This window comes from Rhinolophus ferrumequinum, chromosome 14 (assembly GCF_004115265.2).
Source record: "Rhinolophus ferrumequinum isolate MPI-CBG mRhiFer1 chromosome 14, mRhiFer1_v1.p, whole genome shotgun sequence".
Taxonomy (NCBI): Eukaryota; Metazoa; Chordata; class Mammalia; order Chiroptera; family Rhinolophidae; genus Rhinolophus; species Rhinolophus ferrumequinum.
The window spans coordinates 9,199,667-9,270,575 of NC_046297.1; the positions used below are offsets into that span (position 1 = coordinate 9,199,667).

Genomic DNA, 70,909 nt, shown 5'->3' on the forward strand with positions numbered 1-70,909 from the left:
GAGAACTGGGGTGGCGAAAGGAGAACAGATTTCTCGGGGTGTTGAGTGTGCTGGGTCGGTGGCGGGTGGGGAGTGGGGCTCACGCAGAGGTGACCTGAATCCCCTCTGAAATGTCTGCGCCCACATCGGGACGATTCTACTTCCAAGTACTTCTTTAAATCCCAAATGGAAAAAGAAGAGGCAGCCAGTGCCTCAGTTGTTTTCATGGCCTCAGGCTTGGTTCCCATCTACAAAGAGACGTGCACACATAGCATGAAGCTGTTCCTTATAACGGCCAGCGATGGGGACGCTGGCAGCGAGCCAGGACTCCAGTGGACGTGGATACAGTGCAGATTCGATCTGTGGTGCAAACACACAGGTCACGGAAGCCTTTCTATTTTCCCACTTTTAGTATAAACAAGCCCCTGATAAAGGATCTCATCTCAGCAGATGGAAACATTGGACATTTGAGTGAGTGGCACCCTACGCCTGTTAATGTCTGTTCCTGAACATTGTCCCATTCGGATACTTCGCTTTAACTACGGTGTGATATGGCACAGAGAAAACAACAACAACAACAACAAAAAACACGATGCTTTCCCCTACAACGCTGCTGCTAACTAATTAGCACACACTCCGTTGTATGTAAGTTAATTCTTTAAATTTAATCAGTCCTTTATAAAACTTCCCAATTAATTAGTAAAAGATGGCTGATCTTAATAGCCTTAAACATTGGTCGCTGTTTAAACAAGACATTCTAAAAAAAAAAAAAAAAAGGCAGTCACATAATAGTTTATAGTAATTTACAAGTGGATGGTATACATTTAGATACAGAGGTAGAAGTTCACTTTTACAATGTTTCACTAAATACACATTTACCAAATTCAAGGCACAAAATAGTTTGCTTTACAAAAAAATACTGTAAAAATGTCATCTGCTGTTCTACAATGTGAATAAAACTTTTAAAAGAATCTTTACACCCTTCCATACGTACTCCATAGGATAAGATTTTCCCCCTCACTAATCATAGTTGGCACAAAAATGGGGACTTTTTTAAATGCCGAAGTTCCCATTTTTAGAAACTCTTTCTTTTGCAGAGCTGCTATGTATTCTAGATTAAAGTCCATCCAAAGAAATGAAACACAGCAGCTTCCTGAGGACAGGGCACTTTCTGATGCAGCAAAATTCATAGGTAGAAAATGTATGATTTTTTTTTTTTTTTTGATAATTAGGTCTCCAGAGTAATAGATACTTAAGAACAGATTCAGAGATACAATTTAAAATTCGGCTAACAACCTCAGTCACTATGACTTTAAGAAAGGACCTGATCACCGTTACTGTAACAATCAAATATCATTTAATTCCAACTGATGGAGATTTCAAAATTCCTTTTGAAAAGCGCTGTACACACAACACCATGAAAAAGCCACACAGGCTTTGCAAAGCCGAAACTCAGAAACATGAGAAAATAAGAGTGCTATCAGTCCTTGAAGTTGCAAGGGTGTCAACTGACTACAGAGTCTAATGACAAGAATTAATAAACACTATGGGATTAAAAGAAACCACACACATGAAACACACTGTCGTCATCATCTCTAGACTTTTTGCTCATTAAAAAAAAAAATAATGGTAGCCTGGAGATGACACACAGTGCTTGTCTAAAAGATTAGACTGGTTTTGGGGGTTCTGCCTAAAAGGGACCCTGTTGGCAACAACTTGAGCTCACATTTGCAGATCACATTTTCCAAGTCCTCTAGTCAGTGAATTTACCCTTTATTTTTTTAAAAAAAAAGTTGATTAAAAAAAAAAGAAAAAAGTCGACATGATTTAGAATCCAGAGAAGGTCGCTAACGTGGATGTGGACCAGACTGAAACAGCTTCATCGTCTCCGGAGAGAAGTGATATTCCGCACAAAAGAAGATTCTCAGATGCCGTTTTTTGCTTCGTTATTGTTTGTGGCTTGTTTTCTTTGAGCAATAAAGGGGTACATACACTTGTCTGCTCCTAGGAACCGGTACATGCACACGACGGCTTCAAAGGGAGGATGCTGCAAAGGAGAGCCACAGGCGTTAGCGAACGTGGGGGGTTAGTGCAGTGCTGGGGCGGATATGGGGAGACCCAGCGCGAGGGGCCCGTTACCTCTTCATGAATGTCACCATGTACATGAGGCGCGGGGTGCAGATCATGGGCTGGTCGGTGAGGATGGCCTTCATGGCCTGCTTCACGCAGTAGTCGGGCTTCAGCGGGGGCAGGAAAGGCTCGATTTCTTTCCTGCAAGTCATATATGTCAACAGTGCAATTAGGCAAGAACGCGAAATAGGGAAGACCAGCAAGACATATCAAAACATTAACAGTGATGTTATCCGAGCGACAAGATTTGGGATCCATTTTGTTTACTCCATCGTGCTGTTCTGTGCTTCCAAATTTCCCTATGAACACATTTTATGTGCATCGTCTGGAAAACAAAGTGAAAAGCAAAACAAAAAAGGCAAAAACTCAAGTCTGCTTTTCTGTAAAGTGAGTCATGTTTAAAAATGCCTTGAAAGGTATTTCAAATTAGGTTCCATTCTTTTCTTTCAACAGAAAAAGGAGAGGGTGTTTGGCACCGCAAACACTAAACCCAAACAAGATGCCAACTTTTAGTATGAAGTCTAGTTCAAACGACGGTGTGTAAACACTGGCAGAGTCTTCCTGAGTGAAATAAAAGTTGGTGGTGTACTTTCCCAGATGCCTGCATAGGGAAAGCCAAGGTATTTTTCTCGAGGGGGTCTCTGAGGTGAAGTGCATTGAGACATCCCACCTTCAGCTGAATTCAATAAGTTCCCCGTTGAAATATCCTAATAATATAATTTATTTCTTTCACTTTTTCATTGTCCCACCACAGCGTTGGACACCTGCTGTGATGCTAAATAGGAAACAGCTCCTCAGACCCTCAGGAACTGGTCCCTAAGTACCTAAGAGGAAAACACACACACACACACACACACTCTCTCTCTCTCTCTCTCTCTCTCTCTCTCTGGGAAGGAGGCAGAGCTGGAGTCCACTCCCAGCCAGACGGACGGAGTGAGCCCGAGACTGCAATGACTCAAAGCGCCCTCCACCTCCGTGGTAGCTTGGTCAGGTTCAGGATGTGACCAGAGGAAACTTGAGGAACTCGGGAACTCAGTGGTTATCTGCCTTTGCCTTTCAAACTCATCCAAGCAAAGATCTTAAAGTAAGCATGTCTTCACAAGTACCCTCTTAATGACTCACGGTTTTGTTTATTCTGCTTAGCTCGAGTCAGATGTGAGCTGACATTTATATTCCCATATGCCTCCTTTCAAAGTGGGTGGGTATTTCGTTTCATTTCTAGTAAATCTAATCGTGTCTTCTCATCCTGTCAGAGTGACTCTAGCTACATACACTCTCGGCAGAAAAGAGGCTCCCAAATCTGGACTGTAACAGTCCAAGGTCTTTTTAGAAGGAAGGCCATGACTCTTCTGTGGCAGTGACACTGTCTCCCGTCTACACCGAAGTCACCTTTATTTTTACCAACACTAATGTTTACAAAGAAACGAACTCCCAAAGAAATGGCTTCTGAGGAAAACACCAGGTATTTCTGTTTTCTCCCTGAACGTGGACAGAAGCCATGCTTTCGCTGACACCTCTGCAGGCTGACACGAGTGTGGCACCGAAGCTCGCTTGTTAATCAATCTCACGCATGTTGACCAATGAAAAAACTACAGGTTCCCTGGCAAGCGACAGTGAAAGTACGAGGCTGACCACGTTGAAGACCTCATTCCACGGATTCTCCTGCTATGCAATGATGACTTTTAAAACAACTTTTTCTCAGTAGTAAGATAGGTTTCACGGACCTGATCCGACAGCCTCTGAACATGCCAGTGTCCACCAGGTAAGGGCAAACCAACGTTGTTTTAATTCCATCCTTCTCAGCAGCCTTTAACTCGTGGCTCAGGGATTCATGGAAACCCACGACTCCAAATTTACTGGCACAGTAATCCTGAGTGAGACGGAGAGAGGAGGGAAACGGTCGTAGGTACGTGCACAGAGCCCGACCAAACCCAAGCTTCTTCCCTAGTCTAACTCTGGTTACGTGTTTGCTACAAAAGGTTACAGGTGACTAAGCAAAGAAAAGGAAAGCATTTTAAAAGACAGATATCTGATGTGGTTCAGTGCAGAAATAATATTTTCAAAGCAACAGCAGAAACAGATGAACACTTTTTGCCACATCAACGAAGTATCGTATTACTCCGGGGAAGTTACCACAAAGGACTCTATGAAAGCTAACAAGCTGGAGTTAAAAATGGAGACAGCTTCCCTTTGAAGTGTCTGGAAATTTACAAATGGTCTCTTGTTCAGTAACGGAGACTGAAAAGCCAGTTTGTTTAAATTAATGCTAGGAGAACAAAGACAAGCCTAGCTTAGGTTATAAGTTGTTATGATCTGATTCTCATTTTAGGGGGAAGAACAAATGAAAATGATAACTATACCTTGTGAACTTAAACTAGAATGTAACTTAAGGACACGTGGTATAAAAGGAAGTTCTTCTCCATTACCTAACTTTAAATTTAGGAATGGCAACGTGGGGCTATGGAAGTCATCTATTCTGTGTCCTCTGGTGTACGCACGCGGCCATGCTTTCAATCTTACGCTACAGGACAAACAGCACAGGGCCATACACATACATACGCATGTTTTATAATCTGAATATGGTGAAGAACGTACAATGCAGGACACCTCCCATCTGCCATAACCGTCTCATCTGAGGAGCTCACACAAGCGAGCTCGCTTTTGGCAAGTTGACCAAAACAGAAGGTCCACCTTTGGCCTCATTTATCTGTCCCCGTGGCATTGCCACCGCTCTCCATGGCTTTATTTTTGACCCTGTCCCTCCCCACTGTCATCAAGCAAAACTGCTAATGAAAACGGGGCATCCCAAGGAGCAGCCGCTGCCTCCTGACTGCATGCACAAGCCCGTGTAAGGGATTTCATGGCGGAAGACACAGAGCTGCATTTCAACAGCTGGCCCTGGGTTACTGGAGCGCTCCACCAGGCACACAGGTAGAGGGCTTTCGTGAATGGACAGGCGGCAGGGACTCTTTAGGGTTTTAGCGTATTTGTCATGAGATAAAGCGATTGAATGCAGGAAATGCTTTCCGTCCAACAAACCTCTACTCCAGCGGTACTGAACAATCCCAAGGAACTTGCAACTGTCACTATGTGACCGTGATTAATCTCCAGCATGGTCGGAAGAAAAGCCTTCGTGGTCTGCAAGAAAAGGGAGACACGACCTTCAGAACTGACATGATGTGCTTCATCTAAAACCCAACCCAAGATCACAAAACCAGGTTTTACCCCCACGATATTACACTTCCCAATTCATTTATTTGTAAATGAATTTATCAAAAAGAGAAGATCCTTTAAGTGTCTGGCTAACGTCCCACTGTGTCACTGGCATGGCAGGCCTGTTAGAAGCGGTGACCAACAAGATAGTAATACAAGACCCTTTGGGGACAATGTCCAGATGAAAAGAAAGCATCAGTAGAAGGCTCTTTATCACCTTTCAAGTGATACTTATCTGCTAATCTAAATGACTCCCAGGTCAGAGATCTTTTTAGGCTCCTAACACGTTAGCGCAGGCATTTCCCGCTCCGTGAGGCACCTCCTGCCTACAGGTGACTTGTGCTAATGTTTACCTGACAGCTGTATCTACACAGCGATAAACCCGTGAAAAGATGTTCCAGCATCATCATCCAGCATCCGAAGCCTTATGACCAAAGTGTACTAACAGAAGGTAAAGTAGTTTAGGATGCAAAACAAAACAGGGTCAAAGTACAGAAGCATTTTAGTGAACACTGTGTTATGCCAACTTTGCACTAAGGAAAACTTCTGCATGACCACGCTCCACGGTGGAGTATGCTGGGGAGTGAGTGACTTTCCCACAGAGGCAGGTGACCGGCCACGCCATGTAGCAGGGCACGTGACACAAGTTCCAGGGCCGTGAGCCCAGAGGCGGCATGGATCTTATTCACTAAATTCTTTTCTCCCTCTGTCTAGCTCTCTTGCCTTCAAGAGGCAAGGCTGTATTTAAAAAAAAAAAAAAAAAAAAAAAAAAAAAAAGTTACTTCAAATTGCTTAAGATGATCTATGAACTACTCTGCCAGGCTCCCAACAGTTTTATAACCTGCTTCTTAAAAGAAAGCAGCAAAGAGCAATCTGTCTACTGTTGAGTTATAGCCCACTGCCAACACAGCTTCCCATGATTTATGAAGTTAAAAAAACCCAAACACTACACAATGGACTTCAGGAAGAGTTGCATTCCCTTCTCAGAGGATTTCCTGGCCAAGGGATCATTGAAGTTTTACATAAATATCTAATTTGCTATGATAACTTTTGCATGCACAAGATCAAAAACAGTCATTCCATCAACTTTGAAGTTTTTCCATGTTGCGATCCATCACGCATCCAGTTGCCAGCTGGATCTTGGTGACGCGTCCCGAGGTCTTCTCCAATCTGACTCTTGACCATGGAGAAACGCCCCTCGCCCCCAACTCAGACCCCATTTGTCGGGGCCTGAGTGTGGTCACCCACGTGCATGCTTATTCTCACCTGGAAGCTTCACCCACGAGCTCTTCTCTGACAATCTACCCCCCTACGCCCTCCTATGTCATTCTGAGTGTAATATTCATCACCTATTTACAGAGCCTCTTCCGCTTTTCAAAGTGCTTCCGTCCCTGTGCTTCTCTATCAAAGGTAGGTAGGGTATTAAGCCTTTATCTAATCTTATTCTATTCACCATGACTTCGTCCGAATTTCTTTAAGACACATATGGCTGGTACCATTCATCACAACATATAATGATACGTGGTATGGTATTTTGATTTTGTTTGTTTTCCTTTGTCTGGCTGCCCCAGACTAAGCTGGAAGATACAGATTCTTTCAACCATTAGGGGAGGATGTGCTGTGACAGGTGCTGCGGAAGAAAGCGATCAGTACTTCTCACGTACTTTATAGACTTTATAGGCACACTGCAGTATGTGCGACAGACACACGTTTCAGCTTGGTGTTATTTCTTTGTAGTGGTGAGTGGGAATGGGTGGGAATGGGTGGGAATGGGTGGGAATGGGTGGGGTAATTATCATAGCAAGTGATGCCGGCCTGCTTGGTAGCCGAAAAAGGGCAAGCTGTGGTACCGTACGTCCTTACAAGTTCCCCGTTAGGATCTCGAGCTTATTGGTGGCGATTATATTACAGAACCACAATACACGAACGTCACAAAGCAGCTTATATGTTCCGATCCAAACTAGAAGATCCTACCCTTAAATAATCAAGTCTACAAGTCTTAAGTATCTGTTAGGAAGAACTGTTCCCAGATGAGCTAAAAAGCCTAACGTTTACTCTTGATGTTACCCAGAGATCATTTCTAAGCATTGAAAGTTTGCCTCGTGCTGGGAGACAGGGACAGATGGAGCATAAAGGGCCGTGTTTGTAAGTTCTTAAGGATAAGAACTCAGTATGAAATCCCAAGAAATCACACACAGTATAAAACCCCAGAAAGAATTGGCTACTTGGTGACCCGACGAATCCGAGTGACTGACAGTGATGGCTCACGTGGCTAGTGTCCCCTCTCACTCAAGCCGGCGGCTGGCCCTGACTAGAAACACAGACACCGAGTGGGCTGGCTGAAATGACTTCCTGGTATTCACGGGCCACAGTGTCGCCTGCAGGTGTTAAATGACTAATCCAGAGCCCGGCACCACATAAAAGTAGGTGATAGAAGATTAACAAGTTCCTAACGGTTTTTTAAGTTTAATGTGTTGCAAGGGGACAAACCAATGAATGTCCCCTCCTCTGAAATCAGTCGGGTGGTATTCACTTATTCATTCAGAAGTGTTTCTCACACATCTGTTACGTGCAGGTCCTGTATTCCGATCTAGCCAAACAGGGATGGGTAAAATGGTCACGGCTCCGATTCCTGTCTCGAGGCAGAATTTAGCACTTAACACTCTTAAATCCGACATCAGTTCTAGAAGCTGGGTTTGGTGGCTCCCAGCTTCTACAACAAACGAGATTTGGGCTTCTTCCTCCTGTACGCCCTCCCAGTAGTTAACTTACTGGGTTTGTATTTAAAGAAAAAAAAGAGAAAAGAGAAAACAAAAGAATCCATCCAAATAGGGCTAAGTGACTAAACTCTTTTCCAATTGTGGGCTGTAAATGTATTTTTTCAGGGAAAAATACTTCCCTTTAAGTAGCTTGTAAAGTGTGACGTAGGTTTGTTTGTTTTAATATGAAGGTTTTTTTTTTGGGGGGGGCGGTTAGTTAAAAGATAAAAAAGTAGTGTCAGGTCAACGGTTTGTTTAAAATATGTAATTTGTTGCCTGATCAGGAACAAATGTGGCCCCTGTATGAATGAAATCCAATGTGTCACTGCATTTGCTCCATTTCAAGACAAGTCTTAACGTCCTTTATTTAGAAAAGCTGTGCAATGACAGGTCTAACAGTCCAGGGAAAAAGAAGGTGCTGAGGAAACTGGGAGGGGTTGGCTTCGGTACCCAGACTGCTGGGCTTCCAAAGCTGCTGTCAAACACTTGCTCAGCTCCTACTGTGTGCCAGGCGAAGGCCAGCCCGGGATGAGAGCCTGCACATCGGGACCACTCGAGGCTTCTTTGCAAACCCGAGTGTTCAGGGTTCACACTGGTGCCCGAGCCACGTGACTGAGGCCCCCGGCTGTTAATCATTTCCTTTGCTGCCTGAGTGGAGGTGAGCAATTATTGCTCGGGCGTTATTTCCACAAGCAAACTCCTGCCTGACGTCTGGAGCACATTACCAAATAAACTTTGATCAACACTAATTCTACCCCTTACTTTACAAGAAAAATGCCATAAATGGGTGGCTAGAAAGCATCGCCCTTTCAGGAATTTTCCCAAGTAACGTGACTGGTTTTCTTTCCTAATTACTCTTGCCCTCAACAGTCTGGTAGATGACATGTGAGATAGCACAGCATATTCCGGCCTTGACGCAGTTTGACAGCACAAAGAAATCTGGCACTCTGCAATGAATTATTAATGTGCACAAATATTGGAGCATGTACGCGATGGGGACAAGCAGTGAAAGGGGAAGTGCTAGTTGCCATGACACCAGTCAGTTCAAGCTAAGGTTCGTGATCTTTAATTTTATCTCCAAGAGTCGTTAGAAGAACACAAAGGGCAAACCTGAAGCCCACGCCCAAATTCACGTGTGGGCTGCCCTCAGTGAATCTGAGAGTGGCCTCTCAGGTAACTCTCTGAAGGCCAGGGCAGCCATGAGTTCTCCCCTCTAAGGATGGATTACCTGGACCAGCAGTTAGCACCTGGGAAAGGGATCGCTACAGGAAGTACAGGAGCCCATGGTGGTTACCTGGATCCTGAACCTATGTCAGAGAACTGTGCCCCACTGCTGTGTCCTCTCACTGAAATGTCCAAGAAACAAGGGAGGACACCCAGTCCTCACCAAGAAAATACGTAGGGTTCACTCTTGATCGTGGGGGTCTCAAAGTCAGTAACCGACATACACTAATTGGTCTGTGTAGTGAGAGCATTTAGAGTTGGAATGGACCTGAGGATTACCTTATCTGCAAAAGAGAAAACTCTTTAATAATGGACCCTGGCTAAAAAGTGTGGAGATGGACCTGTGATTCCCCATGATTAATTTTTATCACAAGACCCCAATATCATAATCTGCCACCAGCTGACAGGGTTGCTACGTGACTGAAAAAAAAAAGGAAAAAGGACATTCACAAGGAAACTGGCAATTCTTCCTAAACACACTAACAGGTCTAATGTCTCCCGAGCTCCTCGGGGGTCCTCTTCAAAGCACCAGACACTTTGAAAGGTAACTGTAAAGGTCCTATTTAGAATGTAAACGAGAACTTCTTAAACAGGAGTGTGACGTCACATAGAAAAGCCATGTCATATCTTGAGAAATCTCTGAATGTCAGGTTTAGGCCAAATTAACTTCCCACAGTTCCGACGCTCCAGATCCCTCTTGGTTCTCTTAACGACAGATGGCAACGCAGAGCGTGCAGCTGCACTGTCGGGGCAAATGAGCCCGAAGTTAAACAAAAGAGAACGTGAAGAAAAGTGGTATCCGGCAAAGTCTGACTTTTGAAATTCCGAGATTGATGACATTTTAAAGGTGTAGGTAAAACACCCAGAATGTGTTCTCCATACTTGTAAGCAATTCCAGGTTCACGGATACGAACGGGAAAGCAAAGTTAGCTTCTCCCAGGACGAAAGGGGCCTCACACGGAATTGTTTTGCATTTGTGCATTTTCACAACCATCCTGTGGTCAAGTCAAGAAAAGGCATCTTTTCAAAGAACTGTTTTGAAGTGTTTATCTCTGATTTGAACGTCCAAGAAACAGAGTAGGCTTTCTAAAGAGGCCCATAAGTCATATTACGATAAGAGGATCAACACCATCTGCACATATACAGCACAGTTTTCTGACATACGTTTAAGGGTTTTCAGAATCTCCAAATAACGACAATACATACAATTTGAAAAAGATATAATCAAAACTCCACTGAACAAAGAACTGCTAAGTGGACAGTCTCGTGGTGCCCACCCCTTCAGGTGGTCCAACACTTCTCCTTGGGGTCTTGCTCCTTCTGTCTCAATCTCTGTCAGCATCACAACGGAACATACTGCATCTTTACAAGGATAACATGACACCTGGTGGCACCCTTCTCTGAAAATTCAGTCATTGCTCCTGGAAAATTATTGATTCAACAGTACAAACTACTGAAAGCGCTGAAAAAAAATAGTGAACTGTGTTACAAAGGTTAATAGGATAAATCATTAGTGTGTTCAAAGATTAAAAAGTGGCGACATACCTCCAAGCGAACATGGGAAAGGAACACACGGCTAAATATTGACTTTTCATTCTGTAGATTTACAGGTATCTGCTTCATAAATATATTGACCACCAAACTTTAGACATTTCACTTTGACCATAGAAAGGGTTACCTGAACAGTTTTCATCCTAAAATTATCCTCATTTAGGAAGTCAAACCCAAATCTATATTTGCTAGTAATGGACTGGCTTTGAATATTTTACTTGCAGTCGACAGCACAAATTCTGAAATTCATGTAACTGGATCTCAGCTTTGGTTTTTCCCCTTTCCTATCTGGGTGTGTTTGTAGAGACAGAAAGGGACACATTGAGCAACAGAGCCCCAAGATACTGAAGCCTGGAACTACTCTCTCAGACTGAACATGTTCACCAAAATCTCGATCAGACCCACCCCGAATGTCCTCTCTCAGCTAGCAACGAGACTGAAGATGTCAAGTATCAGATTCGTACCAACGTTAGTCGACCATCCTTTTTATTATTCTGTGGAGGCTACAGGGGTCAGTTTGACATTTGCAGGCATCAGCAGTTAATACTTAACACACGCGCACCAGTCTATTCCTACAGTTGCCTGCGACCAAGAAGCTCATAAAAGAGCGAGGCTTTTCAAACGAACACCTATGATGACACCACGGGTTATTCGGCAAAATTAATGCTTCATGAACTGCCTCCCCAATGTGGGAGCGTGGGTTGAACCTACCGAGGCAGAAACTCAGATATCAACATTCCCGTACATTTTGGAGTTTGCTGTGTAGAAATACCCGAAAGGAGTGACTCAAAACTCAATCTGGAAAGTACAACGGCTTTGGGAGTCCAGAAACCACATGGCCCCAACTGCCAATCACCTAACCTCCTGTCACTTGACCTCTCTTAACTTGTTTGTGAGAGGAAAAGGAGATCTCCAAGTTACGACTTCTATCCAGTAGTTTTCTTCTTCGATTCCTACCACACTTTCAAAATACAAGTCGTGACGCTGACGTATCACTTGCCTGAGACTCTCGTAAATGATTCAATAAAGCATCAAGTCCATCGGGGCACTTGCCAGCAGCTGCTGGCCAGTAAAACCATTCATTAAACATTTACATGGTGTCATGGTGGTGCCTTTGAAAATAATGTAACTTGAATTCAGGCCTCTTATGTATTACAAACATTACAAATTATCGGTGAAACAACCATCTCTTTTCTGTGTTTGACTTGAGCCCACGGAAGCTCAGTGCGTTAAAAGAAGCTGTGAACGCCGAGCACTGTTTCTGCTCCACCCCCTGGCTGAGTCCTGGATGATCAAAGGAGTGTTCCAGGTCTCCCTCAAGCTCAGGCCCCTTCCCCCATTTAATAACTCTTTATAGAATAATGAAAATAACCCACAAAGTTGCAGCCACATAGTCTGCTGCTGCACAACAGGTTGTCATTAATCCATTTGCTTTGCCTCAAACTCAAATCACATCTCAGACATTGTAATGAAGACAGCTCTGGCAAAGGGCAGAGGCTTCGTTCTGCTCTAGTGACTGCTAACCACTTCCATGAGGCGTGAGGCGAGCACGCAGGCTCGGCCAGGTGGCAGGACGCCGTCCCCACCCCCACCCCCAGCTTAGCTATGTCCGCACGATCACCTGCCATCACCCCCCGCATTTCCTACTGTAAACCGTTCAAATTCTTCTCCGCTTTCTAGTTTGCTTACTGTGGAGTCTTTACAAGAAATTAAAATCTTTACCGAAATGAACGATAATCAAGAGGTTACTCCTGAACACGTTTCCTTCCCAGGCACGCACAATCACAACTTAGAGTTTACTCACTATGCACGAGGGTCCATGAAGTACCTATACAGTCTTACGCATTGTTTAATTAAAAAAAAAAAAATCTTTGGGAAACTCTTAAAGGAATGGAAGGATTGCAGAAGCCACCTTTTCTATAAATCAGTGGTTCTCAAACTTTGCTACACCTGGGAATCACGTACGGGGTTTTCACTTGCTGTCCAGGCCACAACCCCAGGCTAATTACTCCAGGGAGGGATCAGGCATCAGGAGACAACCTTCCCTGGAGCCAAGAGGAGCTGTGTGTGAGAACCCAGTGTTTTAGAAGAGTATCTCAACCCCAGCACCACCGACGTTTGGGGCCGGGCAGTTTTATGCTGTGCGAGGCGCTGTCCTGTGCTTTGCAGGGTGTTTAGCAGCGTCCGTGGCCTCTACCTACTAGATGCCAGTAACAACCCGACCAGCACTGACAAGCGAAACTGTCTTTAGATGCTGCCAAGTGCCCCGAGGGGGGAGGAGTCCCCCTGAGAGCCACTCTCTGGAAGGAACGTGCACGTTAGCAAGTCAAGTTCCACAGAGCCCAGCAATGATGTGTTCTCACATTGTAGTGACATTTTTCTAGGTTTGGAGGACATTCTGGGCTTTAAAAAAATTTTTAAAATCACAACTTAAAATTGGGCTCAAAAGCCCATCACTTTTCATCTGTATGCCAATATCTTCAAACCACCACTGCATTACTAAGGTAAGAAAGGTCTCTGAAGGACAAGAATGTTGACAACGTATCAGGGGCCAAAAGTGGGGGCGGGGGTCCTGGCCCCCCAGGAACGTCCCTCCAGGCAGCCATCGGGTCCTGGGCAGGAAGAACAGAGCTCTTCAGTGCAGGGCCTCCACTCTGTGCCGAGGGACCTCTGCTTTGGAAACACCACCCGGGCACAGCCACCAAGAACAGTGACAAGAGAGCACCAGGGCTCTTCCTTTTAACACTGGACTGGAACCCAAATCAAAGAATTGAAGCTAGGCCAGGGTGGACCCCAGAGGGCACGGACTGGCATTTTCCTGGTTGACAAGATCTCTAACGGGCTGATTAGCTCGGGGGGGGGGGGAAAAGGTAGGGGGAAGACTAATGAGAAAGCGGGAAGGGAATAAGTATCCAAGAGCCGTTCGTCCTCAAACCTGATGTGCGTAAGGGTCACCTGATGCAGGTTCCGACCCAGCAGGTCTGGGAGCAGCCTGAGGTGGCTTTGCCAGCGTGCGGGTGGCTGTTTTTGGACCAGCGGCTGAGCGTCAGGCTGTACTGCGAGCGGGGGAAACTTGTCTATGCCAAACCTCAAGTGGCTTCAGATCAATTTCTCCTAGAAATTCAGCCAAATAGGCAGACTGATTTCTCCGCCCTCTATTCCACCCGTGTTCTTCGGGACAGGATTTTAGGGGTTAGGAAGCCCCATTCTCCCTTCCCCACACTCTAGCCCCAACAATGTTTATCAGATAAAGGACAGTTCACGTCAACGTCAAGAGCCCGCTGAGCTTTATGACCGACTCTGGGAGTTTACAGACTGACTCCACGCACGATGGCCCTGGGTCGATATTTAGCATTAGCCAGCCCCTCTGCTGTGGTCTCAGTGGTGTGTCCCCCTTAAATTCAGATATTGAAATCCCAACCCCCAAAGTGACGGTATTCAGAGGTGAGGCCTTGGGGGTGATTAGGTCACGAGGGTGGAGGCCTCATGAATGGGATCAGTGCCCCCATCACAGATGCCCCAGAGGGCTCCCTCACCCCTTCCACCACATGAGGTTACAGTAAGGACAGCTGTCTACACACCAGGAAGTGGGTCCTCACCAGGCACCGAATCTGCCGGAGGCTTCATCTTGGACAAACCTCCCAGACTGCGAGAAACACATTTCTGTTGTTTATAAGTCACCCAGACTTCGGTCTTCTGTGATAACAGCCCAAATGCACTCAGACGTCCTCGTCCACATGAACATAAGCTCTCAAAACGAGACCTAGAAAACTTCAAAATCCTTTCCCCTCATCCACAGAGGCTTTGAAAGCTTAGCTTTCAAGACAGGAAATTCAGACCCTTTTTTAGCCTCAGCATGTATCTTTCTTATCTTCCACATTTACCTTTCTGAAGCTTTCATGCTTTGGTAAGCCTGTGAGAAAACCCTACCCAGGAAAAAAATTCCCCCTTTAAAAATCAGATGCTTGGGCCCTAAGTTTGGGTGCCATGATCTGGTCCAAAGTGCACACTTTTGAAAATCCATGATTAGCATGTCCAAAGGCATATGGAGTTATCTGGAATTCTGATCCCATAGATTGTTAGGGAACAGAATGAAGGCTTTACATATCCCAGAAGATAAGTTTAAAACAACAACAACAACAGCAAGACCCTAAAAGGAAAGCACCCTATTACTGACAGTTTGGTACCGAGTATTTATAGAACTTTGTTCAGCCTGCACTTGGAGAAGGGTCCTTTGATTCCCCACTTTTCGTGTCCAGTTTGTCAATGTTGACATGCACACTAGGAAGAGAAGGAAGGAAGCTGAGTGACCAAGGATGTATTACACTACTCTCGATGAAGTAACCACCTTAGAAGAGGACCATGGAAAATTCCCGAAAAAGCACAGATTAAAACACTTGACTTGGGCTTAGGTAATAAAACTCTAGTGTGCTGATGGCTCTTTAGTCTAGACGTTTACATGCTTGTCTAATTTATGGAGCAAACTTTCTGGGGATATTAAGCTAGAGTTAATGAGTCATTGCTAACCTAACCATGCTAATAAAAAAAAAAATCAACATTTGAAGGTAGACTCTTACATTATATCACAGGGCACAGACATAAGTGACTCCCAGGAAGGTCTAGGTGCTTTGAACATGTAGCCCAGATAAGTACAGCAGGTTCTGGAATAACGTCGTTTCATTCATTTCATTATAACGTTGATGAGATGCCCTAGGAACTTCACTCTTGGTTATATCAATTGGTCTATGGCAAAATTGGTTTCGTTACGTCATTTTGCGTAAAGTCGCAGAATCTATCCACCGTGTCAAGTGAGGGCTGGCTGGGTTTGTTGAGGTTCTAACTAAAGCCTAGGACGGGGTCTGGGTCCTAGCTTCTTCCTCCCCCAGCAGTGACCTCAGGCAAGTGCCGTAACCTCTCTGGGTGTGTTTCCTCATCCATAAAAATGGGGATGATGGCTCTACTTAATTCAGAAGAGTGTGAATGAAAGAGCTTTGTGAAATTTAAGTGCTGTGTTGAAGCACAGGAAGTACACACAAGACTCATTAAGCATATATGCACAGGCTATTTTGGTTGTTAAAAGTGCTATCTATTTTTGTTTCTGTTGCTTCTTCAAGTTCCTGCAGTTCCTGGTTCTTACTATGTATGGCTCCCAGGCCTCCTGCCCTCCACTTAGTGCCAGACCACACTTCCTGCAAAAACCCAGCACCTAACCACTAGGAGAGACCTCAGAAACATTGCTGAGCAGCTGCTTCCGCTGTCCAGCCCTCTCCTCCAGAATCCTAGATGGTGCTGGGAAACCCCAAAATGCTTTCCAATAACGGCCCTTTCCAACCCTTTTCTTTAGTCCTGTTTTACTAGGAGCAGAGAGCAACTGTTTTAAAAATATAATACATGACAATGCCTGCCGGAGAAGTGCCCAGCAAATGGAAAAACACAAACAGCACAGAACTACTTGAGAACAGCTTAGTACACCTGATGTTTCCCTGTTTCCCAAGAGATTGTAGAACTAGCTTGTTTTTAAAGAAATCCTCGGGAAATCAGTAGGGGGCAGTATGTTAATTACAATTTGCAGGTGGGAAAATTCAGGCTTTGAATTTTAAGTTTCACTTGTCCTCACAACACCCATGTGCTTACGTAAGTTACACCACAAATATTTTCCCAGTTACACTGATTTGGGAAGTGTTATTTTGAGCCCCATTGTTTAGAATAACACTAAGAAGCTGAACTATGTTAATATTCAAAAATCCCAGGACTAAGCTATTTGAAGGAAAGGCACGAAATTCACATTTTATGCAAGCGGCAAATGAGAGAGAAAACACTGTGGCTTCCCCAAACCCAAACTGCCCGTGTTCTGTGTTAACACGGGCGCCACCTTTCACACCGCTCTGTGTGATCTCTGCGAGTTTCACAGACCAAGTAATGTTTTGTTTCCAAATGTGAATTCGTCGTAAGTGGCTTGTCAGTCGGGCTGACTTGACAGCACTCAAGGTTGCAGCAGTCATTGCCCTTACTTGTTAAATATTCTAGCAGCATTTGCTGAAGTGTTGAAAGTTTTATGATCATTATGAGAGGATATTCAATTTTCCCCCCTCCCGTGGTTCACTTAATTTTACTTTCAGAGCATTTAGGAAAATGGTCCCTGACAGGTGTGAACTTGAGTTTTAAGAGAATCGACAAATAAAGTGAAAAAGAAAAAGGAATTCAAGCATGGGCCATGCTGGGTAAAGCTATTAGCATTCCTGCTATTGAAAGGCATCCCCTCGAGGGCTGCGATGGAGCCTGATGGAGCCTCCTATACCCAGAGATGTAGGTGACCGGAGCTGGCCGGCCAGTGCGGCGGGGGTGGGGATATGAGGGAGTCCCCACGCCACGCTCCCACAAACCTCTGCTCTGGACAGCGTAGTCACAGCACAGGCCATTCTCACAGGCTGCCCTATGGGACTAGCTGTTGGCTTTAACTACTATACATTCTCAAGAAAGAATGAAAAGACTCCATCCTCTGAGTTATTTTCCAGTTATGCTTATGACGGGTTCTCGGCCTAAAAGGAGTTTTTAGGTCAGTTAATAGAAACCTTAAGAAGGGGTTAGTTCTTTGAATAGCTAACTATTACAGTAACTTGAGATAAGACATCGCTAATTAAGCCAAGAGAGATTTAACACATTTTAATCTGATCCCTGGAGTTACAGGCTCAACACATTGGATTTAACCCGTTCAGTGGAGGCCGGGAATGGTCCCCTATTTCTTAAGGACTCTCAGCGTTTGTCATACTCCAAAGATTAGCTACAGAAGGCCCTTCATCTTGGGAACATTACTGGTTGTGTGTGTAGAAGGAAATAAGATAGAAATCCACCCTGCCAGGACACCCCCTAGTGGAATTTCAGCATAGTACAACTTGGGGGTCCAAAAACACCTGGGTATGGAGGACTCTACCACAGGCTGGAAGGGACTTTTCCCAGTGCAGTGGTTATAACTGCACCCCAGACCCGCACCTTCTCCCTGTCATTCACTAAGCATCCCCTAACAAGCCAACTACGCCAACTACACATCTGTGGACACAGGCAGATATCTGGATTAGACAGAAGCAATGTGGCTACTTATCACAATCAAAACAGGCTTAATTGTAGTTTCTGAAAGACCGAGAACAAAAATTTTAGACGAATCTACTATTAATATTCCTTAGCTCCAGAAAAAAAAAACCTTAAATAAAATGGGGCTTCCTGTTTTAAAAATGTATTGTAATTCCCAAGTGAGGTTAGCACTGCTCGAAAGGAATTTTCTGATTGCCACATCTTAGATATAATCAAGTGACTAAAGTCAGTTCACCAGAATTTGCCAAAGATCTTGGAAATCTGAAAAATGATTCTGGTAAAAACCAATTTAAAGGAAGAGAATAAACTGAGCGAGTGGGTGGGAGCAGTTAAGCAGTTAGCCTTGGGGTTTGTAGTTCCTCTCCGGGCCCCCAGGACCCAATCCTGCAATGAATGGCTAAGGATGCCACCAAGGTCACCATTCAGTCCCTCTGAAGCACCTACTCAATCAGTGTTAGCAGTAGCACAGGTAAAAGAATGCTTCCATGTCCTATAGATTAATTTCTACTCGGGCACGTAACTGATAAAGCCCTGGATAGAGACATAACCAGGGGAACACGTGCCAACTTTGTTTCCAGGAACTGAGATAAATAGCACATAATCCAACAAGAGGGCCATGCCCTGAACCACGGATTTGCCACGATTCTACAAGGACAGCCCTTTATACTAAAGACACTATTTAGTCAACATGAAAATATTTTGATGGTGCTGGTTTTTCTCTCTCGGGAGCAGTGATACATTTTGTCTGAACTATTTCACTTTGTCTCCCAGTAAGGCAGTACTCAGTAGTAGAGCAGCTGAGTGTGCGGGGTTCCTTTAGGGCACTGAGGTGTCCAGACCGAGTGGAGTTTAGGGTACACCAGGGGACATACAGGTGATGACCGTGGAAGGCAGGTGGAGATCTGCTTTGGAAGGCCTAAGCTGCCGGGCTAATGAACCTGGACTTCATGCTGAGACAGTATAGTCACGCGAGTGTTTGGGGTAGTTTCTGGTCAGCATAATCTGGGAGCAGGCAGGCACACCACACACGCAAGTCGGCTTAGATAAGCCTAGGTTGGAGAGCAACGGCTGGAAACAGGGTAAGACATTCAGAGACTCCTTCCAGAGTCCCGGCAAGAGGTGATGGAAGCACACAGGTGGAGGCAGGAGTGGAAAGATCTGGATCAAAGTACATGGCAGCAACAGAACAGTCTGGATTTGGTGACCCATGAAGGTGTGCAGGATGGACAGTTACAGATACTGCTACTGTCTCCAAACCTGGTAGTGGTTACACCTGGGAATTCAAGAAGGGTCAAAAGTAGTTCAATTTTGAGACTTGCTGATGTTACGTGCGGGATGAGTAGAACAGATAAGACAGTTGTGTGAACTTGGGAACTGTCACAGAAGTCACAGTTGAAGCCACGGAAATAAAGAGATAACCCAGCTAGAGGTCCACAGCGAGAAGAGGTGTGAGTATGCAATGCTAAGGACTCATTGTATTTCGGAGGGTAGGGAGGTTAAGAGGTTTGACAGGAAGATGGGAAGAGAAGCAGGAAAAAGTGGGTTTATGGAAGCTAAAGTGCGGAGTCTCAGAGATGGCTGACAGGGTCACACTCTGAAAAAAACATCAAGCAGCACATTGGACGTGGTGTGACTTTTTCATGACGTTGGTTACTTAGTAATATCTTCTAAACAACTGAGATAACCAGACCCCAATGAGAACGTGTATCAAAGATGTTGGGAAAGTTTTTATAGGATTGTTTCCTGCTCACACCAGTCATGTAAAGTGCATTTTATCATGCTGATTTCCAATAGCAATCGATGTGGACCCAGCATGGAATCTATCTAATATAGACACTCCACGTTCAATGAGTATGTGACCTTATTTTATGTTAGGAAAGAGGCTATGAAATGACCCTGTTAGGTACCTAGTCTCAGGTGTCCAAGCGCTTGCCATCTAAAGGATGTTTTACTCAGTTGTTCACTGTGACCACAAGAATTAATAAGACCAAGGGTGTCTACCCCACGTCAATTTACAGTTCAAGACATAAAATGTCTTCATTTCTAAGCTCAAACATTTGATTTTTATGCATACGATATTTATTGAATAACAGAAGCCAGATCTGGTATGGACTTAAAAATAGGCCTGAAATTGCAAGTTTTTAGGGGCTATCCTAAGAGAGGCAAACAATGCTCTATAAAATACGCAGTCGAACAATTCTTAATATTCTGGTTTGGAGGAAGAAATATTGGCTATATAGTTTTACATGAATACTTTAGAAATTAAAAAAAAAAACACCTAAATCTAAGAGGCCTTGAACAAAACTAGATTTCTTTAACCAGAGAACAGAAGATTACAGTATTTGAGATTAAAAACTAGTAAATCACAAAAGAACTTGAACAGTAATGATTAGGGACCATTCGTGAGATATTAGGTTCTAATGTCTTTAAGTGCTACATTACTCAGATCTAAGCTGGTGGGCTTTTACTTCTCCTGGATGGATTTTAACTAAATAGACCTTAGACATTTGGATATAGATAAATGCCTAATTCAGTAATTAGTATTTTAAAACTGTGAAACCTTTTAAGTTAAGTGGTCTATTAATTAACTAGCAATTATCTTGTCTGACTACCATATCAATAGAAGTAAATTACCGACTAGCTACTTGACAGATTTAGTCCTTTGCCATGCAAAATCTCTTCAGAACATAAAAGGCCTGCAGTTAAATGCTTTTGCTTCCCCCTTTTGGTTAATCAGGGATCAATTTGTTGCTCAAGTATTAAGGCCAAATGCACAGAAATAGCTCTTTGGTCAGAAAGGATCTTACAGATAAACCTGGTGTTTTAGAAATGGCAAGCTAAGGTCCGACGCCTCCTAAAAAATAACAAGTGTTAATGTTTTGGGGAAAACACGGGTTTGCAGTTCCTGTATGGAGGCCCACTTTCCATATTTCAAAGCAGACCAGAGAGGTATTTTCAAGCTTTTGCATCCCACAAAGATACAGAGAGCCTAAGTGAATGGTTTCTATGATGATGGCAAACTTGAGGTGCATCGCCTTGTATGTACATTCTCCATGGTCTTGTCCTAACCACGACTGTGGCACAGCAGGTTACCTGACGGGGACCTACCCCAAATCTATCACTTCTTTGACTGGGCACCAAGAGAAAGTTCCTCTAAGAGCTGCTGGTGATGGGAGGGGACCGGAAGATGCAGTATCAGAGCAGCACAGGGGGAGGGGGTGAGGGGTGGTGGTGGTGCAGAATACTGCCAAGGAGGGCAGAACCTTCCAGCGTGCACAGAAATAGTAAGAATCCTCTCCTTGAGGCCCCGTCATTGGGAAATAGGAATGGCTGCCAGGCACTCCATTGGAGCTTGATTCACACTGGTGTATCCACGCCAGCCTTCTCAAAGTCACTAGCCTCGTATCGCTGAGCACAGTTAATATGCTACAGTAAAAATGAGCACACAGGCGGGGCAGGGAGAATGGAAAAATTGAGTGGGAAAACAAAAGGAGATACATACAATAACGACTGTGAGCCAGCCCCATTTTGAAATCGCACCAATCTTACCCTGCTTGAACAAGTCCAGCATAATGCTTACCTTCTGAAACCTCAGAAGACAGATACATGCGAGCGGTCTCTGAATAGGTTATCTTCTAAATATTTAAGCAGAAGCCTAGCCTGTATTATCAAACATTTACTGAGTGGCTTACGAGTAGAGTTCTGTGCCAGGCAGGGGAAAACCAACAGATGCATATAATAAACTGCCTTCAGAGAGCTTGCCATCGACTTTGGGATTTCAGGGCACAAAGTCTAAAAAGCGACACCAGAGAGCACATACTATCCACCTAGGGATGGCAATGACAGTAATGGCTGCTAGAGATTCATGGCAGGAAGAGGAGAAGCCTTAGACAAGTCATTCACCTGCAGCTTCATCGGAAAACAAGGGGTTGGGCAAGATGGTCCCCATGGACCCTTGCAGTTCAAATATGCAAAAATGCCAGAAAAGGGCTGGCGTGGGGAGGGAGGGTTCCAGTAAGCACTTGAGCTCGGCCTTTGAAAGTAGTTGGAGTGGAGGAAGATGGCCTTGCCGGCAGGGGGACGAGGATGGGGAAAGCTTTGGAAGTGGCAGCATCCACAGCTTGGCGGCGGATGTCCACATGGTTTTTCATCTCACTTTAACTCTGGGTCAGGACCACCACACTAGTGAGTAGTTCATGAAAACAGACAACAACTGCTACTTAAAAGTCTGGCTCATGACGATCTGTCCAAATGACTGAACAAGTTTTTGCTCTGCTGATCTACTTTTTTTTTTAAAGGTTATGGGGGCAACTTCTTTTCCCTACCTGGATACAGTGAAAAGACCCCCTGGCTATTTTTTTCTGGAAGGAAAGCAGCACGTGCCGATACTGTGCGTCTTCGAACAGTTACCACACACATTTTCACCTCAGAGCATGACTGGGAGGGCAGCTGCATTCTGAGACCATGTAAACCACCCCTACCCCCCACCCCATCACTCCCTGCAAATGATGTGGGTCGTCTTTTACATCTTAATTGCTAGATCTCAACTTCTTAAAAGGTTTTTAAGTCTCGGCACCAAGTCAGAAATTCCAACTCGAAAATGAATTTTCTGACTCAATATTGAAAATAAATTCTTAAGTTTAGATGCTTGGGGGAAAAACAGCTGGAGAATTCAGGAGCCTCCCCTATTTTAATATGAAGTGACGTCATCACTGGCAGGGCTTCCAAGAACTTCCTAAATTGTGTACTTAAGCAACATCTCAAAGCAAAGAAAGGAGTCGGGGAAGGTGGTTTGTTCCTTCTCTCTCTATAGATTCAGCTTCATAATATTTCTACTGGAGATTTGATTTACTTTTCTGCTTAGGTTAGAAAGTAGCCTACTGTTTAAGGCACAAACATCAACTCGCGCATCTTCAAAGCTGAAGCTCTGGCTTGTCTGCACTTAAAATACTCTAAACTGGCTCTCATTTTATACGAGGGCCAGTGAAGAGAAGCTGCTTTCGTCTTCTAAGCATTTAACTGCAGACTGCATGGGATTTCTTTAAAAATCTGGTTGCATTTGAAATTTTACAACCTAGCAAAATCACCATGCAGAGAAAGCAGGCAAGATGGTCAAAGTCCAGAGTATTTTGTGTATGTAAACGTTATGGTCTGGAAAGCAAGCATCATCTCCGTCCAGGTTATCGGAAAAATCCAGTCCTGATGCCTGCGGTTCATAGTAGCCTACTGATGGCTGGACACATGTTTAAGGATGACGAGTTGGCTGGAATCAGCTCGAGTTTCTATGGCACCTTCATCCTTACCATTCTTCAAATGGGAAGACTACAGTCCACCTGGAATTTATGTGTGTCCTCTGTTTTACAGGGTGATTGTTTTACTCATGAACACACAAGATTCTTGATAAACTGTACTGCCCAGTTCATTCAGCGGTACTGGCCTTTATTCATTTGATCTATCCTGTTGTCACTTGCCACCTGTTCTTGTGGACCCTGTGGCAGCAGGATCTTTCATCCACCCCCCACCCTCATTGCACACCACACACACACACACACACACACACACACACACTTAAATTCCCCCACACTGTATCTGGTAATCTTCATTTAAAACATGATATGAGTTAGCTTATGTCATTTATAAGCTCATTTCTAGAGGTTTGGAAATGAATTAAATAAAGTTCAGGTTTGAAAATAGTAATAAAACATTAAAATAAGCTTCTTCCAGGAGCAGAGAAATGGTTTGATAGTCAAGGGGCAACATTATACTAAGTATTTCTAAAGCCAGATTAAGTTTTTAAGCAGTTGCTAAAAAATTAATGAGGTTTAATGTGACCTATTTAGGAGAAACAGTTCTTTGTTGTGTTTGATTAGAAGGCTAATCTGCCTATGGGGGGAAACAAAACAAAACACACCACCCTATCTCCTTACTCTGTCTACAAAACTAAAGGGGGACATACAATGGAGGAAGAAAAGCATCACGTGGATCAACAGCGTGCAGTTCTAGGGCAGAGTTTCACACCCACAATTACTGAGTCAGTTCAGCTGAAAAGCTGGGCTTGGTTTAGTGTTGTCCCCAGAGCGGGAGGAAGCGCTCACCTCTTCATCCTTAGACACTGTAGTGGCTCTGAGGTCCTAACCGTCATCTAGAAGCGGATATGGTGGAAGCCCCTGGTTCACCAGGTCTTACAGCCCCACCGGCTCCCTACGTAGTAACTGCGGTCCTATAAGGGTGACTTCTGTTCTCCTAAGAGAATCACCTTCTCAGCTGAGACGTACTCCCACAGGACCATGCCACAGACACTGCAGATGGTCAGTGGACGTTCAGTGACTGCCAGGGTGGCCTGACCGCTCCCAGGGGACCACAGATGCTGATCTCAGAATCTCTGGCACTTTCCAAAATGTGGCTGAGCAGTAATTTGGAAGCGTAAACTCTGACTTTAGGAATTCATAAGAACAACCAATGTTTTACAAACTCAACAGAAAGTAAAATAAACAAACCCAGGGTTTTATGCTTCCTCTTCTTATTTTTATGGCAATCTTTCAAACTAGTTCAAAACGTTCAGTCCTCTACCCGCTCAAGAAATACTGAATTGGGGGTCGGGGGGTGGGGAGCAAACAGCTATTTGATAGGAACTGGCATACGTTGTAATTCACCAAGGGGAATAGTGAACTGGAAGGAAGCTTTGTGGTGAAAGTGTGCAGGTGGCTTTTAGGCTGGCATTGAAAGGTATACCCTCCTTCCCAACCTTCTCACTGAGTAGGGCCCCACAAGGAAAATAAGGGTGTTTATATTTACCCAGAAGTGTGCGTGGCAATTGACCATCATGGTTCTCTCAATGAGCTCGTCAGGACATTCCAGGAGGTGATGCCCCGAAACCACACCGGCATTATTCACCAAGACTGAGACCTCGCCAACCTCTTTGCGGACCCTTTCGGCCGTCAGGTAGACATTCTCCCTCTTTCCCACATCACAGGTGTAGGTAAAAACCTGCAGGTTACAGTGGGGCAGAATTTCTTCCTCACCATTCCCAGCTGTCCTCAGAAGTCCAGATGAGGGGGGAAAAAATGGAACAAAGAAGGGGGGGGTGGGTTGCAAAACGTGAGTCACAACGGCAATCGGTAGGACAAAGATCACACAAAACAAAAATTCTACAGTGAGCTTCAAGTTTCTCACACTGGAAGGCTTGCCAATGACTGAACTTCCAGCTGCCTTCCTCCCCTAAAAGTCTTGGGGAATTAGAGCAATTTGCTGGAGAACTTTGCTTAGGGGGAAATCATGTAATTGTGACAAGCCCAATACAAGTCAGACCTCATGGGATCGGCTTCCTGGAGCAAAAGACACCTGGAAAGAACTGATCTCAGCCCAGAGAGTAACACCTCCCCCCCAAACACACACATTGTACACTCCTCTTTTTGGGGGGAACAGTGACCAGAAGCAGCTCTTCGGCTTTAGTATGAGAACCCTCAAAACGGAAACTCACCTCAAGGCTCACAAATCAAAATTGTAATTAATAATCTGAATTCATCCAAAGCCAAGAAATGAACCTCAGGTTTCTCATGAAATGTGGAGGTCACATAGGTTTGTTCTAACTGGAGTAGCTGAACCTCCTCTAAGAAAAGCACCCTTACATAAATCAAGTTCATAGGTAAACATGCAATTTTATCACACACGAACTCAATTTAAAAACCAAAATCTGTCCCCTGGAAAACAAATAACTATCTCGTAAGTTTTGGCAGGGGGAACAACAATCTGTATTAGCTACCCTCCATACCAGCGTCGAAAATCCCATGATTTTATTAACCTTTGATGTTCTGACCTAAAAGGCAGGTGCCAATAAGTTTGGTGACAAATGACCAATATGGGGGAGGGGTGGTGCCCAAGTTAATCTTCTCCTTATAGTTCAATGTTTTCCCTGGAAACAAAAAATGTTGTCGAAAAGCAATTGCCACTATCAAATTTCCTGGACCAATACTTATGGTTGGTTATGGTCTCTGCTTTGGTTTTTTTTTTAAAAAAATCTCAGATTCAGGGTAATTGATAAATACACAGAAATGCAGACTTCTTGAGGTTACCAAAAACATGGAATAAATTTACAAAAAAGGCTAAATCCTTCAAGCGCTTCGCCTTGAGAGGCACGGTATCCTTTCAATGGGGCTGAGTATGTAACTAAAGTACTTAACTTATCTCTGGTGAAACAATGTAATTATTTTCTCGTGGATAAAGTTATAGTGAAATCATCAGTGCGGCCCCAGTTTAAGAGGTTCACAGCACAGTAACAGACAGAGGGAGCCAAAAAAAAAAAAGTATACACATTTTAAGATAACACTTCTTAAAACGTGTCTACATTTTTTGGCACCCCCGGGATATTCGTGCATCAATCGGCTCTGAGAACTTCCCAAAGACACTTTAGTTTCCCATCCCAAGGGCGACAGAGGCATTTCTTTAGGATTCAAACTCGTGGTAACAAGTTCCCTCTGCCTTCCCTGTCTTCAGAGGGCTTAGAAACCCCTGTCGGAGAAACCCCCACAGAGAAACCCCTGTCGTCCCCAAAGAGACAGGACCTCGGTGAAGACCAGGGGTTGGCACTTTCCCCCCTCCGAATCCAGGGGTGACCAGGTTCCTTTATCAGGGGCCAAATCCAATCGCAGAAGACCGTGGCGGGGGGTGTTCTCTTCCTCGAGAGCGGGGCTGACCGTGACAGTGGGGTTTCGGGGCCCGACCGGGTGGGGAGCGGGGGCGGGGAGGGGCTTGACCCAACAATGCTCGGGCGCAGGTCCCGGTTACCTTGCAGCGCCGCGGCGTCCGCCGCCTCCAGATCGCGGTAGATGTGGCGCACCATGCCCGCCGTCTCCTCGTTGCTCTGAGTGTTGATGTCCCAGAGCACCAGCAGCGCCCGGCGCCGGGCGAACTCCAGCGCGAAGAGGCGGCCCAGGCCGCTGCCGGCGCCCGTGATCAGGCACACCTGGCCCGCCACGCTCTTCTCCTTGGGCCGCACCAGCCAGCGCGCGGCGGCCAGCACGAACGCCCAGAGCACTTTGAAAGTGACCACGAAGAACTCCACCACGATGTTCATCGCGACGCCCGGGGCCCCGCACGAGCCCAGCGCCCGCGTCCGCGCCCACCCCGCGCCGGGCAGCCCGGCTCCCCGCCCTGGGGCGCTTGTCAGAGCCGCTGAGACCAGACGGCTGCGCCCCGCGCCCGCCCCCGCCCCCGAGGTGCCTGCCTGGCTGGAGTGCGCGGCGCCGCTCCCTGCGTGCGCGGGGCCACTCCCGCTCCGGCTCCGCGCGGTGGCCCCGGGTTGTGCCCGCTGCGGCGGTCGCCCGGCTCGGCGCCTCCTGCCGGCGGCCGCCCGCCCGTCCCGGAGCGCCCGCCTGGCCGGCCGGTCCCGCTGCAGCGGCGGTGACAGCCGCGAGTTAGGCGGCGCGCGCTGCCCTCATGGCCAAGCCGCCGCTGCCCGAGCGTCCCTGGAGCCGGCCCGGTGGCTCCCTCTCACCCCGGGGGAGGGGCGCGCGGCGGCGGGAGTTGTCAACTTGAGCCAAGTTGCGAGAAGGTGGGAGAGTGGGGTGCGGGGCAGCGGGAGCGCCAGCACAGGCGACTCGCTCCGCGCAGGCGAGCGCTGCCCCACAGCTTGTAGCTGCCCCCGCGGTCTCGGGTCCCCCTGCCCTGCACTCCCCGCGGCTGTCACTCGGGCACCGGGCTGCGCAGCGAAGCACCACTTGCAGGTCGGGGCGCTCCTGGCCGCTTCTGAGCGGGATCCACGCTCCTCGCTATATAACCCGCGACCGGGAAGAGCCAGCGGCGGCATCGGCCCTCCCTCCGCTCGGCCCTCCCCGCCCCCGGGCGCACCCCGCCCCCGGCCCAGCCCCCAGCCCGCCCGCCGTCCGCGGAACCGCGGCCGGGCAGCCCCTCTCACATGGCCGTGGCCGCATCCCTCGTTGCACCTCCCTTCGCGGCTCACGCCCCCTGCCGTGGGGTGTCCCGACCTCCGCCTGCCAGGCCCGGAGGTCGGGAGTGTCCCGACCATCCTCCTCCCGCCGTCCGATCCTCGCTAGTCCCTGTCTCTCCACTTTGATTAACCAGGGGACTCTGGACGGCCCGCTCTGTAGTCAGGCGCTGCGAAAGACAGCCCTTTAGGGTGGAGGAACGAAAGGACCTCGGCAGCGCGGCAATGGGGGTGCCGGAGTCGGTGACTGGAGTTGGCAGAGAGCCGAAAAAGTGGTCAAAGCCGCACCTCGGGAGCGACTTAGAATCGCAGAAAGCTCTTTGTAACGTGGGCCAAAAGGCTCTCCTTTTTCCTGGCTGGAATCACCACCGCGTTGTTTGCTTACAGTCCCAGGCAAGTGTTGCCCTCCCGCCGGGCGGGCAATGAAGCTGATGCATGCCGGGATTTGTAGTTCGCACCCCCATGGCGTGTCATTTGCCTACATAACTGGGTGGAATTCGATCCGTACCGGGTGTGCTCAACCTAAGCACTAGGACCCCGAGTAGTCGAGCTGTCAGCACTCTTTGCTCTCGTCATATTGATTAAAGTTTAATCAGTGCACGCATTTTTCCCATACATATTTTACCAGAAACTTGATCCCAAGAGGCTGAATCAGGCACTTCTTAATTTTGAGTCTGCAAGGAGAGTTCTCAGTTCTGAGTTCTTTTCTGGCTTATCCTGGGACACCTATGAATCGTGGGGCTTCCCTCTCGCCGTCTTTAAGTGAACAGTGCGCATGCGCCGACTTCCTCTTTTTTTTCTCCGGCCGGAGCCATGGAGGGTGCAGAGTAAGTTGCTCCTCGTTCTCTTGAGAATCCTCTTCCATCCCCTAAACCAGAGACCTTTAGCCTCACGCTCTTTGGATCTGACTGTGGCCTGTACCTTTTCCCACTTGTCTGTGTGTGTATGGTGCCCTGCGGCACTGCTGGGGGCCGCAGGCTAACCTGGGATGCAGGCGGCCTTGGGGCGGAGGTTTCGGCGTTGCTGGGGACGGGGAGAGGTGGGAGAGCTTAACGTGTGCGGGGCCGGTCGGTTGTCCAGTCCGCTGTCTTTGGAGGGAGGCGAAGAGCCTCTGAATTGGGTTCGTTTCTTGGCTGGTACCTGGCTCGAGAGTAAGTGTCGTCAGTCCTTTGCTTTTAGCAGGTGGAGCTTGAGGCCTGAAGCGGGGTGGTTGGGAGTTGTTGGAGTTGGGTTTTTTGGGGGGCGTGATGGGGGGTCCTGAGCCCTTGTTTAAGAGTCTAGGGTTCCGTGTCTCGTAGCGGCCTCAGTCTGTACGTTTTGTTCACTTCGCTGTGGATGTATTTGGGGGAGGCCGGGACTGGTCGTGGATTAGACGTGCATTTGTCAACGTGGTGACCGACTGCTGTTTAAAGGGTCGAAGGGGATTGTTGGCACCGAGATTCCCTAAACTCTGCAGCTTAACGCCGTCGCACGTCCGAGCAGTGCGAGATACGAGTGTTGAGAATCGACGGCAGTCGTGCCGTTCCGTGACCCAGTGGGCTCAGTACGGGGCGGGAGACACGTAGGGCTGTGAGCCTGATGCACTCTTAATGTTTGCTGATGCCAGAGAGAAGAAGAAGGTTCCTGCCGTGCCAGAAACCCTTAAGAAAAAGCGGAGGAATTTCGCCGAGCTGAAGATCAAGCGCCTGAGAAAGAAGTTTGCCCAGAAGATGGTAAGGAAGCTTTTTTTTTTTTAAGGCCCTCACCATGTCAGGAGAGGCTTTGGGATGGAAGACGAGGAGGTGGTTCTCCGGAGGCCTTGGTTACTTCCCCTGTTGTACCGGTGAGGCTGTTAGCTCGGGACAGTGGCGTCTCCGATGAAGGTGGCCCCTGCCTTCTGGGATGTAAATGCACGCCAGGCAAGAAAGATTCCGGGGAAGGTTATTTTTCTGTTCATGAACTGACCGTGCTGGTGGTGTTGGGGAGCTACAGATCAGATGAGTCACTGAACAGTTGTTTTTCAGCTTCGAAAGGCGAGAAGGAAGCTCATCTATGAAAAAGCGAAGCACTACCACAAAGAATATAGGCAGATGTACAGGACTGAGATTCGCATGGCGAGGATGGCGAGGAAAGCCGGCAACTTCTATGTTCCTGCGGAACCCAAACTGGCATTTGTCATCAGGATCAGAGGGTAAGTCCAGTTTTTTCTGGTTTTAAAGGGAAAGCTGTGTGGTCCCAGCCAAGCTAAACGTCACTTGGGTTCCTAAACATGGGAATAAAAATACTGTGGGGATAGTCTGAGCAAGAGAGGGGGTTATTTTTTAATACTTTAGTTGCACGCCTCATGCCCAGAGCTGCTCTCCGTTCTCTCCCTGAGCACGAGTGTAGTGTCCTGGGGTTGAACCTCACAAGTAGGTAAAAGGTAGCCGCAAACCTGCCGTAGCAAAGATGGGTACAAAACGAGGAAGTGGTAAAAGGCTCAGGGGAAGTTTTAAATGTCTACAGTATGTGTCCAAAGACAGTTTACTGGAGGAGGTGGCAAGTTGGGACAGGTGACGGAAAAGGTTAGCCGCCTACAGGAAAGCCACCAGTGGTCTTCGTAACGAGAGAGGGTCCCTGTCTATTTCAGTGGGGCTTGTGTTGTCCGAAGTTACAAAGCTGAGTTTCCTGTCCTCTGTTAATGACAGTTCTGACGAAAGTCCAGTAAATGTGTTGGTCTTTTCCCGGCAGCATCAACGGCGTGAGCCCAAAGGTCCGGAAGGTGCTGCAGCTTCTTCGCCTTCGCCAGATCTTCAATGGCACCTTTGTCAAGCTCAACAAGGCTTCCATTAACATGCTGAGGATTGTGGAGCCGTACATCGCTTGGGGGTCAGTCTGTCCCTTCGATTTTTCTTTTGGGAAATTGACTACGTTAGCAAGGTGAATTTTAGGTGTTTTGACAGCTGTAGGTCTTTGTTCGCTTACATTTCTCTTTCATATTTCAGGTACCCAAACCTGAAATCAGTAAATGAATTGATCTACAAGCGTGGTTATGGCAAAATCAACAAGCAGCGAATTGCCCTGACAGATAACACATTGATTGCTCGATCCCTTGGTAGGTTGCTTATTTGGGGAAAAGTTGGACATTAGGCAAAGTTGGTATTTTCTGACCTCTTGTGGCCCTACGTTTCTTAACTTGTGAACCGTCACACATTCCCTGCAATGCTTAAGTCTGGAAAATGTACGGTGAGATTTTATTGGCTTGAACCTAACCTTAACCGTGCACTTCCCTCTTTACACTCTTTACTTCTGTGTCCATCCTATAATTGTGCTCGTGGAATGCCTTAAAATGTAGTAATCTTTAAAAAAGTTAACCACAACAAATTCACAATTCTAATCAAATAACCTTCAAATGTTCAGGTAAATATGGCATCATCTGCATGGAGGATCTGATTCATGAGATCTACACTGTTGGAAAACGCTTCAAAGAAGCGAACAACTTCCTGTGGCCGTTCAAATTGTCTTCTCCACGAGGTGGAATGAAGAAAAAGACCACCCACTTTGTGGAAGGGGGAGATGCTGGCAACAGGGAAGACCAGATCAACAGGCTGATTAGGAGGATGAACTAAGGTGAGCAGCTGTGCCTGGGGAGTGCTTTACTACTCAGTAATACTAGGGTGTAAGTCGTAATCGCGAATACTTCTCCCACCACATATTAGTGAGGGTTTGGTTGAGTTCTAATCGATATTTTTAGTGTGGAAAAAATCAGCCATCTTACATCACTATGGTTGGTTTGGTTACTCCTTTTGAAGACTTTTATGGAGGGAGGAAGGGCTGGGTTTTTTCCTACTTAAAAATGGAAACAGTTGGTATTTTTCTCATAATCCTGATGTATGTTAATTCTTAGCTATTAAGGTGGTTTCTTTAATGGGTTTGTTTTTTTCTTTTCAGGTATCTACCATGGGTATTTTTGTAATCTGGACAGTTAATAAAATAAACGGCGACTGTTTTCAAATTGAAATGTGTTGTCTTGGTGACTTCTGTTAGCCTGCCGCTGCTGTCCCTTAACTCTTACGGAAAATCTCAGTGTGTTCTAAAATTAAGCCAAGTCCACAGCTACTGAATGCAAAACTAGGGTTTAGTTGTATCTTGGAAAAACATTTCTTGGGTTTATTAAGGACCTTTCCGTACAAAAGAGAAATCTCTCCTTTTTCTTTCTTCTGATTAGATTAGTTCATTTATTCTTTTCTTTAGATTCCATTTATTTTTCACTTTTGAATTGTGCCTTTGAGTTAGCCCAAATGGGTGTATTCTAAGAAAGGCTATTTCACAGCCTTTGTGCATGCTTTATAGGTAACATGGTTAAAAGCAGTTTACAAATAAAAATTCTGTTGCTGAAATGCCGTTTTCACAGGCTTTGGCTTGCCTATAAAATACCACATAAACGTTGTTTTTGCATTCCATTTTTATGTTCTTTTTCTTGTATCTTATGTCCTTACTTAGGTAAGTTTTAATAATTGCATATTATGCAGGAAGGAATGAAATTTGTACCCATTGATGCAAGTCATTTTGGAGTACCCGGAGCACTCCTAATGAAACTAGTGGGCAAAAACTTTAAATAGAAAATTTGAGTATTTTATAAGTAACATTCCTGTATGTTTTATGTATCGCCTCACCTAGACTAGGGAACTGAAAGCTTAAGTGTAGGGTATAACATGCAGTACGAATAATAAAAGGGGAAACATTTGTAGTCCTCACTGATGTGTATGAAAAGGATGCCCTGTTTAATTCTTTTGAGACTGTTGCACCAGAATCAGTACTTTTCAGTATTTGGAAGTTGCTAGACAAATATATTTGAGAAATTTCTTTAAATTCTTTGGTCTTTGGTCTCTGGATTAGTGAGTTTAGGGTCAGTGAATTCTGGAGAGAAATTAATGTCCTTTCCTTTATAAACTCAGGGTATCAACCCTGTTTTACAAGAAATTTAATGTCTTAGTAAACAAACAGTTTGATCAATGTACAAAAAATTGTACATTAATCTCTCGGTGGAGTCTAAGAGTGCAAGTTTTGAAATTACCTATGTTTTACTGCTTCAGTAGATGGAGCAGTAAACCTTTGCTCATCCAGTTTTCTGAAAGGTAGAAGTGGCTCCGAAGAAGGAAAACACCATTGCAACCAAGTACAGGTGGCATATTGCTGCTGACTACCCAGGTATGGGTGGATGGGGGAGAAAGGAACGGGGGTAGTAATAAAAGTGGTACTCTATGTGTGTGAAGTGAGGCGTTTAACCAAGCTTTTTTTAAAAAAAATTTTTTAAAGCGGTTTTAGGTTCACAGCGAAATTGAGGGGAAAGTACAGTAGCCCCCCGCCCCCCCCATCCATGGGGTAAATGTTCCAAGACCCTCGGTGGAGGCCTGGAAGCTGTGGATAGTGCCAAACCCTAGATATACTGTTTTTTCCTGTATTTACATACCTACGATAAAGTTTAATTTACAAGTGAGGCACAGAGATTAACAGGAATTAAAACTTATTAGTGTAACAAGTGATGTGAATATGGCATTAAAAATAAGGGTTACTTGAACACAAGCACTGTGAGGCTGGACCTAGAAGTCAATTAAGTGACTAATGAGCAGGGAGTGTATACAGCATGGAGACACTGGACAAAGGGACAGTCGCCTCCCAGGCCAGCCGTGGGAGTTCACGTTATTCAGAGAGCTGTGCATTTGAAAACTTACGAATGTTTATTTCTGGAATTTTCATAAAATATTTTTGGACTGTGGTTGACCGGGTAACTGAAATTAAGGAAAACAAACCCATGGCTAATGGGGTTCTACCACACACGACTTCCCATGTGCCCCTACCCCCAAACACCCATTATTGATAGCGATAAACTAGGGTCCATGAACATTGACATGTCACCAAAGGAGCGCAGCGTTTAAAGCTGGTAGGGGTAGGAAATTCTGCCGGTGTTTATCTAGGATAAAGAAATGGATAGTATATTGACTGTATCTGTCCTGTGCAGACACATTCCTGTTTTCAGTCCTGGAAATTCAACTGTTCATGTAAATGACTTTCCAAGGGGGGCTAGAGAACCAGATGGTGACATGTATGAGAGTTGGGGAGAGGGAAGGAATTGCAGACATCTAGGATTGCCATAGAGAAGTCGGAGGCACTTGCTTCAGAATTTGCAGAGGGGGGATAAATAGAAAACATGCGTTCAGGTGACAATTTCAGCTGTCAGTTTCCTGGTACCTAAAGTGGGATCGCCTGCCTTCACCCAGAATTGTAAAGACTAAATAGGTACGAAAATGATTTTGTGAACTGTTACAACCTATTTCAATGCAGGTTAATACCCAATTTTACTTAGAAAGCCAACCTCTTAAAGGTCCCTTCTACAAGGGACCGTCTACTGGAAGGCTAACCCACCTACCTTCCTGAAAGTGGGCCACTCAGTAAGTTGTACTTGTGCAAAGTCACCTCACGTGTACGTTTCCATTAGTACCCTTCATAGTATGCCAGCTTTCTCAGTCTTCTGTCTGCGTGTCTGCCTACGTGTCTGTCTGCGTAAAGGGACCTGTTGCACCTACGGGACTTCAGCGATATGACCTCGTAAACGTTTGTATATCTTCAAAGTTTCCTCTGGTAGGCTGGATCAAGAGTGCCAGCTCTGGAGCCGAACTGCTTGGGGTCACGTACCGCCTCCGTCCAGTAGCTTAATACATTATTTAAACTTCCCTTATCAGGAAACGGGGGGGGGGGGGGGAACGGTCATACCTAACTTCACAGGATTTTAAAGCGCTGCAGCGACGTCTGGGATGTGACAGGCCCTTGCAGAAGAGTGACAACATTCTGATCCCGCATTCTTCACAGATTTGGTACCAAACCAGCCTAAACACCGCTCTCATACGTGTTTCCCTTCTCTTGGGCAGTAAGCCTTCTAAGGCCGGCCTTTTATCATGCCCCGTTCCTGACATGTACCACACACAGCCATACCTTGTTTTATTGCGCTTCACTGTACTGTGCTTCACAGATGTTACTTTTTTTTTACAAATTGAAGGCAAGACCCTCCACCAGCAAAAAGGTTAGGACTTGCTTTACTGTGGTACTGGCTGTTGCAGTGGTCTGGACTTGATCCTACAGTATGGAGGTATGTTATGGCAGGCCTTAGGTATGTTTCTTATTGCTGTAACAAATCACAGCAAACTTAGGTGACTTAAAACACATTTATGGTTAACAGTTTTGGAGGTCAGAAGGTCAAAATCGGCTTCCCTGGGCTAAATCAAGGTGTCAACAGGCCTACCTGCCTTCTGAAGGATCTGGGGGAGACTCCGTTTCCTCGCTTTTTCCAGTTTCTAGAAGCTGCTTGCATTTCTTGGCTTGCCCCTTCATTTTCAATGCGCAGTCTCTGCTTCCATCTTTCCATCATCTGTCTGGCTCTGACCCTCCCTCTTCCCTCTTACAAGGACCCTGTGATTACACTGCACCAGGATAAATCTCCCCATCTCAAATTTCGTAAGTACATCTGCAGAGTCCTTACGTAAGGTAGGATATTCACAGGTTCCAGGAATTAGGACAGGGAAATATTTGGGAGGGAGGGTCATTCTTTGATCTTTTAACTTGTGGCTCCCAGCAGTCATTTTTTCTTGTTCCTCAATAATGACAAGCCTCTAATGTAGGGTCTTGGTGCTTGTGATCTTGCATCTGGAACACTCAGCCCGCAGGTGTGTGTACATGGGCTGTATCATTCTGGAAAAAGGGGTCTCTGACACATCACATAACCTTGTTTGTTTCCATGGCATCTCTCACTGTCCGAAATGCTTTTTCGTTTACTTGTCTGTTGCTTTTCCCAACCACTCAAGAATTGAGTGTATGTACTCAAACCCCCCGTAAGGTTTGAGTCTTTGCCTTTGCTATTCCAGCAGTTAGGACAGCGCCTGCTGCATCGCACGCCCTTTGCTGCTTTGAATCCAGCCTGTTAAAAGGGCAGTAGCCACTTAAAATTTTACATCTCCAGTTGTTGATTCATATGCAGTCCTTGAGTGTTGGGGTGGGAAATGGTGAGAGGAGTGGGGCTGGAATGTGGGTTTATGGAGATATGTATATATATACACTTCGGAGGAGTCAGAAAGACTTTTATGTAGGGATAAGTAGTACGTGAAAATAGAACAGCATATTAGGGAAATACAGGAGAAGGTTCCTGCTCTGAGGGTTGGGAGGTTCACAAAGGAGAGAGAACAGCAGGAGCTGTCAGTGGGGCTGTGCTGGCCTGGAGGACCTGATAGCCAGACTCCAAAGCAGACCGAGGAGCAAACGTTGGGCCTGTGGTGCTTTGAGCGCAGTGCACACTTCACATCGTCCTAGGTCAGTGGTTCCTCACTGAGAGCAGCCCCAGAACTGAATTCCTCCTTGGTTTTGGGAGGGTCCTAGACTTTCCCCTTGAAGTTGTCCATGTGGTTCTAATGCTCAGCCCATTCATTCAGGTAAGTGGACCACTATCCCAATTTTTAGATGAGTTAACTTGCCTTCCCCAGGGTCACACAACTCAGTACGTGGGAGGCCTAGTATTAGCTTCCAAGTTTAACTTGAAGCTGGTTTTCTTAACCAAAGGAGCTAGGTAGGAAAGGTTAGCATCCAGCTTAATGAAAACAGAAGTGAACTTGAGTGTGGTTTCAGGAGTTTTGTGGGATCTGAAACCATACTCCCCGGGCTTAAATTGGCAGCCCTGCCGTGGGGTCAAATGAAGGAAGAGGGTTTAGGATACAAGTCAGCAAGAGGACAGACAGATGCTGAGGTACTGCCGTGCAAGGCGTCCCAGCTCCGGAGGGGACACATCCAACCTTTCACCAGAGAACCTAGACAAAGGAGGCCTAGAACACGGAATCCCTTCCGACGTGGGAGGGGTTGGGGTGACTGCCCCTTACCCAAGACTGGACTAGTCAGGTATTGCTGGGCTGTTGGAAAGGTCCAGACTCCTCAGTACTCAGGAGACTTTGAATCTTAAAAATGCAACCCAGAGAACTGCACGTCGCCAGCCTTGTCCAACTACCCACCCTGTGACCTCTCCGGTCCCGCAGATCTTACGTCACCACTGACTCCTGTTCACGGGCCTTGTTCCCGCACCCTCTTCCCGTCGCACCCCCTGTCCCCCTCCCTGTGCTGTGAGCCCGGAGGCGGCGGCACCTAGAGCTGTTGCTGACTTAGCCCTGCAGAGTGGGGGTACCTCCGAGCCGCTCGAGCAGCATCCCGGCTCTGCCCCCTAACCGTCGGCGCTCTCCTGGCGCTACGGCGGCCGGCGACAGCGCGGAGGGCAGCCGGAAGCTCCAGGCTCCTGGCAACCGGCGCGCGTCGGCCGGGTGGGCCCGGCCCCGCGGGCTCACGGAGCCCCCGAGGGTCGCCGGGCTGCTGGCTGCCGAGCATGTTCACCCCGAGAGCGGCGCTGGCACGAGCGCGCGGCCGCCCGCCCGGCCCCGCCGCGGCCGCGGACCGCCCTGCCCCACGGCCGGCCTGGGGCGGGGGCTGCGCTCGGCGCCCGGCCGCCCCGGGTTCCCGTGCCGCTCGCTGCCCCCGCTGCCCCTGCCGCCCGACGCGCAGACCTGGGCGCCACCGCCCCGGCCCGGGCACACGAGGAAGCCCCTCCCTTCCAGCGCGGAGCTGCGGGGACAGTGAGTGCGGGCAGCGGCCTCGGGGCGGGGCTGAAAGGGAGGCCAGGCCCCTCCCAAGAAGGGGAACCGCCTGGCTGGGCACATGGATCTCTCCAAGGGTTCTCGTGCACTTGGAGGGGACCTGGCGGGAGGCCGGGAATGACGACCGGACTCAGGCTGCGGGTTTGGATCGGGGCAGGAACCGACAGATGGTGGTGAACCCAGGGGGAGGACCCCTCGCCAGGTCTCCACCTTCCCGCACTCCTGCCGTTCAGGTACAGGCCAGCACCCACGTCCATCCCTCCAGTGGACGCACCCCTACAGGTGCGCCCTGCAGCCCTCCAGGTTTCAACTGAAGAGAGGAAAACGTGTTGACTTTCTCCCTTTCTCCCACACTTGCACCCAGCCATGTGGTTGGAGCGGGACGTCAGCCGCTGACCCTGTTACTTAGATAGGTCTGGCCCCGTTTTCATTGCCAATTTTGCTTTGCTCCATTGATGATTTGCCTATGATTTGCCTATGTGTGTTTATTACTGTTTTCACGAGAGGTTAAAAATAACCAGAAAAGATTTGTGTCGTGCAGGCAATCTGTTCTACTGTACCCGTCACTCCCCCCACAAACTTTGTAGGGTCGTAGACATGAAAAGTGGAGCCTTTCTCTATCCAAATACACTTTTGCAACCATTTTCAGGGTATTGCCCTCTGAATCACAAGAACCCCCGTTCTTCATCTTTATTGACTTTTTATCTGCATTGCTAAGGGTGAGTTCAACCTCCAGTTACAATGGCCTTTCTTCAAAAGTATTTCTGACATTTCCTATTTTAAGTTCTTACATTTTGGAAATTACATGATAATACATGAGCATTTCTCATTCAAACAGCCCAGAAGTAGAGCTTGAGGTGAAAGCCTTCTTTCTACTCTACTTTCCAACGCTTCTTAGAGTTGATTTAGTGTTTATCCTCCCATTCTTTTTTTCATTTTTGTTTTTTAATCATCAATGGAATCATATGTGGATTCCTTTGAGAAATTGCCTTTTTCATGTAAGCTATGGCAAATACCTTTCATATCAGTTTACTTAGGTCTGCATTGAATATTTCATGGATGTATCATACAGATGTATGATGTGCTATACATGTGTCATAATTTATGTAACCATTCTGTATTAGGATTGGTTCCAGTGTTGGCTTATTACAAACAACACAACAGTGAACATTCTTACACATGGAACAGTTCAACAAAATGAATTCCTTGAAGCAGAATTGCTGGGTCAGGAGTATGTACATTAAAAATTTGGTGGACTCTTGCCTTCCAAATAGTCTTTACTGACTTACATTTCCTTTAACAGGCTGTGTTGAGAAAAACCTATGTTTACTCGTTATGTAAAAACTAAACAATAGCTTCCACTTACCTGGGGCTTATTACATGCCCGGCACTGCGCTGAACCTTTTACCTGCATTTTAAAATTTAATCCTCACTAACCCAATGAGAATCATAGGCACTATTATTTTCTTCGTGGTTATTATTTCCCTATGGTTATGCAGTTATTGAAGGGCAGAGCCTAGATTAGAATCTAAGTCCATTTTATTCCTTATGTTCTTTGTCGGGTCTGAATTCCTGGTCAGTAACTGAGAATTGTGTTTCATTGGCTTGTTTGACGGTGCAATGAGATCGTGTATTTGTTGTTTCAGTAGTCCTACCAGTAGTTCCTTTCTCTACTAACTCCTGTAGAATTGGACATGGTCCAATGCTTCCTGCCGTTCCAGTTCCTTTGGATCTCTCCCTCTCCAGTCAATTCTCTGCCTTTTCTTTATCTTCCTACCTTGCGTATATTTTAAGGGTATCTAGCTGTCTTCTCTCTCTTGGCAACTGTAATCCAGTCCGGTCTTCATTCTCACCAGTAAATAGATAACTGAAAATTTTCCATCTATCAACCAAACCTGTGGAGCTCAATTCATACAGCTTAATCCCTGGCTATATCTCCTCCCGGGTTCCCTGTACTCACTTTAAAACTGAGCTTATTGCCCTCGACCCCAAGAGAAGCACTTTCTCTTTGAATTTAACACATGCTTCCGTTATTCTCTTAGTCACCCTAATTCATAGCCTTCATCATCTCTGGCTCCCTTTTTCTTTGCCGAACCTCCTAAATTCAACTGTTAATCGTGCCTTCTGGCTGCTACTACCGTAAGCACCCTGGACCATTATGGTAGCCTTTACCTTGGCTCCAGGATCTGCCAGATTACTCTTCGTAAAGCATAATAGCTGTGACTGTGCCATGACTCTGTTAAGAAACCTTCCGTGCCTTCCCATTGCTCAAAGAAGAAAGCACAGACCACTTTGGCCACCATTCAAATTTGTCTGTGATCTCGCCCCAGTCGATCGATCGTTTCATTATTTCTCACAGTGCCCTTACCTGAACTCTCTCCGTTCTCCTCGGCATCTTTGACGTTTGTATCTTTCCCTGGAATGCCTCTACCTACTCTTTTGCCCGTCTGAATTTTATTTAAATTTTCTAGGGTCATTTTCTAGTGTCTTCTAAATATTTTTTTCTAACCTCCATATGAAACTAGTATCTCCCTTCTTTGAACTCCTCTAATATGAGGGAGTGATATACATATATATGTATGTATAGATACATATATGTACGTACATATGTATGTATACGTCCCCACAAGGCTGTAATGCCACAATGCCTTATATTGTAGCTACTGTATGAGTGGCTACTGTTTTTCCTTTTGGACAGGAAATTCCGTGAAGGCGGGATCTCTGTTTTGTTCACCTTTGTACTTGTCATGCACGTGGAACACCCATGTGCACATAGTACATGCTTAGTGAATACATTTGACTAAGTGAGCGAGTACACTCACACTTAGGAATAACAACCACATGTCTTAGTGTATTGTTAGCTATAATGACAAACAGACCCCAACATTTTAGTGATTTAACACATACAGTAGTGCTCGCTTCGGCAGCACATAGACTAAAATTGGAATGATACAGAGAAGATTAGCATGGTCCCTGCGCAAGGATGACATGCAAATTTGTGAAGTGTTCCATATTTTTATATCAACTATAATTATATACATACATATACATATACATACATATATATATATATATATATATATATATATATATATATAGTCACAGGATGTGGAGTACAGCATAGTCAGTGGAACTGTAACAGCTATATACAATGTCAGAGGGGTAGTAGATTGGGGGAGGGAGGTTATCACTTGGTGAGGGGTGTAAATGTCTAACTATTACATTGTTTTGTACACCTAAAACTAATTAAAAAAACAAACCAACAACAACAAAACCCACATACAGTAAATTCTCATTCCCCTCAGGTGCACGTCTTTGGGATGTGGGAGGAAACCGGAGTCCCGGAGAAAATCCAGGCAGACAGACCTGGGGTGAGCTCCACTCAGACAGTGGCTCCACGGGGAATCATTTATTTTTCTCAACACTGTAACAAAAGGACTTTAAACAAAATGACGTCCTTCAAAGACCTGGTGTTTCTGGTCAGAAGGCAGCCTTGTTCCCTAGTAGTAGGATCCAGGCTCTGCTATTCGTTAGCACTTCACGCTTGTCTAACTGCAGCCAGCAGACAGGGAAGGAAAGAGGATGCAGAGAGCAGGTCTGCTTCTTTTCTGTAAAAAGTATTACATCTCCTATCCACTCCCATTGCAATCACAGGAGGGAGAGAGGTAGCCACTTTCTGGGAACAACTCTCTTCTCTGGAGGAGCAAGGATTTGAGTACACATTCCGCCTTCTCTGCCACAGTTAATTTCTACTAATCAAAATCCGTGGGACTTAGCTTGAACATACCTTGCTTAAAAACAAAAGCAAAACTCTCCTACTTCCCCAATCTGGTTAGGTTAGCAATGGCTCTGCTGTACGTGGAATTTAAACAGCTTTATCGTTAATATTTATAATGAACTGTAATTGTTTGCTTTGTCTGCCCCCCTGCCCCCGCCCCGTCGACTGTATGCCTTTGCATCTTAATCATTTTTATATTTCAGCTTCTAGGACAATGCCTGGCATTGTGGATAAATAAATAACTCGCTTTCTCAATGAATCTACACAACTTGTCTTTATGTTCACTTGATCATTATTTTGGTTTAAACAAAGCTGAAATTCAAGGTAATCTTACCATCTGCTGCTTGATGTTTGGGTTATTTTCAGCCTTTTCTCTTTTCTATTATAAAAATTATATATAGGATTTGCCATCCGCGAAGATAAATATTTGAATATATCAATGGTTATTTCTTCAGGGTAAATTCCTAGAAGTGGAATTACATGGTCGAAAGTATACAAAATTATAAGGATATATATATATAGAGAGAGATTGCTCTCTGGAGATGTTGTACCAATACATACACGGAAACCTTATGCTCTTTAAACCCCATCTTACACGGTTGAGTGTTAAAGAAAATCCGTGGCCATTTGGCAAAACTCAGTCATTCCATTGCTTTTATTTGATACTAGCGAGCTTTTATTGACCATGTGGTGCATTCTTTTTCTGTAATGTGTTATCTGTCCTATAGTAAATATACATTCTATAGGCTTCATTTTCATTTTTAAGTATCTTTACAAAAGAATTTAAATCCTTCAGCTCTTTATGTCTTCATTTGAAAAGTTATTCTGGGAACTCCTGGGCACAGGGAGCTGATATGAAAGGGACTCCATTCTGCTTCGTTACATCTCAAATGCTGGGTAAAATATAATAAGATAATTTATGGCTATGTGGCCAAGCTAGGAACCACGGGAAGGAAATCCCCAGGTGGCAGAAACGAAGGAGTGTTCACATAGGAAGCCAGTGTTGAGCATCTGCCGAAAGCGGGAGGTCACAAAGGAGTACTGTTCCAGTTTCTATGACTGCATCACAAATTTCCCCAAAACTGACTCATGGCAAACAACCACTTATTGTGCTCAGGGATTCCGCGGGTCAGGAATTCGGGCAGTGCACACCAGGGGCAGCGAGGCCCTGCTTCCTCCTGTGTGTGAGGACTGATATGGGTGCTTGGAAGGCCTGGGGCTGGGATCACCTGCAGGCTCATTCACTCCCATGGCTGGTGCTTGACGCTGGCTGTAGACTGAGACCTTAGCTGTGGGCCTTTCCTGTCACCTGGTTTCCTCACAAAATGGTCACGGGGTTTCTAAGGTGAGTGTCCCGAGAACGAGCCGGTGGAAGTTGTTATCACCTGTTATGACCTGAAATCACACAGTCACTTCTCCGGCATGTTATTGACCGAGGAAGTTAGTTTCAGGGAGGAGAACACAAACTCCACCTATGGAAGGAGGCGTGACAACATTACATTGAAGGAAGAACTTGTGGGAACAGATACGTATCAGTGCATTCATTCTTCTTTGAAAAATACAACCCACCGCAAGTACCTTGACACAGATGATGACTAGAAAAATACCCCCCATTTCCTGAGGAGGCTGCAAGGAAGCTTGCCATCCCCTTGAACTAGGAAACGAGTCAGCAGCTAGACATTCGAGCTTCATATCCTGCACAGCTCAAGTCTGGGATCTGAATTCATATGACTACACGGTTACGATAACACAGTCCAAGAAACTGACATGGTAACTGGTCTGGCACGTCTGAAACCCAGATCCAGGCAGAGAGAAATGGAAAACCTCTCTGGATAGGGAAGTTTCAGTAGCTCAGGGAACGGTGGATTCCTGTAGACAGCAATCTCTCAAAGATGAGCTCACAGTCAAAGATTACACATTATATAAAGCAATGAATCACAAGGAAGGAGACTTGGCAGATTTAGCAAATGGGGTATTTGTACCCTAAAACTGAAAAATAATAGAACATGATGGGAAAAAAATTAGGAGACGAAGGTGTGCAAACCACAAGTTCAGAACAGGAGGAAAAGAACAGGAGAGGTCTAGGATTGCACATTCTGGTTTTGCGGATCACATCCCTGTGATGTTATGTAGTGTGTTCCTTTGTCCCCTGCATTTCCTCTAAATTGATAGTTACTTCTAAAGATCCAAGTGGCTGCTCTACTGGACAGCACAGGTGTTGACACAGGTCTTTCTGCTTTAGAGCTTGTTGGCCATATTCTGGCTTTGGGGCGTTTGCACTCACTGTTCTCTTGGCGAAGAATGTTCTCTCCTTACATCTTCCCTGGATATCTCTGGCTACTTCTGGTCCATTCAGATCTCAGCCCAATATCACCTGACCTATGAGACCTTCTTTATCCATCCAGTCTGAAATACCTCTGGCCCTGTGGCACATTGCCACAATGAATTACAGGCAGCCCTCGTTAGCCATCAATTCCGTATTTGCTAATTCACCTATTCATTACAATTTATTTATAACTCTGAAATCAATACTTAGAGTGCATTCCTGGTCACTTGCAGACAGGTGCAGAGTGGTGAAAAATTTGGGTTGCTGACACACAGTTCCCGGCTGACGTCAAACAAGGCGCCGCTCTGCCTTCTTGTCGCAGCTCTTACACTATAAGCAAGGTCCTTCTCACCATCTCTTCTGTGCCATGTATTTCACATTTGTGGGCTTTCTCTTGGTGATTTTGTTACAAGTGCAGTGCTAACATCCCGCCCTGTGTGCCTCAGTGCAAGACGGATGTGCTGTATCTTCGGGAGAAAGTATGTGTGTCAGAGAAGCTTCCTTCAGGCATGAGTTACCATGCTGTTAGCAGGGAGCTCAATGTTAATCAATCAGTGATATGTATTCAGTAAGGGGTCTTCAAACGGAAACACACCAAAAACAAGGTTATGTATTGATCAGCTGATGAAAATGTTGCGACCAGAGACTCACAGGAACCTAGTTTCATATTTCCCCTGGGAGCAATAGGTCAGTGTTCGTTAATTCAGTAGTAGTGGTGACTTCATAGAATGTGGTTATCGCGAATAACGAGGATCAGCTCTACTTCTGTTGTATTTTATCTGAAATAAACTTTGTTCATTTCTTGGCTTACTTAGTGTTTATGTCCCCCACCTAAGCTTCAGGAGGACAGGGACCGCCCCCCACCCCGCCCTGCCTCGCCGGTTCGGTTCACTTGTACATCCGTAATGCCTGACATATGATTGTCCTTCAATACATTTTTGTTAAATGAATACATGAAAGGATGGATAAATAATGAACAGGGAACATTCAATTACCATCGTCCTCTAGTTCTAAACTAGGTGATAAAAAGATGACATTAATTTTAAAATAGTTGGAATATTTTTAATACAAAAAAATACTTACATGCACCCATATTTTTGGGGTGGCTTTGAAAATATAGTAATTATTTGATAACTCCTTAGTCTAAACAATTAGTTCATCTTAATCCCGGGTCTCTTGGCTGTTAATTTGACAAAGCTTTTGTTTTGAGTGAATTCTTTATGGCCTGCCCTACACCATAAGTACTTGGTTCCTTTTATTATCTCTTTCTACATGTGTTTTTTTGTTTTTTTTTTTTTTTTTTTTTAGTCCTATAAAATATCCTTAATTTTTCTCTTTCCACTAGAATTAGGTGGTGACCATGATTTCAGGAAACATCAAATCAAAAACATTTGTTTTTTAAAAATTATTTCAGCACATTCCTTAAGTGGTACGTTCTTGCAACTCTGGGTTTCCTCTTTCTCTGCCTCCCCCAAGTATTCAGTTTTCAGAAGAGTTTCTCTTGACCTGGTTTGATCAACTGCCGCAGAGGCATTTATTGTTAGTCCCTGATTGTTTCTTCTGCTGGGAGAGAGACGGGTCTGCCTTGGAGCTGCAAGAAAGTTGCCGGGTCATCTTTCCCTCCACAAGTAAAAGGAAAAAGAAGTTCTTAGAATGGAGTTCTGGAACGTCATTCTAAGAGTCTTTTAAGACTTTGGAAATTTAATGTACTCCATATTTTAGTTTAGATTTGTTGTCCTTTTCATTATTGCTATTGCTGTTATGGTGGTCTTGTTTTCTCGAGTCGTTAGCAATAAGCCCTATAAAAATCCAGAGAGTTCAAGAGCATCAAAGACGGAATGAGTCATTCTTCTTGTTGCTTGGGAAGGGAATGAAGCCCAAATCGAGAGCGAGAGGGTGGTGGTAGCAGTGGAGAGTATTGGGAAACAGTGGGAGCCTCTGAGCCCTGCTGCAGGGAAAGAGGGTGGCTCAAAGCCAGAGGACTTGGCAGGTCTGGTTGGAGATGCCCACGCGGGCCCTTGGCGTGGTACTGAGGTTGTGACTGTCCCCTCTCTTTCTGTCTCTGGCTGCGTTTCCTACTGCTTTTCACCCCCATCCGTAGCCCATTTCCCGTCTGCTTTCCACCCTCACCTTTAACATTCAGCACTGCCATTTCAAAGCAGACCGAAGACCTCATCAGCAAAGCCAGACTGTCCCCCTGTATTCTTATCCATTTTCTCCTATTACAATAAATAACCTCCCTAGGATGTGGTACAGCTGGCTTTTTAGGGCTGGCCTTCTTAGGAGGTGCTAACTGCTCACCACCCCTCCGTCTCTGAGGCTACTTTTGTGTCTCCGCTCCTTCCCTCTTTCTCCTTTCCTTTTCCCTCACCTCCCACGTCCTCCTCCTTGCTTGCTGGCGTGCACCCATGCGTAAGCTTGCATACATGCCATGTTGCCTCTCACTGTATAGCCTTTTTAAAAATTATTTTTATTTGAGTATAGTTGGCATACAATCTTATATTGGGTATATTAGTTTCAGGTGAACAGTATAAGTGATTTGACATTTTTGTACCTTACAATGTGATCACCCCACTAGTTCTAGTAACCACCTGTCCCCCTGCGAACTTACCACAATATTATCAACTGTATTCTCCGTCCCCTTTTCTCCCACCCTCCCACCCCCTTCCTTCCAATCACCATCCCTTTGGTCTCTATTTCTATGAGTCTGTTATTGTTTCGTTTATTTCAGGCTTTTTACATGCTTTTCCTGTACTAGGAGCCTGTATTGCTTTTAGCACTTGCTACACTGCATTATCCGTTTTCTTGTCTGTGTTTCCTTTACTGGACGCTAAGCTCCTCAAGGGCAGGAATTATTTTGTTTATCTTGTTTCTCCAACGCCTGGTGCCATCCTCAGTACAGAATCAACCCTCAGTAAATAACATTTTGGATGAATGAATGAACACAGTTGACTCTGGGTGTCTGTAATCCTTATGTGGTGAAGATTGAAGCAAAGGAGTATAAGATGCCCAGCCAGGAGCACGGATGAATACGCATCCAGTTAAGTGTCGCTGTGGTGGTTTCATTGCCCTAAGTAGGGGCCGCGTCTGAGTAGAGTTGTACTCTCGTCAGAGTGTAGTAACCTACCTTGTACGTAATCGACACTTAATATGGATGACTGAGTTGAATATACATGTAGTAAGTACGTTGGATATATGATTAATTGTTTTTCGGTGTCCATTTTAGAATAAAAGTAATGGCTATCTTGAGGACGTGTTTTTCATGGAGCATAGAAATTATCTTTTCTTCAGGCACGAATGCATTTTATAATGGTAATAATTTAAACAATTGTTTTTATTGTGGTAAGAACACTTAACTTAAGATTTACCCTCTTAAGATCAAGTGTACAACACCGTGTTGTTATCCGCAAGGACAATGTACACAGATCTCTAGAACTTACTCATCTTGCTTCACTGAAACTTTATACCCGATGACGAGCAACTACCCTTTTCCTCCAACCCCCAGTCCCTGGCAGCCACCATTACGTGCTTTTATGAGACGGACTACTTTAGACACCTCGTATAAGTGGAGTCATGCAGTATTTGTCACTTAGCATAATGTCTTTAAGGTTCATCCATGCTGTTGCGGATTTCCTTCTATTTTTATGGGAGAATAATATCCCATTGAATATCTATGCCACCTTTTCTTTATCCATTCACCTGGTGATGGACATTTAGGTTGTTTCCATATCTTGGCCATTGTGATAGTGCTACAAAAAATGTGGGAGTGCTAGTATCTCTTTGAGATCCTGATTTCAATTCTTTTGGATAAATACCCACAAGTAGGATTGCTGGCTGGTAGGGCAGTTCTATTTTTAAGTGTTTGAGGAACCTCCATACTGTTTTCCATAGTGGCTGCACCATTTTGCATTTGCACCAATAGTGTGCAAAGGTTCTAGTCTCTCTACTCCTCACCAACACTTGTCTTTTAAAAGAAAAAAATTTATAATAGCCATCCTAACAGGTGTGAGGTGATAGCTCATTGTGATTTTGATTTGCATTTCCCTCATGATTAGTGATGTTGAACATCTTCTCTTATACCTGTTAGCTATTTGTATGTCTTCTCTGGAGAAATGTCTATCCAAGTCCTTAGCCCATTTTTAATAGGGTTATTAATTTTTTCTTTTTTTGGGCTAGGTTGTTGTAGGAGTTTCTTATATATTTTAGGTATTAACCCCGTATCAGATATATGCTTTGCAAATATTTTCTTCCGTTCTGTAGGTTGTTTTTTTACTCTTTGATTGTTTCCTTTGCTGTGCAGAAGCTTTGTATTTTGATGTAGTCCCACTTGTCTATTTTTTATTTTGTTTCCTGTGCTTTTGGTGTCATACCCATCAAATCATTGCCAAAACTAATATCATGAAGCTTTTCCACTATGTTTATTTCTAGGAGTTTTACAGTTTCATGTCTTAGGCTTAAGTCTTTAATCCACTTTGAGTTTATTTTTGTGTGTGGCATGAGATAAGAAAGGGTTCAATTTCATTCTTTTGCATGTGTACGTTCAGTTCTCCCAACACTATTTGTTGAAGAGACTATCCTTGTTCTATTGTGTATTCTTGGCACTCTTGTCAAGGATCATTTGACTGTATATGTGTGGATTTATTTCTGGACCTTGTTCTGTTCCATTGGCTTATATGTCTGTCTTTATGCCATATGTCTGTCATATTGTTTTAATTACTTAAGATTTGTAATATATCAGGAAGTTTGATGTCTCCAGCTTTGATCTTCTTTCTCAAGATTGTTTTGGCTATCTGGGGTCATTTCTGGTTCCATATAAATTTTTGAATTATTTTTACTATTTTTGTAAAAAAATGCCATTGGGAGTTTGATAGGGATTACATTGAATCATTTTGCATAGTATGGATATTTTGACAATATTAAGTTTTCCAGTCTATGAACATGGAATATCCTTCCATATTTTTGTGTATTCTTAATTATTTTCATCAATGTTTTGTAGTTTTTCAGTATACAAGTTTTTCACTCCCTTAGTTTATTCCTAAGTATTTTATTCTTTTTGATGCTAATGTAATTGGATCATTTTCCCTTTTCAGGATAGTTTGTTATTAGTGTATAGAAACGCAGGTGATTTTTGTTTGTTGATTTTGTATCCCACAACTTTACTGAATTCCTTTATTAGTTCTAACATTTTTGGGGTAGAGTCTTAGGGTATTCAGTATTATATATGTATATATACATTCTGCATATGTATATATATATGTATTATTTTACATATATATACATATATGTGTGTGTGTGTGTGTGTGTGTGTGTATATATATATATATATATATATAGTCATGTCATTGTCAAGAGGGACAGTTCGGTTCTTCCTATCCTATCTGGATGACTTTTGTTCCCTTTTCTTTCCTACTTGCTTCTGGCTGGGACTTCCAGTACTACATTGAATATAAGTGTTGAGTGTGGGCATCCTTGCCTTGCTCCTGATTTTACAGGAAGAGCTTTCAGTTTTTCACCATTGACTATGAGGTTAGCCGTGGGCTTTCCATATATAGCCTTTATTATGTTGAGATAATTTCACTCTGTTCCTAGTTTGTTGAAAGTTTTTTTTTATCATGAAAGGATGTTGAATTTTATCAAATGCTTTTTCTACATCTATTGAGATGATCAGGTGATTTTTTTTTTTTTAATTCTTCATTCTGTTAATGTGGTGTATCCCATTCATTGATTTTTGTGAGTTGAGCCATCCTTGCATCCCAGCGATAGATCCCACTTTGTCGTGGTGAATAATGGTAATATTTTTGAGAGAATCCTAAGCATTCTCTTGTACATGATAACTTGCTGTTGGACTTTAATTTTTTTGTTTGTTTATGTTGCCAAGTATCTTACCTGGAATTTGAAAGAATCCATTAAAATATATAAAAGAAAAAATTCTTACTGTGTATTTTAGCTATATTCTTAAAGACCTCATGCTTTAAAATCCCAAGAATATGTACTGACATGTTACAAGTAAGCTTTTCATTTAAATCTATGTTAGTATTTAATGTGTATGATGGAAAACAAATTAGAAAAGTATGTATCTCTGAAACACACTTTTTTTTTCTTTTTTCTTTTGTATTTTGTGTTCTGAACCTGGATTAGCATCTCACTCTCATCAGCACTGTTGAAAGAAGGAAAAATGCCGGTGCTATCTCCTGAAATCAAATTTGAGACTTCTTATGTCACCAGAAATTCCCTTGACGGCTGTTTTCTTTTTGAGAGTCTTTGGAGGAAAGCAGTTTTAGAAACACAAAAGATGAGGAAAGGTGACTTCAATTTTACTCTTATTTTACTTAAGAAAATATAGAAATAGTGAATTTGTATTTACTTGTATATTTTTAAGCAATGAGACTATAATTTCTGTAACTTTTCAGTAAGGATAATATCTTAAGCTTATGGAAAAGAAAATGGAAGCAAATTAAAATTGATTTACTTAATGTAATTCTGTAACTCATGATAGAAACAAATTTTAAAGAACTATTTATTGTGATATCAGTGCAGTACTCTGTGTTGGATCATACTACTTTTCATAAATAGTGTTTATTTTTAAATAGCTCAAGTTGGTTTTTATATTTTAACAAACCCAGATCTTTAACAGTACCTTTTTAGTAATTCTAACCAAAAGGTTACTTTTTGAGTGAGCTATGTGGAAAGTATTTTGTGTCCTATAGTTGCTTAGTAAAGACTAGTTTGACACTTTTGACATGTAAATCAGTGTATTCATAGCTTCCTCCCTTAGTTTCAAATTATAATTGTATTTTTTATTTATCCTGAATTCTGCCTTTTGCTTTATTAATGGAGATATAATTCTTGAAAATAGCAAAGCTCAAACTCTCCAACCATTTCATCACTTCTGATTTTGAATGTGTTGCTATAGTTTTTCAAAGTTTTCACTAGATTCTCATTAAAGATACTCAGAAGACACCAGTTTATCTACCCTCCTACTCCTAAATCGAGTTGCTGAAAAGAGAATCTATATATTTTTTTGATCAAGAAAAACTATTGTTTTTTGCAAAAGAGAAAAAAAATAAGAGGTTGCAAAATGATATTTTGAGTATTTAACATAATTCCAGTCCCATTAAATACCTTTGTTCTTGTTGTGCTAGACTTGCTTAGTAGAAAAAGCTTAAAACACAATTCTCTATGTTTAGTTTAATGATCACCCAAACCTCTTAATCTGCTTTTTCCATTAATGGCCTCCATTTTGAATTAAAAATAATAATAATTTGACAAGCTCTATGTCCAGTAATAGTGTGACGTCTGTAGAAGAGGCAGTCTTAAGGCTTCAATGTTGTTGTTTATAGATTAGGTGTGGAATTTTGCAGAGAGATAATTAAAATCAATCCCTGAAATAGATTTCTTTTATCTCTCATTGCTAGCTCAGAAGGTGGAAACCCAGAAGATGGAAAGATTTAAAGTAGCAGATGATACAAGACTCTTGAAAGTGCTCTTAAAGTCTTTCAATGTGAATGCACCTAACATTCTGAGAATTATAATTATATAAAATAATGAAGGCCAAGGACAGTGATGACTGTGGGAGATCTGTGAAACCGTCCTTTATTCCTTATTCTAATGCTTAATGATCCCCTTAATCACTCTTCTCCACAGTCCCTATACTAGGGATTCTAAGGTATCCTCATGAGAAAGATGCTAGATAAATCACAGTAGCTTAATTTTCTTTACTTAATGACTGAGTTTGTATATTTTATTATGCATTGTAGTAGTATGTAGTCAAAGAAGGTGTATACATTTACTTAAGAAATAATGAACAAAATTATGATACTATTTTTAATTAGACTACACGACAGCATTTGGTCTGGAAGAGCTCAAAAAACGTGTCAAAATGCCATATATACCAGGACTGCAAAGTTGCCAAAACAGTGTGAGTTCATCTGCCCTGGCGGTTCGTGGTAGACTGCTGGGTGCTGATACCGAGATGCTTCGAGCCAGGTAGATGGTCTATTCACTTCCCTTTTGTTGAATATGTATTTGTAGTAATACTGCTGAATATAGAGGTCTTGCTGGCCAGTGAATCTAATTCTTTCTTGCCTACTACTGTTTTCTTTCCATGAAGGAATTAATTTTTTAAATGCAAGTTAGCGATGTTATTCAGTTTGACCAGTAGGTGCTTTTCTCGGTTTTCAAGTGACATTGCCAGAAAGGATTTAAGGGCTTTCTCTTAAAAATCTTTATGGCCCGAGTGTAGATTGCTCATGAGAATATTGGAATTTTTAGCAATAAAAACAAACGAACTCTCTGCAATATTAATAGGTTTCATTACCCTGACTACAGAAATTTGTGTTTCATTTCTCGTTTGACTGAAGTGGTATAAGGGGAGATTCTGAATGAGATGTCAGCCGAATGAAAACCCTGCGTCGACTACATCAGAAATGAGTTTGCCAGGCAGTCAAGTCCCACGGACTTTGCATACTGGCATTTAAAAATATTACTATAAATACCTTTCCTACTGCAAATCAGACTGACTTACCATGGAAAGAAACCCCTTTCTTCAAAGGGATTTGTAAATTAGTAAGTCTCCGATTTTATTTGGTTTATTGAATTTTTTATCAGGTATTAATTGAATGTGGCAGCCTAAAAAAAAAAAAAGATGAAGCATTTATAGCAGTCTGACTTGCAACTCTCTTTAGGGCAGGTTTTTATTTTCATATTATCTCCTGCCATAATGAGCTTTGAAAGTCATCCAGTTATACATAGCACACAAGTATTGGAATTTCAGAATCTATTTCTTGAGTTTTCCACTAGTATTATTGTTCTTGTTAATTAACTCTTGAAATAAATCCTGGTAATATAAATAGAAAGCTAGAACATACTAAAAATGAAAAGTTGTGGTTAGTTTATATCTCAATTATGAAAATAAGTAAGAGCTTTGAAGAAAATTGGGGGAAAAAAAGAAAAACAATTATTTGATAATCTACCCATCCTAACTTATCGATTTTTATTGTTGGGTGTTCTCTTCTATCCTTCATTGTCATGGATTTTAATTTTAATTGTGGTTTTGGTGTACTTACAACTTTTCTATTCTGCCTTTTTACTTAGTATTACAAGTGTATCCTTTTTCATGTCACTACATAATCTTCAAATGGTCTTTACTGTCCACATTACATTTCATTGATGGGTCCATAGCTTATTTAATTGTGTTTAATAAGAGTTTATTTAATAGTCCCTATCATTGGACTCTTAAGGTGCTTGGACTTTTTTGGTTTTGTAAATAACACTCGGAGGAACAATAGCACACAGCAAGTCTTTCCCGTCGTTTTTTTTTAATGTTATCTGAGGACAGGTTGCCAACCTCTAAAAATATGAAAAGCAAAATTACTCTTTCTGAAATGAGATTACAGTGAAGTAAGAAAGAATCAGAGATGATGGAAGAGAGAGAGTGAATTGCTAGTAGAATAGAAGGTAACAGTTAAGAGAGGAGGGCGGGAAGAGATGTAGAAAGAAGAAGGACCGTTGGAAACATGGGTATAAAATCTACTTAAGGACAGTGAATTTCCATGGTTACCAAGACACCTGTATCCCTGGCACTCAGCTCGCTCTTGTCATTTCGCCGGGAGTCACAGCCCTTTGACGGCGGTGGGGCGGGGGCAGGTTAAGAGTGTGGAGGGCTGCCCACGGCAATGGACTTGTCTCAGTACAGACCGGTCTTGTTACCCACCTTTCAATGCATATGATCATCTTAAAGAAACTGGAAGCCTGGAAAGCACCCCTTGAACGAGTCCCTCCTGCCTCTAAATGTTCAGTCTTTAATTTGCTTCCTACTGTTTACACTCTATTTCAGTTTATTTATTTATTTTTTTCATTTGCAATTTCATTTGCAGTTTGTGTGATGATCCCTTTACATTTTGCACTGACTTGAGTGTGAATTTACTTAAGTCAATGAAGTATAATTTGACTATATTACATTCGGGTTATGATAAGTGTTCTTTATATGCAAAGTGGCGAAGTGCCGTAATGCTTACGAAGTGCTTGGCAAGTGTAAATAGATGTTAATTCTCTTGCTTGTCTTTATTTTAACCATTCTAGTGAGAACACGTTGAGTTGCCTACAAGTGTTTTGTTCTCCTTTGCATATTACCCAGGAGGAAAGCAGGCAAAGCAGGGAAGTACTTATTTTTGTTTTTTCCTTTTTTTTTTTTTTGCAACCTCTTACCCTCTTTTTTTCTCCCTCCCGATGTAAATATTTGATTTTAAAATGCTGATAAAAGTCTAACGTTTTTTCAGATTAACGATAATCAGAAATTTTCAGTGAATCTCAAGGCACATTCTGGTAATATAACTGATAGCAATAATTCTAGAGGTAAAGAGTATTTAAAAGTTTTGGCTGACTTCTAAAGTTTAATATAGTTACAAGAAATTTCGAATTTTTGTGGACTATCTCACCCACAGCAGATTCAGTCATGATGTACTTCCTCTAATAACTTACTTACTAACTGGGTCTATTCTAGAAGGAACAAAACTTAATTATGACAAAATTCAGAGTATGGTGATGAATAGGTAAAAAGGACACAAATATGTGAGCTGGTAGCTGGCATATCCAGATACCCTGTGAATCTAATCTTGATTCCCTTCCTCTTAGCAATCCTTGAAGGATGAACCGTGAGAGGTAAATTGAGATAAAGATGGGAAAAGTTAGACATAACCCTTATCCACTGGTAAAATTTACTAGCAAAAACAGACATATTAAGTTGGTTCATATCTGCTTCTGATTAGATTCGTCATAGTGGAAGGAATTTTGTTTCTTTAGTGTTTATTTAATTTCCATGTAATATCTTTCAACAAGTAAGTTTCACCGAAAGCATGCTTCTTGTCTTTTATTCTATTTTTAAGAATGAATATACCCTGGATTTATAGAGAATTGATTTTATGATAATATATAATTTTAGGATGAAGAAGATTAAGGAGACATGCTCTGTGGTACCACGCCATGAGAAATCAGAAGGTAAATAAGTGCATCTTTTTCTCCTACCACACTTCTATTTGGGTATTGAATACTCACCATTTTTTTTTTTAACTTCCTTTACTTCCACTAATTTAATTGTCTTCATCTTGTTAATGCTTTTTTAAATCTTTGTTTATTTTATAAACTTAGTACATGTTGTGTTCAATATGCATATACCTTTATTATTTCAGGACCTGGGATAGGCCCTCATCACCTCCCGTGGGTGGTGCAATGTAGGCCGGCTTTGAATTTCTGACCTTTCAAATCCTCAACACTGCAACAGAAGCCTAAAACCTTGGCTTCTAATCACATCACTCCCTTATTCAAAAACAGTGACTCCTCATTACCCACAGACTAAAGTATAAACCCCAAAGCTTGGTATTGAACCCTTTACCATCTTCCCCTAACTTTCCTTTCTGGCCTTATCTTCTAATGAATTTTTTCATGAATCCTGTGTATCTATAACACCAACTACAGAAACTTATTATCTATACGCCATCAGTTTTGGGTTCATAAAAACTACTCTTAGATTGGTTTATTCCTCAGTCCATAGTGACAAAAAGGATTTATAGCAGCACCAAGGTGTATTTCCACCTACTTGAAGTATGGGTTTGTTCTTTGAGTCTTTAAAAATCAGAAATTCTCACCTCTACGTTTCTGATATGTTTGATCAGAATTTTGGTTTTAAAAAACAGACACTGAAAAATCTCTTGAGCCAGGTAATTACACTTTTAATGATGTCTACAAGATTATTTAATGATGTCTACAAGAGAATTTCTTGGCAGCTCTGGTATCTAGACTTACTGCCTTATCCCTTTCTGTAGCTTTCATGTATTACAGATTCCTGGGCATTTTAGGCCAAGGGAACGATATATGGCATATGACATAATGCATATGTCTAGCGTTTAAATTCTCCAATAAATTCTTAACCATTTCTTGAAATAATTTTACCCAAAGTTAATGGTAAATATTCTTCAGCCACACAGTCAAAAGTTTTCCATGTTGCCACAATATTTTCCTGTCTTTTGTTGGTGATTATCCAAGCCAGGGTTTTCAACGGCGACAATGTTAACATTTTGGACCAGATCATTCCTTCTTGTGGGGGTCTGTCCTGTGCAGTGAAGGCCTTTACTCACTGGCACCACCACCCCGAGTGTGGTTATCAGAAGTGGCTCCAGACGTTGCCAAATGTCCTTAGCGAGGCAAAGTCATTCCTAGTCGAGAATCCCTGGATTAAATATAACATCTTTATGTTATTTACTATTTGTCCTTCAGACTTTCAAATGTTTCCTTCTTTACCTATGTGAAACAATTATTTCCTTACCAGTTTACGGGTTTTTTTAAACCTTATTTTTATCATTATCATAGTTGTCTTCTTCTAGTGCATTCATCACTTCCATGACTTTGTAGCATAGTGGAATAATGGAGTAAATGGAATAATGGAGTAAATGGAGCACCTCCAAACAAACCACAGACACAAAATTACTAAGTAAGACCTTTACTGACATCTTTGGTAGCAGTCAGAACTGACTTGTTTGCAGCTTTGCAAGTTCTGTCTCTAGATGTTCCTAAGGTTAAATGTTCGTGAACTTCTCCTTGGATATTTCCTTTCTGTGAATTTCCATATACGATAAACAACTTCTGTAATCAACGGACAGCATAAAATAAAAATATAAGGGTTCATTTCAACAAAAGGCATTTGTTTTGCATTTTGGCCCAAATGAACATTTGCCGACCTATTTTCCAACAGGCCCATTTTATGGTTCTGTTGGGCTGAGTGCTATGCTTACTCGCCTTTGTATCCTGCAGTGCCGACATCAGTTTCTGCAACAAACTGAGTGTTCAGTAAATACTTGCTGATTTTCCTTCAGAATCATGCAAGGTGGCAGTTCTTTCACTTGTGGAGCTTACGTCCTAATGAGAAAATACAGCCACCCAATATTAAATCTAGTAAAGAAGTCCATGACCTCGTATATTAGAAGGTGGAAATGCAATGGAAACCACAACAAACAAGTAGAACTGGGTAAGGTAGGTCAGGTGATCTGGGGAGAGAAGGACGATTTATTTTTTAATAGAGTGGTCAAAATAGGTTGAATCGAGAGGGTAATATTTGAGCAAAGACTTGAAAGAGGTTAGGGAGTTAAACCCTGGGGAAACAGTTATTCTCTTGGAGCCAGCAAAGGTTCCAAGGCAGGACGGTACCAAACCTGTTGGAAGAGTGTCAGGAGTCGAGCGTGGCTCGTCTCAGAGTGTGGAAGACGAGGTCAGAGAGGTGATGGACTACCCCCGACCATGTAGGGCCTTGGAAGGGATGTGTATTTAAATTAATTCTGGTTGAAGTGAGGAGCCATTGAATGATTTTAACAAAAGAATGCTTTCACTGTGATCTGATTTATGTTTTTAAAGGATCATTGTGGCAACTGTCATCTATTTCAATACTGTGTTTCCCCGAAAATAAGACCTAGCTGGACAATCAGCTCTAAATGCGTCTTTTGGAGCAAAAATTAATATAAGACCCAGTCTTATTGTACTATAATATAAGACCGGGTCTTATATAATATAATAAATATAATAAATATAATGTAATGTAATATAATATAATATAATATAATATAATATAATATAATATAATACAATACCGGGTCTTATATTAATTTTTGTTCCAAAAGACGCATTAGACCTGATTGTCCAGCTAGGTCTTATTTTCAGGGTAACATGGTAGTTACAAGTTTTTAAAAACTGGCCTATAGAACTCCCACCTCTGGCTATGATAGAATAACTCCCATCAGACCAACTTTACCACCAACAATTAGCATGAGAGCTAATTATAAAGATATAATACAAATATATTTTATAATAAATAAATAACATAATCTAAAAGTAACATATATTTATTATTAATAGAAAAATGTTAAAAAGCAACTGTTTTAAGGTGTTGAGCTATCATTTCCAACAGGACTTGAAAGACTGAGATACTGGAGGGATAACTGCAGAGAAGTGAGCCCAAAATTCTGTGAGCAGTTTTCCCAACAGGTGTTTGCCTCTTCCTGAGCAGCATGCATGCTGGGTAATATTTCAAGACCTCAAGCAGAAAAGAACTTGGAGACTAAAGAACTGAGCAGAGGTTCCAGCAACTTAGCATTTGCTGGGGAGACAGAGGTCGGGGCGTCGGGCCTACTAAGAAGAGCCCTTAGTAAACACCAGGCTTTCAGTTAAAACTCCTGACGGGCTACACACTATAAAGGCATTGCAAGAATAGACTAGCTTTCAAACAACCTAAAATCCAGTCTTGGCTGGATTGGAGTGATCTGCCTGCCAGAAAAAAATTAAATCGCTCTAGAGAACTATAAGGTAACCCAGCGCCTTACAGGTAAATCATTTGGGTCACTTGTGTCCTTTGTAGGAATCTTTTAATATTGATTCAATCATTTTAATTTTGGGACTCTTAAGGCGTTCTAATTCTTCTTCAATCCATTTCAGTAAATTATACTTTCTAGAATTTTTTGCATTTTGTCTTAAGTTTTCAAATTGACTGGCATTAAGGTTAGTCTTTGCTCTCTCTACTTCTGGCTCTCTTTTACTACTATTATTTATTTGTTCCTTCTGCCTTTTCTTCGTGATTAATCTCACCAGAAGCTTTCTTTTTTTATTAGTCTTTTCAATGAAGAACTCTTGACTCTTTAAAAATCTTTCTTATTGTAAGTTTGTTTTCTACTTCATCAATTTCTCCTCTTTTCTGTATTATCTTTTTTTCTTCCATATTCTTTGGATTTATTCTTTCCCTCATGTATATCTCATACCTAGCTTATTAATTTTCAGCTTTCTTTTCTAACATAGGAATTTTAGGCTATAAACCTCTCTATGTACAACTTTTGCTGCACATCCAAGTTTTGTAATGTTTCCTTTATCATATAGTTAAATGTGTTTTTTTGTGATTTGTTTTTTGATTGATGAATAATTTAGAATGGGTATATAAATTTCTAAACATTTGAAAATTTTTACTTATTGTGAACAATTTCCAAGTTAATTGGATTGGTCTGTACGGTAACAATTCTTTGAAACTTTTCTAGTATTGCATTATCGCTTAATGCCTGGAATCTAGTGATTTTGCAGTTCGAGGGTCTTTCTAAGTGTCAAGTCCTTTGTATTGCTCAGAAAAAGAATCCTGATCATATTTTTACCCTCTACTCTCTCTCTGAACTTCTCACGCATGTTATATACTCAACTAAAACAAAACAAAAAAAACGCAACCACATTGGAGAATTGAAAACAGCTTTTTTGACACTTGAAACTGAAGTTAAATAATAATATTTCAAAGCTGTGTGGATCCGTATGTCATTTTCAAAGACTTGTATGTTTCTAAGTAGAAGTATTTACACACATTTACATATTTAGGGCAATGCGTAGTGATGATATGGGAACTTGGACTTTGGTGGATCTAGGTTGAAATCCTGTCCGTCACAGTTACTAGTGTGTGCTCTTGGGCAAGTATTTTCGCTTCACTAAACCTTTTTTTTGTTGTTAAATCTGTAATTCAAGTTAGCACTAGTTCCCTACTTCATAATGTTGTATGGGTGAAATAGATGAAAAGACTACTTGACTAGAGAGATACATGTCATCTATTATCGTTAGTATTACTACCACTCTATAACAGAGGCTGCATTAATATTGTTTCAGTTAGTGAATGACTCATTTTACTTTACAATTTTATTTTACTTCACTTAACATTTATGAGAAACAATTTTATTTGGAGACAATAACTTGATAAGCATGTAAAGTGTTAGATGAGCTAATTATTTCTAGAGATTGTGCCTTGTACTTAAGAATAAATTCCTCAGCCATCCCATGTTTTAAGAGGCACGAGATAGACACAGAACTAGTTTTCTATCATTAAATGCAAGCATTGCAGGGTTTTTTTAATTAAATAATTTTTTGAGATGACTTGCTATCACAGTCACTTTAGGACGTAAGTAGTGGCATTTCTACTTCAAGGAATGTGTTATATGAAGAACTAATCGTGTTGATGGTGATCTGAGGAACAGATATTTTGCTGACACCAAAGAGAATATCATTAATGTGCACTTAATTTAATTTTAATGACTGATGTTTTTCTTCACAGGTTCTGGCTTCAGCGATCCTCTCAACGGAGCACCATCTGAATACTTACAAAGACTTTCCCAAATGGCCATACTGGAGTATAATACCATTCGTCAAGAAACAACCAGAAAATCAAGAAAGGGTAAGAAACAAGAGCTACGTGACTGCTAATAACTCTCATACAGATACTTTCTTCACTGACTTTTAAGGTTGAAACTTTTTCACTTCCTTTTCCTTTTTCTTTTTTTTGGTATGTGCTATGATGTACAATGATTTATATTAAAATGGAAATGTAAATAGGAAATAAATATTTTATGTTACATACAGAATAATTTGTATTTTGTCAACATTACAAAAAGACATTTATGTTATGGTTTATGGAGACATAAGCATAAAAAAAATTATATTCCATGCATTTTATGCACATTGATTCTATTTTTTGATTCAGTTTGATAAATGTTCTTTGAGTGCCTAGCTGTACAATGACCTTCGCTAGGAGCTATAGAAGAGTCAAGAAAAAGTGAGTTCTTGTTGTTAGAAGGCGCCCCATTAAAATCCCTCCTTTACCCGGCTGGAATCTGAAACAGTTGTGAGCTAAGTATTCAAGCAGATGAAGGTGAAAATATTGGCTTCATTTGCAGATAAAACCTGGAAGGGAAATCCTAGCTTAGATGTGCGGCAGCCTGCAAACGCTGGGCGTCAGAATTGAGCCCATGCACGCCCCCAGGCGGTGCTGACGACCTCAGGCTCATATGCTGAGTCAGGATCTTCACCGCCAAGCAGAACAAGCTTCTGCAGTGTGTAGACAGGCAGATCCCTGAGGGGGCAAGAGGTGGGGAGACACAGGAGGAGGAGAAGGTCTAGGTCAGGAGGAAAACCCCTCCTCAAGAAAGCCTGAGGAGTGGGGGAGTGGAGGAGAAGCGTATGCCAGTGCACCTCCCCAAGAAACCAGGAGAAATCCTGGGCCCCAATGACTGATCCAGTGGAGAGTGGGATCCGGGCCGTAAGAGAACCACCGAGGGTTAGAGAGGCTCGGAAACGGGCCAGTAACACCCAGCAGGTAAGTTTCATGGAAGATGCAGTATTAGAAATGGGCCTTAAAGACAGGAAAGATGGAGGGAGAGGGTCTTTCTAGAGACGGAATAACATAAGCAAAGACGCGCTGTGCATTTGGGAGTGATGCACGTGGCTGGAGGCGTGTGGTGGGATAGGGCAAGCGGCAGAAGCCACACGCCAGCACCACGTTGAGTGACACTGAGCAGATGAAGGCTTGTGGGAACTGGGGCGCTCACGGCCAGCTTCCGCCCTTGGTGTCACGGGGGAATGTAGGCCCAAAGGGGCCAGCTGTTCCAACTTTTCATGAGAAGCCAGACTCTGCATTTTTGTGTGAAATCTTCCAATGTGCAAATGTTACCAACGAATTCAAAATTAGCTGCTCATTCAAAATTTGTAAAGCCCTCGGTGTGGGCCAAAGAAAGTTACACGTGCGAGCTAGATCTGGCTTTGAGGGACCATTTATTTATGGAGCCTCGGGGTCAAAGGAATGGAGGGTGATAGGGCTTGAGATAATTGGATGATATCTGGTGGAGAGACTCAGGTCCTGAGCATGAGTTGGCATTTCCTCTGTGTCACTATGGAGATTTTCAGAGTGAAAGTGAGTTATTGCTTTTGTGCTGTAGGAAGATTCACTCAGGTATAATTGGTAGGCTAGGTTGTGATGGTTGGACGCTGGAGGTGGGAAAACCAGCAAGGAAATGTTTATAAAAATTGAAGTAAGAATCTCTCAGGAGAAAGGTAGAAACAGGAATGGGAAGGACAGATTAGATTATTAGGACATCAAGGCAAGGAATTAAGATCAATGATTGGATCTAGGGTCTCAAGAAAGGAAGAATCAAAATCGGCTCATTTCCACTTTTAGACATAAAGGTCTCAGGAGGCTGTGCCGCGTTTGGGGAATAACAGGATGAATGCAACTTTGGGTGTATTCACCCAAAGTTGGGGGAGAGGGGACATCCACACAGAGATCCAAACAGGTAGGTGAAAGCAGGTGTGTAATTCTGGAAAAAAGATACTGACTAGAGTTAGAACTCGGAGAAACACCTGCACAGCAAAGGCTGAGTTTTCCTGCTAAAAATGTACAGAGAGAAGAGAGCCCAGATCCATAAGGGATGGGAGGGAATAGGAAGAAGACAAAAATAGAAGGGAAAAAAAAGCATCACAGATGTAGGAGAATGAACATATTCCATGTTCTTGCATGCTTTATATTAACGTATAAAATATACTATTAATATGTATGTGTTTGTATGCATTGTCACAATGCATTAGTTCCTATGTGGATAACTAAATAAACTTAAATGCATGTGTTTATGTTTACATCCGAATTTCGATTGAGAATGATTTAGATAGTAACCTGTATCTTTTCTATCTTCTGATAATCCACTCCAAGTGTGGTCAACGATTTAAGAAATGGGAAACAGGGGAAAAGATACTCTCAAACAGAAATTTGACGAACTCTCTTTGGGTGAGCACTTCTAAACACCTTTGGTTATCAACTGGATTTCATTAATTGAGCTCCTACTATGTACTCTAAACATTTAATATTATTTGTCAGTCTTATGAAAACCCTAAAAAGTCGGTGGGTGACAGTATTCCTGCTTTTTGTTTTTTTAATATAAATGAAGTAGATAAAAGGCCTTTGTTTTACACTGGGTCTCTAGCGAGAAGATAGGAGAACTACATTCTTAATGGAATACTGATTTTTAAAAACCTTAAACTTAGTTGATACATCTTGGTTTAGTTCCTTAACATTTAGGGGAAGATAGTGCTTGCAAAATAGAAAAATATCTCATCATATTGAGCTGAGTTTCTGACTTATGACACAAGCACATCTTGGAGCATTTATACCAGTAGAGTAGAAAGATCCCTCTTACCCCCTTCTCTCCCATGAAAGAGTTCAACTCAAGTCAATTCCAGAAAGCAATGGAATGTTTATTTCTTTTTAATAAATGAGATATCCTGACAATAATTAATCACCTTTTTAGCCTTGGGTTGAATTTAATTTAACTCATGTTTTTCATTAAATCTTTTTTTTTCCCCAAAAACCCACAGGCTCTACTTCCTTACATTGCATTTGCTCTTTTTGTTCCTCGTGAGCTTTTTTGAAAAACCAGCATGTATGTAGTGCACAGTAGTGCTCAAATCACCCCCAAGTAAGATACACCCACAATTAAGAGATAAGGATGAGATGCCAACTTTTGATATTGTGGCTACTACTATGGACGTTAAATTTATGTTTGGGGTTGAAGACAGTCTTGCCGGCAATGACCATTGTGTTTCTGTGATTTGGAAGTTCCTCCGGTATAAGCCGTATCTGTCAGAATCTTGGGAGTCTGCACCTTATGACAAATATTTAGGGTGGGAACACTGAGTCCTGATTTTTGCATGAGAAAACGGTTCTTTACAAAGAATAATTACTTCAGCAAGGGACCAGTGATTAGTCAATGATAATTCCAAAGGAGTTTCCTAAGACTCACTGCCTTTTCTCTAATTCTAAGCTCATCAAGCAACCCTCTACTACGTAATCTATACTCCTGAGTAAATACAGTCACCAAAAAACGATGACAATAATAACTAAATTTTTTTCCATGTTCAACGTTACAGGTCATTGTGCTAAACGCTTTTCATCTATCTTATTGAATCATCCCAACGCCCTAGTTTTACAAGCTCCAGTCAAATCATCCTCACTCCATTGCCCTGGTGACTATTATAAGCCTTCTCTTTTCTCTTCACATCACTAGTGCCTTTCCCCAACCTCTCACTCTTAGCGTATGACCTCTGTCCTTATTTCACGGACTTGCACTCCTACGTTCTCCAGGAACCTGCCTGGTGCTCTATCATTCGCTGTCCATGCTCCTGAGAGCAGACGCTCACTTCCTCACTTCCATGCATCTCTCTCTCCTCTCACTCCAGCAATTGTCTCTCCAAATCATCAACATTTTCCCTGACACGATCGTTACACTACTTGCTGCAGAATCTCCTGTCTTACACAAACATACAAACATTTATCCTCTGGCGATCTACCGCTCTGTGTGTTTCTTTCTTCTCAGTCTCCTTAACACAGTCATACAGCTCGTGAAGTGGCATATCTGGGATTTGAACCTTCAAAGGCGGACACTACTGCTTGTCCGTTTCTACGTCCCTCGTACCAGAGCTGTGTTCAGCATGTGGTGTGAGCTGAGAAACCTCTTTCCTTTCCTTTTCTTTTTTTTCCTGTTTTCCATGCGAAGCCTCTTTATGATTTTGTGAGAAACAATGCAGAGCTAGAGGTCAGTTGGTGATGAGATAATTGAGACCAGAGACACTGGACTTTCTCATCAACAAGAGGGAGACACGACCAAGGAATGAAATTTCTGAGAAGTGGGCACAGGTAGGTGATCCAGACAGGTAAGTGGCAAACTTTGGTTAGGACCTGACAGAAGGAAATTGGGTCGAGTCTGGCAGGCAGTGTCTTCAGCGGCTAGCAGCCTTTCCTAGTCTGCAGTCAGGAGCCCATCATCTCAGGACAAGTCCCTGGGACACAGACACTGAGATGGAGACATGTGCACAGTAAGTTTACTGGGGACGCTGTCAGGAGTGGCCCTCCTGAGGGAGAGCTGGCAGAAGGAATGGGCAGTGCGGTCTCGGTGAGAGATTCAGCCAGTCCTGCACGGAGCTGTGATGCTGGAAAAGCCCCTCAGGGTTGTGAAACCCTGAAGCAAGGAGACTTCACCTTTGTAAGCTACACCCTTTGTCCCGCTGAACAGTCATTGAACATGCACTGCAGGTGGGGACGGCTGAGACCTGGACAAGGTGGCTGTCTTCTGCTGAGGGAAATTCCAGAAGGACTCAGCTGAGAGCACAAATACCCCAGCCACTGGGGGGCGAGTACTGCAGTCCCACAAGGGAGATCTGGGGGGCACATGACAGCACCCACCACCTTCTCCCCAGAGAAACCCCAGTATCAGGTAGAACGTGAGGACAAGCCCTCAAGAGTGGAGGAAGAAGATAGCTTGACCATACCCTGGGAAGGCGCCTGCTAGGGAGTGGTGCAAGTGGGGAGATTTTGTGGGCGTGGTCAGGGAAGCAGACGGGATGCTGAGGTACCTGAGACCACCAGCAGGGGAAGGCTCTTACCACGCGTGGGGCTGAGGGGCTGAGGGATGAAAACAGTGCCAGCCGAGCCCAGCGAGTGCAGGAGCTGGGGAAGAAGGACAGCCTGGTAGGAGCTGTAGTCACAAGGGACTCCAGGAGGTGCAGCAGGGGAGCCGCTAAGTCCCTGACTCTCCACCTCCCGCAATGCCTCTCATCGGCCAACCAGTGGAAAGTCACTTGGTAACAGAGCTTGGGTGAGGCAATTCTGGTGCCTGTATCTTGGCTCAGAGCAGGGTGAACAGAGGATGGACTTGGGGTGAGCAAATGGAGAACAACCAGCAAAGAGTCCAAGTCCAAAACAGTCCAGGGATTAGAACTCAGGGCAAAGGGTGAGGTGCTCCTCTGCTCTGCCTTCCAGACGTTTCTACTGACAAAGACTGAGGCTGACCTAGAGTCTGGGATGGAACTGAATTTTGGGGAGGTCACCGATGTGAGGCTTGGACCCAAAGTACAGAAGATGGGGACAAATGGTCCCAGAGGGAAGGACCGGAGAGACACAGGAGAATTCGGCTAATGTGAAGACCAAGAAAGCAAGAAATCCACCAACTCCCCAGAATTCAGGGGCCTTCTGACCTCGCATCCACTCCCACCGAGCCCTGCTCGTTTGTGTTTGGTTCCTGCTGAGGTCTCCAACACAGGGATCGAATGGAAGACCAGATCTGCCTTCCAGTGGCATTTGAGTGACTGAACTTGAGGAGGGCAGCTTGAGTGTACCATGCAGCCTGAAAAATCTGAGACGCAGGAGGGAAAAGAGGGAGCAGGAAATGTCTAAAGTGAGGGGGTTGAATTGGACGGGGGTGATGCAAAGTTGTGCCGCCGTAGTCCATCCCCTAAAAATCACCAGCGTCTGACACTGAACACGCAGAGTTCAAATGGTGGTGGCCAGTATTTGTTCCTGTTCCCATACAGTCAGCTTGACTCGGGCATCCAGGAATGCCTGTCTCCTCCCTGATCTTCTCTCTTTGTTTGTAGTCCCTGTAGCTGACCTCCGCCACGTCTCTGTTTTGGCTCACTCCTGGGAGTGGGAGGCCGAGGCTCTGGAGAGTATTCTTCCTGAGACGATGAGAAGATGGCAGCTTGTAAACACTCCTCTTTCGAGGCAGACTGGGCCTTTTAGAATTTTCACAGTGGAGCACCTGCCAGACACACGTCCCTCTTGGTAAATGCGACCACTCCCTTAGCTGCTTTGATGTGTCTGTCATCCAGGTAAAGTTCCCTTCCACGAGGAGTGAGGCGAGGGAGGAAGGAAGCAAAGAAAGAAGGAAGGGACGAGGGAGCTGAAAAGCCCCATCCTTTTACACTGAAAACAGTAATAATAACTGTTATTCTAGGGGCTAATTATTGAGCAGTAGCTCATAAACTGAATGGCTGCTCTCTGTCAGGTAGATATTAGATGCTGTCGCAGGTCAAATGGTGGCCGCCCCCGCCCCCAAAGGTAGAGCCAAATCCCTGGAACCTGGGAATGGGACCTTATTTGGGAAAAGGGTCATTATAGATACCATTGGGTTAAGGATCTCAAGATGAGATCATGGGGGTGGGCCCTAAGTCCAATGACAAGTGCCCTCATAAGAGACACACAGAGTGACACCGGAGAAGAGAAGACGATGTGAAAAACCGGAGCAGAGATTGGAGCGATGCGGCCGCAAACCAAGGTTGGCCTGGAGCCACCAGAAGCTGGGAGAGGCGAGGGGTGACTCTCCCCGAGAGCCTAGGCAGGCAGGGTGGGCCTGCCGACACCTCGGGTTTAGTCTCCTGGCCCCTGGAACTGTGAGAGAACAATTTCCTGTTGTTTTCAACAACCCAGTTTCTGGTGATTCTTTCGGTGGCCCTAGGAATCTATCTATACAGATGCTCTCCATGCATTGTTTCTAATCCTCACTATGCCCAGCAAGGGGAAGGTCCTGTTTTCCCATTTTGTAGACAAAGATATTGCGCTTTGAACTTGGGCTTGCCTGCACCCTGAGTCCCTGTGCATTCCATCACATTACAATGTCACGCTAATGTCCTTCCAGTTCAAAAAGTGCCCTTCTGTGTTCCTGGCCCCACTCGGACTCATCCGTCAAGAACATTTAATTGACGGGTCATTGGGTGAGGGCTGTGGATACAAAGTCGAGTGTCATTAATTCCTCCTTCTTCACCTCATTTAGGGCCTGAAGCTTCAGGGGGAGGAAAGGCTCCCACCTCAGAAAATGAATAGAAATAGTATGGAGCCCTAAGTAATAGTTTGAATTTTTTTATAATACCCGACAACTCTACAGTGATGTATGGGTTACCAAGGCCTTTCACTCACACGATTTCCTTTGATCCTTGGAAGACGAGGTTACACAGGGATGTTACCTGTGGATGATTTATTTCATGGATGAGGACAACAGAGGGTCCCCAAGTCAAGTGGGTCCCTCGGTGCCACACATGGTCATGGAGAGGCAGCTCCCCACAGCACCCATCACCGGGAACACTTCATACACCTCCTTGAGGTCCATCGCAGACTCATATAATCAACCATATACTTTCAAGGGCTTTACGTTTATTTGGTTTTTCTATCTGGATTCTTCTCCTTTGGAAACAAGGGAAGACTGCCAACTGGAATTATGAAGAGCTGTCTCCTATTTGAACGGGTTGGAGGTGTTGAATAAAGATCTGATGTTGGCTGACAGCCCCACGTCAGAAGAAAGCTGAACCAAGACCGGCGTTAGCATAAATATTTGTGATTCCTTGAGCAGGCCTTGCCTCTTAATGTATGGCTTTTGCAAAATGCTTATGGTGTGTAGCCTGATTGATGCTCATGTTTAAAGAAGTATAGAAATCGCCACCAGCGCCTGGTGATTCCACCACCGTATTCAGCTAAACACAGAAAATGTGTGAGTTCAGAGTTACGGGCATAGCTGACTTTCCCTGGAATGCAAGTGGTCCTCTCCACAAAGTAAAGGTGGGGGAGAAGGGTGCTTTGGACTCATTGACAGTGTTTTGCTTGTGCCTTGTTTTTATCTGAAACTAAAGAGGTGTCAGTCTGTAATTTTTCTACCACTCCATCAACCTGAGTACCATCTGAGATAGCGGGAACATGAAGAGAGACCAAAAATCTCTCTTCCAAAAACTGGATCTGGTGAAGTAATGCCATCGGGGAGAAGAAAGGAAGTCAGTCTGAAACGAAACACCAACAGAACTCAAGATTATCCAAGAGAACGTACTTAACGCCCCTGAATTGTACACTTAGAGATGGTTACAATGGTAAATTGTGTGTGTATTTTACCACACACACAGAAAGACTGTACAAACAAGACCTGCAGTTGGGGTAAGGGACAGTCGTCAGAAATTGTTTCAAGTGTACGTGCCAAATCTTCTAATGGGTAGATCAACTTGTGAAGATTTTCAATCTGCTAAAATACATTTACATGAAATGAAATTGACCTGTCAGGAGGCAGAGCTGTCATCTGTCTTTTTGTTCTTGCTGCCCAAACAGCACTGCGTCAACATAGCCTTTAAGTCTGTCAGCTCCTTCTGCCAGCCCCATGGTCATTTTCTCCTCCCTTCCAGTGTTTTTTCGCTCTATTTAGAGCCCTGTTGCCCAGCGCTTCACACTGATGCACGAAAGACACATATGGGTCGTGCACTCGAAAGCATCAGTCAGTGAGTGACTTATGTATTTGGCTCAAACTTGAAAACAGCCACTTTCTCTGTCTGTCCCCCATCCCCGCCCCAGCCAGTTGTCAAGGGAATGGAAGTCTGAGACCAGTGAACCATCAGAGTAGTTAGAGCACTGAGCAGGAGGGTGACATTTCCATGGAGACCAAAGAGATGAGACTAGGGCCAAAGCAGGTGACGGGTTTAGAGGATGCACAGGTGAGCCGCCACCAATCTATGTCAGGTACTAAGTTAACCAACATTATTTCGTTTATTTCTCACAGTGGCCCAGTGAGCGAGGCGTTATTTTGATCATGATCAACCCCATTGTGCGAGGAGGCTCAGAGAGATTAGGTGCCTTTCTTGAGTTCTCATAGCTAGTTCACGGCAGAACTGAAATTCGAGCCCGTGCCCTTAACCACTATGCTGCCCTCGAGGCAGGGGACCCTCCGTGGGGTTACAGAAAAGGCAGGCTGCGCTTTCCCGCAGCTTCTTGTTTAGAAGGAACTGGAATGTGTGTCATTGCATCTCGAGGCTGCACCTTCGCTATTTGTTTACGAAACAGAATCATACGTAGCGTATGATTTTGTCACGAGTGGGAAGACTCACGCCATAGATTCACATCCCCGTGTGTGGCTTAGACTCACTCTCCCCAAAGGCGGCTACATGGAGACGTGACTGTCTATTCCATAAGCACAAAGGACAAACTCGATCCAGTTCCACCCGGCAAGGGGGAGGCCCGGCACAGGGGGGGCTGGGCATGAGCGAGCCATTTGGCTTGTGAGATGTTGCAGACACACCCCAATGTTGTCATTGAACCAAGAGTACAGTGTTCTCGAGGGGTGGCCGTCGTGGACCCAGTGTGTGACAGAGGGATGGGTTGGCCAGTTATTGCGGATACCCCATCAGGGAATGACTGGCCTCTCGCCGTGTCCTGGAAGGTAACAGGATACACCCTGGGATAGAAACTAGGGACGCAGAAGTCATTTGTCCCTTTGGCTCTTTGTGGAGGGAAAGGCAAACCCACAGGACCGCTTCTAACACCGAGGTCCAAGTGCAGAAATGGAAGCGAGTGGAAGGGTCTGTGTGAGCACCGAATTGGCCAGGCTAACGCCGCTGCTGAGACTTGCAGGACAGCCTCAACATCTGGAGGAGGATTTGCTAAGCAGAGAAGAGAAAAAAAGGGTCATTTCAAGTCAAGGACACACCATTTTTGATGGGGTAGAGGTATGAATGTGTATGTCATTATTGCGGAATAGTGAAAAATTTGGGGCTGGAGCAGGAGATGTATATGGGGCAGGTAGGAAGATGTGTGTGTGGGGGGTCCCCACAAATAGGCTTTATGACAAAGATATGCAGCAAACCTCCTCCTGTTTCCGAACAATACAAGTAGGAAAGAGATCGCTGCAGTGTAATGTTCATCACTATTCCTTTTAGAGAAAGGATCACATTTCCAAATATTCAAGAGCAAAATAACTCCTTTGGGTCCTGGTCAATTTTTGGCCACTGGATTACCATGAAAGTAGAACTCTAGAGACAGTCCTTTTACAATGACGGAGGACAAAACCGTTGATAACTTACGGTGGCTTAAGAAGTCTCTCTGGCAGATTGGGGAGGGACTTCTGAATATTTTCTTGATTTTTCAAGGGAAGAAATTTTTAAAAACACATCAAGAAAAAATAGATAGGCCAAAGAGTAAATCCACAGAAGTTTTTGTTTCTTTATTCTTATCACCCAAGTAACTTCCAGAGATACATGTGTGCTGCAAAAAGAATCCACTGGAAAATTATTTGTAGGTATTTACATGGTTGCTCTAGTTCATAATTGTAAGCTTTCAAATGGACATTCATAATAAACTTCAAATGTCCAAAAGAACCGATAAGGCTGTCACGCAGTCCAGGCTTCACATCTGCTACCAAATTGACGGTAACTTAGGTAAGTTAGAAAGTACATAGACAGGGAGGTTTACTTTAAGAGTGCTCTTTGAGGCGAAGGCAGTCAGAACTCCTGGGTGGAAGACACAGGGGAGGTGCTGGAACCCCCAGCCATATCCCCATGGCGTTTGAGTGACTTAGTGCTTTAATTTCAGGTTTGTTGCTCTGAGTGTCTCCCACAGGATGAGTTGTGTCCAGTCCTGGCTCCTGACCCACTTAGAAACGTCCCCAGCGAAAGAAGTTTCTGGAACAAGAGAAGACTGTTGCAATTCAACCGTTCTTCTTTGGTGATCACAAAGAGACGTGGAGCACAATAATCATAACAAACCGGCTTGATTTTAAGTGACAAAAGGAGATAGTGAGAAGTAAATATGAAAACATGTTTCAAATTCCAAGGAGAGAAGAAGTGATTTCTCACTTTAATCCCCTGTGTGTTACC

General features: G+C 43.7%; 3 protein-coding genes and 1 non-coding gene across 5 annotated transcripts; 3 read left to right on the forward strand and 1 right to left on the reverse strand.

Annotated features, from left to right (window-relative positions):
- Positions 1-1,186: 1,186 nt before the first annotated feature.
- RDH10 (retinol dehydrogenase 10) lies at positions 1,187-27,278 on the reverse strand. Its single transcript, XM_033126406.1, has 6 exons — positions 26,730-27,278; positions 24,741-24,976; positions 5,149-5,247; positions 3,834-3,979; positions 2,119-2,250; positions 1,187-2,026 (listed from the first exon to the last, which is right to left on the reverse strand). Exons 1-6 carry the CDS (start codon positions 27,016-27,018, stop codon positions 1,984-1,986), a joined length of 945 nt encoding a protein of 314 aa, XP_032982297.1. The 5' UTR covers positions 27,019-27,278; the 3' UTR covers positions 1,187-1,983.
- Positions 27,279-28,681: 1,403 nt separating this feature from the next.
- On the forward strand, positions 28,682-31,867 carry RPL7 (ribosomal protein L7). Its single transcript, XM_033126407.1, has 7 exons — positions 28,682-28,715; positions 29,495-29,600; positions 29,892-30,058; positions 30,598-30,735; positions 30,852-30,961; positions 31,267-31,476; positions 31,798-31,867. The coding sequence occupies exons 1-6, from the start codon at positions 28,702-28,704 to the stop codon at positions 31,473-31,475; spliced, it is 744 nt and encodes a 247-aa protein (XP_032982298.1). The 5' UTR covers positions 28,682-28,701; the 3' UTR covers position 31,476; positions 31,798-31,867.
- A 5,565-nt stretch (positions 31,868-37,432) lies between these two features.
- C14H8orf89 (chromosome 14 C8orf89 homolog) lies at positions 37,433-59,896 on the forward strand. 2 transcript variants are annotated; one of them, XM_033126732.1, is made up of 6 exons: positions 37,433-37,508; positions 49,772-49,935; positions 51,466-51,619; positions 53,714-53,788; positions 54,573-54,628; positions 59,748-59,896. In XM_033126732.1, the coding sequence occupies exons 2-6, from the start codon at positions 49,809-49,811 to the stop codon at positions 59,894-59,896; spliced, it is 561 nt and encodes a 186-aa protein (XP_032982623.1). In that variant the 5' UTR covers positions 37,433-37,508; positions 49,772-49,808. The 2 variants fall into 2 exon arrangements, with proteins under 2 accessions (XP_032982623.1, XP_032982622.1); XM_033126731.1 differs by lacking the exon at positions 37,433-37,508 and adding an exon at positions 37,607-37,762.
- Positions 40,441-40,547, forward strand: LOC117034216 (U6 spliceosomal RNA). The gene has a single exon (XR_004425033.1). It is a non-coding gene; the product is annotated as a U6 spliceosomal RNA (small nuclear RNA).
- Positions 59,897-70,909: the final 11,013 nt, after the last annotated feature.

What these genes read in the sequence shown, in the direction of transcription:
- RDH10 (XM_033126406.1), bottom strand. Translation starts at nt 27,018, where the DNA reads ATGAACATCGTGGTGGAGTTCTTCGTGGTCACTTTCAAAGTGCTCTGG. An exon ending in ATTGCCACGCACACTTCTGG is followed by an intron (nt 5,248 to 24,740) that starts GTAAATATAAAC and finishes CTTTTCTTGCAG; the next exon opens with ACCACGAAGGCTTTTCTTCC. An exon ending in ATGGTGACATTCATGAAGAG is followed by an intron (nt 2,027 to 2,118) that starts GTAACGGGCCCC and finishes TCTCCTTTGCAG; the next exon opens with CATCCTCCCTTTGAAGCCGT.
- RPL7 (XM_033126407.1), top strand. An exon ending in AGAAGTTTGCCCAGAAGATG is followed by an intron (nt 29,601 to 29,891) that starts GTAAGGAAGCTT and finishes GTTGTTTTTCAG; the next exon opens with CTTCGAAAGGCGAGAAGGAA. An exon ending in GAGCCGTACATCGCTTGGGG is followed by an intron (nt 30,736 to 30,851) that starts GTCAGTCTGTCC and finishes TTCATATTTCAG; the next exon opens with GTACCCAAACCTGAAATCAG.
- C14H8orf89 (XM_033126732.1), top strand. Translation starts at nt 49,809, where the DNA reads ATGCCGGTGCTATCTCCTGAAATCAAATTTGAGACTTCTTATGTCACC. An exon ending in AACACAAAAGATGAGGAAAG is followed by an intron (nt 49,936 to 51,465) that starts GTGACTTCAATT and finishes ATTTTTAATTAG; the next exon opens with ACTACACGACAGCATTTGGT. An exon ending in ACCGAGATGCTTCGAGCCAG is followed by an intron (nt 51,620 to 53,713) that starts GTAGATGGTCTA and finishes TAACCATTCTAG; the next exon opens with TGAGAACACGTTGAGTTGCC.